Source organism: Neovison vison, chromosome 11 (assembly GCF_020171115.1).
Source record: "Neovison vison isolate M4711 chromosome 11, ASM_NN_V1, whole genome shotgun sequence".
NCBI classification, from domain to species: domain Eukaryota; kingdom Metazoa; phylum Chordata; class Mammalia; order Carnivora; family Mustelidae; genus Neogale; species Neogale vison.
This window is the reverse complement of record NC_058101.1, coordinates 184,406,097-184,467,093: the sequence shown is the minus strand read 5'-3', so window position 1 is coordinate 184,467,093 and position 60,997 is coordinate 184,406,097. Positions and strand designations below refer to the sequence as shown.

General features: G+C 39.6%; 1 protein-coding gene and 1 pseudogene across 1 annotated transcript; both read right to left on the bottom strand.

Moving 5' to 3' along the window:
- Nucleotides 1–16,843: 16,843 nt before the first annotated feature.
- On the bottom strand, nucleotides 16,844–51,158 carry PPP2CB (protein phosphatase 2 catalytic subunit beta). Its single transcript, XM_044225431.1, has 7 exons — nucleotides 51,019–51,158; nucleotides 29,056–29,265; nucleotides 27,323–27,496; nucleotides 24,583–24,672; nucleotides 24,306–24,467; nucleotides 22,644–22,762; nucleotides 16,844–17,547 (listed from the first exon to the last, which is right to left on the bottom strand). Exons 1-7 carry the CDS (start codon nucleotides 51,118–51,120, stop codon nucleotides 17,475–17,477), a joined length of 930 nt encoding a protein of 309 aa, XP_044081366.1. The 5' UTR covers nucleotides 51,121–51,158; the 3' UTR covers nucleotides 16,844–17,474.
- Nucleotides 38,289–38,403, bottom strand: LOC122890647 (annotated as a pseudogene).
- Nucleotides 51,159–60,997: the final 9,839 nt, after the last annotated feature.

The following is a 60,997-nucleotide window of genomic DNA, read 5'->3' as shown; positions in this document are numbered from 1 at the left end:
GCGGTACAGGCCAAAGCGACCTGCCGCTCTCGAGACACAGGGGAAGATTTATTGTTCCTGGGGGACGAGTAGGAGCGAACTAGTTCTGTTGCTGGGGGAGGGGCAGCGGCCGCTCTCAGACCGGCGTTTGCCGGGGCTGGGGGAGGCGCAGAAAACCAGCACCCTCCACCCACCGCAGGTAAAGGCCGAGTTTGGCGGCCACCGGTGGGAGGAGCAGGAATGCTAAGAAAGCCTCACTGCGAAGCCGAAGCCCAGAGGGCCTGCCCGAGATGGAGGCTGGTTGGGACGATGGGGCGTCTCTCCCGCTCCCGCCAAGCCCAGAACCCCACCAGCTGCAGGCAACGGGCCACCCAGGGAAAGAGCATGGAGAAGGACGCTCTCGCTGATACAGGTGTGCGGGGGCGACGGAAAGCTGGGGGGAGGGGGGGCGGGGCAAGCGTCCAGAAAAACCTGGCACTCCACCCCCTACCCCAAGGTCGAGGTGATAGCAGGCAGCCCCCTGTTAGTGGAGGTGAGGAAGGCGGGCTCCCAGCAGGAGTCGTCATAGAATTCTGTGCCTACTGAAACCGAGTTTCAAAATGGAACATGGAAGGGGCGCCTGGGTGGCTCAGTGGATTAAGCCGCTGCCTTCCACTCAGGTTGTGATCCCAGGGTCTTGGGATCGAGCCTGGGATCCTGACCCGCATCAGGCTCTCTGCTCAGCGGGGAGCCTGCTTCCTCCTCTCTCTCTCTGCCTGCCTCTCTGCCTACTTGTGATCTCTGTCTGTCAAATAAATAAATAAAATCTTAAAAAAAAAAAAAAAAGGAACATGAAGACATGCACACGCTGAAGGAATTCGTCACTCTCAGACTTGCCCCTAGTAAATATTCAGGGGCCCTGGGTGGCTCAGTCGGCTAAGCCTCTGTGGTTGGTTCAGGTCATGGTCCCAGGGTGCTGGGATCCAGCCGATACTGGGCTCCCTGCTCAGGGGGGGTGTTTGCTTCTCCCTCTGTCCTTCACCCCACTTGTGCTCTTTCCTAAATAAATTAAAAAAAAAATTTTTTTAAAGAAGTTTTCAAATAAGTCTTTAAGGCAGAAGAAAAATTAAACCACATGGAAGTGCAAATTTACACGAAGGAATGAAGAGCATTGGAAATAGTATCCATTTACATGAGTGAGTACAGAAAAAGTTTTCCTTGTTGTATAAATCCCTTTAAGTGATAATCTCCTGTTTAAACAAAAGTAATGTTAGATGGGATTTTTAATGCTTGTAAAAGGAAGATGACAATAATAGCACAAAGTGTGAGGGGATAAATGGAAGTAATCTAGTAAAACGTTCTTGTTCTATACATAAAGTGGTGTAATATCATTTGAAGGGAGACTTAAGTTAAATAGGTATACCACCCGATGAGTCTTAAAGCAACCAACCCTATTTTTAGTATATGTGCTGCCGAAGCGAGCAAAACCAAGAAGTATCGCTAATAATGCACTAAGGAGATACAGGGAATAAAATATGTTTAATCCCGCCTGGGTGGCTCAGTTGGTTGGACGACTGCCTTCGGCTCAGGGCGTGATCCTGGAGTCCCGGGATCGAGTCCCACATCGGGCTCCCAGCTCCATGGGGAGTCTGCTTCGCTCTCTGACCTTCTCCTCGCTCATGCTCTCTCTCACTGTCTCTCTCTCTCAAATAAATAAATAAAATCTTTTAAAAAAAAAATATGTTTAATCCAAAAAAATAATGAAAGAAACAGAATATATGGGACAAACAGAAAACAAATAGAAAGAGGCTCCTGGATGGCTCAGTCATTAAGCATCTGTCTTCAGCTCAGGTCATGATGGTGGTGGTGGGGGGGGGGTCCTGGGATTGAGCCCTGTGTTGGGCTCCCTGCTCAGCAGGAATCCTGCTGCTCCCTCTCCCACTCCCCCTGCTTGTGTTCCCTCTCTCTCTGTGTCTCTCTTTGTCAAATAAATAAATCTTAAAAAAAAAAGTAAGATGACAGATTTAAACCTGACCATACCAATAATCCCATTAAATTTAAATGGCCTAAATACCTCAGTTAAAGACCGTGTTTGATTGGATTAAAAATAATGCCCAATTAGATGCTGTCTAATGGAAACAGCGGTAATAGATAAATAACGAGCCCCTCCCCAAACCTCCAGCTAACAGGGAATCCTGGTTTTCTTCTCTAATGCCATAAGAAACACATAAGAAAAATCATAGGGGCACCTGGCTGGCTCAGCCCGCAGAGAGTGTGACTCTTGATCTTGGGGTGGTGAGTTTGAGCCCTATGTTGGGGTTAGAGTTTATTTAAAAAATTTTAACTTAAAAGAGTCATAAAGTTCAGGAAGGAAAAAAAAAAAGCTTTGTATTCACAGAAAACATGATTTTGTTAGAACAACAAAAAATTCAAAGTGATTTTTTAGGGAGTAAGGGGGAGAGAGCGAGCCGGTGAAGGGGGGTGGCAGAGGCAGAGGGAGAATCTCAAGCAGATGCCCCACAGAGCACAGAGTCTCATGTGGGGCTTACTCTCACGTCCCTGAGATTCCGACCTGAGCCCAAATCAAGAGACTGACGCTTAACCAAACAAGCCACTCAGATGCCCCCAAAATAATTTTTGGTAAGTAAGTATAAGAATTAGGTGCCACTGGTATAGCTCCTAGATACAGGCACAATATATATATTTTTAAAAGCCCTTATTTCTATTATCAATAAACAATTGGAAAGTAAAATGGAAAGAAAGCGGTCGTTGACAACAACATTTTAAAATCAAATACAAGTCAAGGGCACCTGAGTGTCTCCGTCAGTTAAGTGACTGCCCTGCTCAGGTCGTGATCTCAGGGTCCTGGGATCGAGGCCTGTGTTGCGCTCCCTGCTCAGCAGGGAGTCTGCTTGTCCCTCTGCCTGGAACCCCTGTTCTTGCCCTCTCACTCTCTCTCTCAAGTCAATAAATAAAATCTCAAAGAAAAAAAAAATCAAATATATGGCAAGAATTCACCAAGTATTAGTACATTGTTGAGAGAAATTAAGGACTTAAAGGAGGTGTATGTCATCTTCACAGGCTGACACACACACAATGTGGAAAAAAAAAAGTCTATTCTCTCCAAAGTCATGGAGACTCAGTAGATCCTAGTGAGAATCCCACTAGCGTTTTTCTCCCCCTCCATGTGTGAATACAACAAGCTGATTCTAAATTGTCTTATTGTAAAATATAACAAATTTTACCATTTGAACTACTTTAAAGTATTCATTTCAGTGGCTTAAAGTATATTCACAATATTCTGCAACAACCACCACTATTTCCAGAATGTTTTAATCATCCCCAAACTCTGTTCCTGTTAAATATGATCCCCCCATTGCCTCCTCCCTTTTCCCCAGGCCTGGTAATCTCTGTTCTATTTTGTATGTCTGTATGAATTTGCCAATTTTCAGTATCTCATGTAAGCGGGATTATATTTGTCCTTCCATGTCTGGTTTATCACACCTAGCATGTTTTTAAAGTTCATCCTTGTTGTAAAATGAATCAGTTTCCTTTTCATGGCTGAATAATATTGCACTGGCTGTATACACTACATTTTGTCTATCCATTCGTCTGTTGATGGATATTTTCGTGGTTTCCACCTTTTGGCTATTGTGAATAATGCTGCTATGAACAATGGTACTTAGTGTATTCTTTTTAAGTTTTAAATGAGTGATTCAACTACCTTAATGGTGAGATAAGTAGGCAGAGAGGCAGACAGAGAGAGAGGGAGAAGCAGGCTCCTTGCTGAGCAGCGAGTCTGATGCGGGGCCCAATGCCAGGACCCTGAGACCATGACCTGAGCCTCAGGCAGAGGCTTAATCCACTGAGCCACCCAGGTGCCCCAAGATAAGTATTTAGACTGCATTTGTTTTTTATAATGTTCAATGAGGTCAAGATACTCTAGTAATTTGCTCATTGCTTCTGTTTTCAATTTATTGGCAAGTATTATTCATAGACTTTCTTACTTTTTCCCCTTCTGTATCTTTTTTCCCCTTCTGTATCTTTTATTTTATAAATTCATGCTTTCATTTGTGCCTGCCTCTGCTTTATATTTTATTGGTCTTCAAGGGCCAACTTTAGTTCTTTTCTTTGGAAACTTCTATTTCTTTTGAAATTTGCTCTAATTTTTTAAAAAAATCTTTTATGGAGTAGTAAACACTTGGCTCATAATTTCCAGATTTTCCTTTATTACAATACAAATATTTAGTTTGGCTCAGGTCATGATCTCAGGGTCCTGGGATCAAACCCCGCTTCAGGCTCTCTGCTCAATGGGGAGCTTGCTTCCCCCCCTCTCTCTCTCTGCCTGCCTCTCTGCCTACTTGTGATCTGTCTCTGTCAAATAAATAAATAAAATCTTTTTAAAAATATTTTGTTTTTTGTAAGATTTTAAATAATTTTTTACTTAACATGGGCTCAAACCCAGGATCCCCAAGATCAAGAGTCACATACTCTACTGAATGACCCAGCCAAAAATCTTTTATTGTTCCTTTGAAATGGGAAAATTTTATATATAAACTATACCTTAGTAAAACTGTTTGCAGAACACAATAAACTTTGTGCAATGCAACCAAACCAGTCTTTATAGGGAAATTTATAACTAAAGTATAACCCACTGAGCCACCCAGGTGCCCCAGGATTTTATTTATTTACTTGAGACAGATTGAGAGGGAGACTAGAGAGAGGAGAGGGAGAAGCAGACTCCCCACTGAGCAGAGAGGCTGAGGTGGGGTTCGATCCCAGGACCCTGAGATCATGACCTCAACTGAAGGCAGATGCTTAACTGAGCCACCCAGGCACCCAGAGACTCTTAATCATAGGAAATCAACTGACGGTTGCTGGAGGAAGGTGGGGATGGGGTAACTGGGTGATGGACAGGGGAGGGCAGGTGATGGAATGGGCTCTGTGTATTATGGAGGACTGATGAATCACTGAATTCTATCTCTGAAACACACACTCTATGTTAGTTAATTGAATCTAAATTAAGAAAAAGTAAAAATAAAGTTAAAAATTAAAAAAAAGAAAATTTTTTAGTAAATTTACCCAATGAAACAACCATGACCATAGATCAGTTTTATTTTTATTTTTTATTTTTTTTTAAAGATTTTATTTATTTATTTGACAGAGAGAAATCACAAGTAGATGGAGAGGCAGGCAGAGAGAGACAGAGAGGGAAGCAGGCTCCCTGCCGAGCAGAGAGCCCGATGCGGGACTCGATCCCAGGACCCCGAGATCATGACCTGAGCCGAAGGCAGCGGCTTAACCCACTGAGCCACCCAGGCGCCCCCATAGATCAGTTTTAGAACATTTCCATTGTTCCAGTAAGATCTCTCTTGCCTATTTAGTTGCTTCCCATTCCCACTGGCCAGCCCAAGGCAACCACTCTGCTACTTCTGTCCCGGAATTTATCTTTTCTGGACATTTCATAGAAATGGAATCATAATATGTAGTTCGTCATGTCACCAGCGTGTTGCGAAGTTCATCCATATTGTAATACGTTTCCAACTGGTGGTACGTTACCATTGTATGGATCTAACATTTCTGCCTATCCGTTCAGCAGTTGATGGACTTTCAGATTGTCTCCAGTTTTTGACCATTAGAATTGATGTTGCTGTAAATATTGGCGTACTTATCTTTGTGTGAACATGTATTTTAGTTTCTCTTGGGTAGATATGTAGGGGTGGAATTGTTGGGTCATAAGGTAATTTTACGCTTAAGAAGCTGCCAAGTTTCACAAAGGGGCTGCAGCATTTTACAGTTCTTTATACCAGTGTCGTAAGAGGGCTCCAATTTCTCTACATTCTTACCAACATTTATTCTTTTTTCTTCAAGTATAATTAACATACAGTGTTATATTAGTTTCAGGTGTACAATGGAGTGATTTGTAAGTTCCATATATTACTTAGTGCTCATCAAGATAAGGGTACTCTTTTTTTTTTTTTTTTAAAGATTTTATTTATTTGAGAGAAATCACAAGTAGGCAGAGAGGCAGGCAGAGAGAGAGATTGGAGGAAGCAGGCTCCCTGCCGAGCAGAGAGCCCGATGCGGGACTCGATCTCAGAACCCCAAGATCATGACCTGAGCCGAAGGCAGAGGCCCAACCCACTGAGCCACTCAGGCGCCCCAAGATAAGGGTACTCTTAATCCTCTTCACCTATTTCACGCATCCCCTCACCCACCTCCCTTCTGGCAACCACTAGTCTGTTCTCTGTCTTTAAGAAATCTTTGTATGTTCATTCGTTTTTTAAAATCCACAGATGAGTCAAATCATATGTTTGTCTTTCTCTGACCCATTTATTTCAATTAGCATTATACCCTCTGATCCATCCACATTGTTGCAAATGGCAAGATTTCATTCTTTTTTTTTTTTTTTAAGATTTTATTTATTTATTTGACAGAGAGAGATCACAAGTAGGCAGAGAGGCAGGCAGAGAGAGAGAGAGAGGAGGAAGCAGGCTCCCCGCTGAGCAGAGAGCCCGATGTGACACTCGATCCCAGAACCCCGAGATCATGACCTGAGCCGAAGGCAGCGGCTTAACCCACTGAGCCACCCAGGCGCCCCTCTTATTTCTTTTTTTTTTTTTTTTTTTTTTTAAGATTTTATTTATTTATTTGACAGAGAGAAATCACAAGTAGGCAGAGAGGCAGGCAGAGAGAGAGAGAGGGAAGCAGGCTCCCTGCTGAGCAGAGAGCCCGATGTGGGACTCGATCCCAGGACTCTGAGATCATGACCTGAGCCGAAGGCAGCGGCTTAACCCACTGAGCCACCCAGGCGCCCCTCTTATTTCTGATCTTAGAGGAAAATCTGTTTTTCCCCATGGAGTATGATGTTAGCTATGGGATTTTCATATATGGCCTTTATTATGTAGAGGTATATTTCCTTTAAAAACTATTATGTCGGGTGTTTTTATCATAAATGGATGTTGTACTTTGTTGAATGTTTTTTCTACTTTTATTGAAAGGTTCCTATGGTTTTTATCCTTTCTCTTGTTGATATAATGTATTGTGTTGATTGATTTGTGAATACTGAGCCACACTTTCATCCCTGTAATAAATAAATAAATAAATAAATCCACTTGATTGTGGTGAATGATTTTCTTGATGTTTGTTATGAATGTTTATTGTATAATTCGGTTTCCTAATATTTTGTTGAGGATTTTTGTATCTATGTTCAGGGGAGATATTGGCCTGTAGTTCGTTCTATCTCTCTCTCTCTCTCTCTCTTTTTTTTTTTTTTTTTTGTTTAGGTCTTTATCTGGTTTTGGTGTCTGGGTAATGCTGGCCTCTGAATTTGGAAGCTTTCCTTTCTCTAGTATTTTTTGGAATAGTTTGAGAAGAGGTATTAAGTCTTCTTTAAATGCTGGTAGAGGGACGCCTGGGTGGCTCAGTTGGTTAAGCATCTGCCTTCAGCTCAGGTCATGATCCCGGAGTCCCGGGATCGAGTCCCACATCAGGCTCCCAGCTCCATGGGGAGTCTGCTTCGCTCTCTGACCTTCTCCTCGCTCATGCTCTCTCTCACTGTCTATCTCTCAAATAAATAAATAAAATCTTTAAAAAAAAAAAATAAATGCTGGTAGAATTCACCTGGGAAGCCATCTGATACTGGCCTTTTGTTTGTTGGCAGGTTTTTTTTGATTACTGAGTCAATTTCACTGCTAATAAGCAGTCTGTTCAAATTTTCCATTTCTTCCTGATTCAGTTTTGGAAGGTTTTATGTTTCTAGGAACTTATTCCTTTCCACTAGATTGTCCAATTTTTTGGCACATACATTTTTCATAATTTTTTCTTTTTTTCATAATTTTTTCTTATAATTTTTTGTCTGTGGTGTCAGTTGTTATTTCTCCTCTTTCATTTCTGATTTTGAGTCCTCTCACATTTTTTAATGAGTCTCACTAGAGGTTTATTAATTTTCTTGATCTTTTCAAAGAACTGCTCCCAGTTTCATTGATCTATTCTATTGTGTTTTTAGTCTCTTTCATTTATTTCTGATCTAATCTTATTTTTTTTTCCTTCTGCTGGCTTTGGGCTTTTTCTTTTTAAAGATTTTATTTATTTATTTGACAAAGATCACAAATGGGCAGAGAGGCAGGCAGAGAGAGAGAGAGGAGGGAAGCAAGCTCCCCGAGGAGCAGAGAGCCCAATGTGGGGCTCCATTCCAGGACCCTGGGATCATGACCTGAGCTGAAGGCTGAGGCTTTAACCTACTGAGCCACCCAGGCACCCTGGCTTTTTTCTTTTTCTAGCTGCTTTAGGTTTTAAGGTTAGGTTGTTTACTTAAGATGTTTTTGTTTTTGCTTCTTGAGATAGGCCCATATTACTATAAACTTCCCTCTAATTTTTTTTCAAAAGATTTTATTTATTTATTTGATAGAGACACAGTGAGAGAAGGGGGAGGGAATGGGAGAAGTAGAAGCTGACTTCCTCTGAGCAGGAAGCCCCATGTGGGTGTTGATTCCAGGACCCTGGGTTCATGACCTGAGCTGAAGGCAGATGCTTAAAGACTGAGCCACCTAAACTTCCTAAACTTCCTTGTTTATTGTGCCCCTAAACTTCCTTGTTATTACTGCTTTTTGCTCTCTTCTCTTGTGGTTTGACAGCTTTCTTTAGTGATATGCTTGTATTCATTTTTCTTTCTTTTTGTGTATCTATTACAGATTTTTGATTTGTGGTTACTTATATATAACATCCTATGTATATAGCATTCTATATAAAATTGATAGTTTCTTAAGTTTGAATCTGTTTTATTATGTTAGTCACCATACAGTATGTCATTAGTTTTTGATGTAGTGATCCAAGACTCATTGTTTGTGTATAACACCCAGTGCTCCATGCAATCCGTGTCCTCCTTAAGGCCCACCATGGGGCTCACCCATCTTCCCACCCTGAATTCATTTTAAATTTTTACTCTTTTTTTTTTTTTTTAAAGATTTTATTTATTTATTTTTCAGAGAGAGAGGGAGAGAGAGAGAGCACAGGCAGACAGAGAGGCAGGCAGAGGCAGAGGGAGAAGCAGGCTCCCTGAGGAGCAAGGAGCCCGATGTGGGACTCGATCCCAGGACGCTGGGATCATGACCTGAGCCGAAGGCAGCTGCTTAACCCACTGAGCCACCCAGGCGTCCCTAAATTTTTACTCTTCCCAAAGTTTTATGTATGTGATGTTACACTTTTATTTCCTGACTCCCTTGACTGATTTTTATAGATATAGTTGATTTTACTGTGTTTGTGCTTTAACCTCTCTACTGGTTTTATAAGTGATTCATCTATCTTTATTATGTTTGTATTTACTTGTGAAATGTTTTTCTGTCATAATTTTCTTACTTCTGATTAAGGCCTTTTCTTTTCTTTCTTTTTTGTTTTTTTAGATTTTATTTATTTATTTGAGAGAGAAACAGTGAAAGAGAGCATGGGAGGGGAGAAAGTCACAGGGAGAGGCAGACTCTCCAAGGAGCAGGGAGCCTGATGTGGGACTCGATCCCAGGACTCTTGGATCATGACCTGAGCTGAAGGCAGTCGCTTAACCAACTGAGCCACCCAGGTGCCCAAGGCCTTTTCTTTTAACTCAGAGAATACCTTTTAACGTTTCTTGTGAGTGTGTTTTAGTGGTAATGAACTCCTTTATCTTTTGTATGGAAATTTTATCTTCCTTTCTATTCTGAGTGATAGCCTTGATGAATAGAGCATTTCTGTTTGCAGATTTTTGGGTTTTTTTTTTTTTTTTAGGACTTTATTTATTTGTCAGGGGGAGAGAGAGAGAGAGAGAGAGAGAGAGAGAGAGCAAAGCAAGGGGAGCAGAAGGCAGAAGGAGAAGCAGGCTCCTCACTGAGCAAGGAACCCAATGTAGGAGTTGATCCCAGGACCCTGGGATCATGACCTGAGCCACAGGCAGATGCTTAACAGACTGAGTCACCCAGGCGGCCATGTTTGTAGATTTTTTCCTTTCAGCACTCTAAGTATATTATGTCACTTTTTTCTGGATTGCAAATTTTCTGCATTAAAATCAGCTGATATAGCCTTATGGAGTTTCCCTTGTAAGTAACTGTTTCCTCTTGTTGCTTTAAAATTCTCTCTTCATCACTAGTATTTAGCATTTTAATTATTATGTGTCTTGGTGAGGACCTTCTTAGGATTGATTTTATTGGGGGCCCTCTGTGCCCCCAATAAGATCTGGATATCTGTTTCCTTCCTCACATTAGAGAAATGTTCAGCTATTGTTTCTTCAAATAAACTTTCTACCCCCTTTTTTCTATCTTCTTCTGGAATCTCAATAATGTGAATGAGGAGATCACTGAGTTCCCTTAACCTATTCTCACTTCTTATCCTTTTTAATTTCCCCAGTTTTTCTCTGTTGCTTTCCAGTACCCGACCTTCCAGATTACTCATCCATTCTTCCACTTCTTCTAATCTACTATGTATTACATCTAGTGTTTTTTTATTTATTAAGTTCTTCATCTGTGATTGGTTCTTTTTTATGTTTCTCTCTCTCTTTTTTTTTTAAAAGATTTTATTTATTTATTTGACAGAGAGAGATTACAAGTAGACAGAGAGGCAGCAGGCAGAGAGAGAGAGAGGGAAGCAGGCTCCCTGCTGAGCAGAGAGCCCGTTGCGGGACTCGATCCCAGTACCCTGAGATCATGACCCGAGCCGAAGGCAGCGGCTTAACCCACTGAGCCACCCAGGCGCCCCATGTTTCTATCTCTTTGTTGAGAGTCTCACTGAGATTCTCCACTCTTTTCCTAAGTCCAGTAAGTATCTTTATGACCATTACTTTGAATTCTCTATCAGGCATATATCTCCATTTCATTTAGCTCTTTTGCTGTGACTTTTGTCCTGGTTTTTTTTTTTTTTCATTTGTGTTGTATACTTTGTCTCTTCATTTTATCTAACCCTGTGTCTGTTTCTCTGTGTTAGGAAAGTCAGCCATGTCTCCTGCTTTTCAAAGTAGTGGCCTTATGAAGAAGAGGTCCTGTTAGTGCCCTGCAGTACAGTGTCCCACTCACTAGAAACTGGTGCTTCATGGGAATCTCTTATCTGTGTTGCACCCACCCCATTCTGGTGGTTGAGCCACATTCACCTTCAGTCCAGCTGGCTGCAATAGCCATCTTTGCCTGTTGTGGGCAGAGTTTGTTTCTTGTATTGTTAAGGGGCCTATATGGGACCACCTTGGGTCTGAAGTTGGGTGGTGTCAGCAGATAGATCAGATGCTGCCCTCAGTCTGTTTGCTGGAATGCACCTACCTGGGGGGTGTACTCCCTGCATTGTCCCCTGAGAGGCTATCACTGATGTAGGGCCTGCAGTCAGACGAGATGTCTGTCCGCAGTCCACTGCTGGGGCTGCATTGGAGCTGGTGTGTTTGGTTATCTTCTCCTCTCTCCAGGACAAGACTCACTTTGGAATTGTGTTGGCTACTATGGGGGCTGTTTGCAGAAAGAGACATGTCAGCTACTTTGTAGGGACTCCTGCCAAGTGGGATAGTTTGAGTAGGGCAGCGGAAGGAGAACTTTGGGACAGGGTGCACATTCTTAGCAAGTTAGGTGGTGTGTTCATGTTGGTTCCTATAGGTGGGTGCATGTCTAGGCTGGATGTAGAGGAGGGAGATGGTACATCAGCTCTTTTGTTCTTGGAGAAGTCCCCTAAAGATCTTTCCCCCTCTAATACACATTCTGAGATTAAATTGCCTTCCCATTTACTCCAGGTATTTTTTCCAACACCTGCTTCTATGCTGTATCTCAGCAAGATTGTTTGTTACACCATCTCTTTAAGGGCAGACACTCAGTTTTCTATTCCCTCCGGCTTTTCCAGAGCCAAACTTGCTGATTTTTAAAGTTCCCAGTGTTAAGCCCCACTGATTGCAAGAACTAACAAAGTGAGTCCTCTCTGGTTCCCAAAGCCAAATGCTACGGGGAGTCATCTTCCCAGTATAGGTCTCCTGTGTGTGGCAGTGTGGTGTGGACCTTCCTCTCCTTTCTTCATGCCTATGATGTCCCTTCCATTTGTGGTTGATCTCACTGGTTAGTTTTCCCCTCCCTACTGGTTAGTTTGATTCCCATCTGAGACTCTACCTTTCCTACTACTTTTCTTTCCCATGTGGTTTCCTCTATGATTAACTATGGAGAGTCTGTTCTGCCAGTCTTTGGATTGTTTTTTGGGTTAATTGCACTGATGTGTCTGTTATCTTAGGTGTATCTGTGGGACAAGGTCAGCTTAGGCTTCTCCTACTCTGTCATCTTCCCAGGCTTCCTTGGCAATTGCTATTAATAAAGAAGGTCTTATTTAGCCTTTCTAATGGGTGTGAAGTACCTCAGTTGTGCTTTTAGTTAACACTTCCTTAATGCTGAGCTTTCATTTATGTACTTATTAGCCATTTGTATGTCTTCTTTGGTGAAATGTCTATTCATATTTTCTGCCCATGTTCTGATTGGGTTGTCTTGTTATTAATGAGTTTAACAGTGCTTTTTTTAAAAAAAATTTATTTATTTATCAGAGAGAGAAGGCGTGCACACATAAGCAGGCAGAGTGGCAGGTAGAGGCAGAGAGAGAAGCAGGCTCCCTGCTGAGCAAGGAGCCCGATGTGGGACTCGATCTCAGGACCCTGGGATCAGGACCTGAGCTGAAGGCAGCTGCTTAACCCACTGAGCCACCCAGGTGTCCCAGTTCTTTTAAATTATAGATACAAGTCCTTTATCAGATATGTGTCTTGAAAATATTTTCTTTCAGTCTATTGTCTTTTCTTTCAGTTCTGTTTAAGCGTAAATGTTTATTTCCTAGGTCTAGTTTATCAATTAAAAATTTTTATGAACCTTTCTTTTGATATCACACCTAAGAAATCAAAGGGGTTCTATGTGGTTTTTTTCTTAAGATTTTATTTTTAAGTAATTCTACACCCAAAATGGTGCTCAAACTCTTGACCTCAGGATCAAGATTCCCATGCTCTTCTGACTGAGCCAGCCAGGTGCCTCAGGGTTCTGTGTTTTCTAAAGTTTGTAACAGCTCTTATGTTTAGGTCTGATGTGTTTTTAGTGAATCTTTGTTTACAGTATGAGGTATGCATTTAAATTTGTCCTTCTGTAGCATGTGTATATAGAATTGTCCTAACACCATTTGTTGAAGAATCCCTCAATGAATTATTGCCTTACCACTTTCTCAAAAGATAATTAACTAAAATTGTAAGGATTTATTTAATTTTTTTTAAGATTTTGTTTATTTATTTATTTATTTATTTATTTTTAAAGATTTTATTTATTTATTTGAGAGAGAGACAGTGAGAGAGAGCATGAGCGAGGAGAAGGTCAGAGAGCGAAGCAGACTCCCCATGGAGCTGGGAGCCTGATGCGGGACTCGATCCCAGGACTCCAGGATCATGACCTGAGCCGAAGGCAGTCGTCCAACCAACTGAGCCACCCAGGCGTCCCCATTATTTGAGAGAGAGAGAGAGCACAAGCAGGGGGAGCAGAATCAGGCTCCCCGCCAAACAGGGAGCCCGATGTGGGGCTCGATCCCAGGACCCCGGGATCATGACCTGAGCTGAAGGCAGATGCTTAACCATCTGAGCCACCCAGGTACCCTCTGGACTCTTAATTTTGTTCATTGATCTGTGTATCTGGGCATACCAATACAACACTGTCTTGATAGTTATAATTTTATAACAAATTCTGACATCAGAAAGTGAAGGTACCCATTCTTGTTTTTCCAAATTATTTTGGCTATTGTAGAGGTTTTGTCCACATATTTAAAATTTATTTTTTCATAACCAGTTTTTCTAAATTTTGTTTTATGGAAGTTGAAAGTTCCTTTATCTTTGAACTTAACTCTTTAAATTCCAAAAAGAATAGATACTTCTGAATATTTTTGCTTTTAATAGTTTCAAGTTTTTATTTAAATTCTAGTTAACATATAGTGTAATATTAGTTTCAGTAGAATGTAGTGATTCATCACCTACATATAGCACCCAGTGCTCATCACCACGAGTACTCTCCTGAATACTCATCACCCATTTACCCTATCCCACCTCTCACCTCCCCAGTAGTCCTGTTTGTTCTCTATAGTTAAAGAATATGTTTATGGTTTGCATCTTTTTTCCCCATGTTCATCTGTTTTCTCTTAAATTACTGAGTGAAATCACTTGGTAGTGGTCTTTCTCGGATTTGTTTCACTTAGCATATACTCCATCCATTTCACTACAAATGGCAAGATTTCATTCTCTTTTATGGCTTTTTTATGGATGCTTAACCAACTTTGCCACCCAAGTACCCCATATACCACCTCTTCTTTATCCATTCATCAAAGGACATGTGGGGTCTTTCCATAATTTGGCTATCGTTGATAATGCTGCTATAAGCTTCAGGGTGCATGTATCCCTCTGGGTCACTATTTTTGTATCCTTTGTGTAAATACCTAGTAGACAATTGATCGTCATAAGGTAGTTCTAGTTTTAACTTTTTGAGGAAATTCCGTATTATTTTCCAGGGTGGCTGTACCAGTTTGCATTCTCACCAACAGTGTAAGGTTTCCCTTTCTCCACATCCTTGCCAAAATCTGTTGTTTCCTGTGTTATTTTTAGCCATTCTGACTGCTGTGAGGTGATAACCTTATTGTAGTTTTGATTCATTACTTCCCTGATTTTGAGCATCTTTTCACGTGTCTGTTGGCCATGTGTGTATCTTCTTTGGAAAAATGTCTATTCATGTCTTCTGCCCATTTCTTAACAGGATTACTTTTTTGAAGGGGTGTTGAGTTGTGTAAGTTCTTTATAAATTTTGGATACTAACCATTTATCAGATGTATCATTTGCAAGTATCTTTGCACCTTCCACAATGCAGAGTACTAACCACTATATGATCACGGCCTCTTTGCACCTTCCAAAGGCTGCCTTGTAGTTTTGTTGTTTCCTTCTCTGTGTAGCACCTTTTTATTTTTGATGAAGTCCCAATAATTCATTTTCACTTCTGTTTCCCTTGCCTCCGGAGATGTACCTGGTAAGTTGCTACAGCTGATGTCAAAGAGGTTGTTGCCTATGTTCTCTAGGACTTTGATGGTTTCCTGTTTCACATTTAGGTCTTTCATTCATTTTGAATTTATTTTTGTATATGGTTTAAGAAGGTTCTCCAGTTTCATTCTTTTGCATGTTGATGTCCCGTTTTCCCAACACCATTTCCTGAAAGACTTTTTCCCATTGGATATTCTCTCCTGCTTTGTCAAAGATTAGCTGACCGTAGCATTGTGTGACCATTTCTGGGTTTTCTATTCTGTTTCATTGATCTATGTGTGTTTGTGCCACTACCATACTGTCTTATCACTACAGCTTTGTAATATAGTCTGGAATTGTGATGCCACCAGCTTTGCTTTTCAACATTCCTTTGGCTATTTAGGGTCTTTCATGGTTCCCTACAAATTTTAGAATTGTTTGTTCTAGCACTGTGAAAAATGCTGGTGGTGTTTTGTTAGGGATTGCTTTAAATGTGTAGACTGCTTTGGGTAATATAGACATTTTAACAGTATTTTTCCTGCCACTTTACTGAATTCATGCATCAGTTCTAGTAATTTTTTGGTCTTTTAAAATTCTCTACAGAATATCATGTCCTCTTATTTTTTCTATTTCTAAATTGCATTGTAGTCAGAGGTGTCCTATTAATTTTCTGAACGTTTTTGAGACTTGCCTTAGGGCCTAGTAATTACCAATTTTTATAAAATGTCTCAAACTTGACAAAAATGTGTGCTCTGTTAGGGCACAGAGATCTACCTATGTCTATTATATCTTCCTTCCTTTCTTCCTCCCTCCCCCCCTTCCTTTTTTTGAGAGAGTGCACGAGAATGGGGAGGGCCCGAGGAAGAGGGAGAGAGCATGGAGTTCAACATGGGGCTCGATCTCATGACTCACATCATGACCTGAGCCAAAATCGAGAGTTGGACACTTAACTGACTGAGCCACCCAGGTGCCCTTCTATTATAGAAATCTTATTAAAATGTTTTATTAAATACTCTACATCTTTGTACAATGAGTTGAATTCTGCCATTATAATAAAAACTTGTCAACCTGATTTTTCAGGATTTTTTATTTTCATAGTGAGGCTATTTTGGTATGTACATACAAGTTTAGAATTATGAGTTAACTCTATTTGTATTAATGTTCTGTTCTTAAATTTTGTCTCAGTGTCTATTTTAATATTAATATAGCTATTTCAGGTTTCCTTTGATTAGTATCTTCCCAGTCTATTCCATCTTTTAATTTTCAACATGCCTGACTTTTTGCTTTTGGTATGTGCCTTGTAATCAGGATATAGTTGGATTTAAAAAAATTAAAAGACATAGGGTCATTTTTTATTAGAGAACTCTGTCCATTGTCATTGAGATATTTATTCTACCATCTTGTTTTCTTCTATAAAGACTTAAAAAATCTAATTTTCTCTCATGTCTTCCACCCTCCAACACTCACCCTTAACACTGACTCTATATCCACCCCCCTCAGAATTTATATATTAGTAATGGAGCTATTTATTACTTACTCTTTCTTATTTCTAGAGCAATGGAGAAAGACAAAATATATTTTGGCTTTTAGAAGATTCTTCCTAGCTATAGAACATTCTACAGTTTTAGCATATACTACATATTTGAATATATTAATAAAACTACCTAGTGGAATATTTAGAAATAAAAATGGTTTTTATGCTCGAAACTTTTCCAGCCTACTATTTGAGGTTTTCTTCTGAATATAAGCCCGACACAAAAAACATTGCCAATAAATTATCTCAACACAACTGTTTATCACAGGTCAAGAGATTTATTTTTTAAGAGGCTTTATATCAAGTGTCAAAAAAGAACTTTTCATTTAAAGCGTACCACAGTAAACCAATTTTTGTTTAAAATGGAAAGTTTATTTGCTCAGTACACCAAATAGGATGCAAGCACTGTCATGACAAATACACAGAAATATGCAGATCGACAGAAAACAGTCACTTAAATGAAGGGAAACCTTTTTAAATGTTATGACAACATACTCCCAAGAATCTTTTCTTCAGTTAATTTAACTATACATTTTCAATAAAATAAAGGGTAATGGATTAAGTGGAAGTTAGCTTGTGAATTTTTCTTAAAAATAAAACTCCAACTCTACCAATCCATGCCAGTTAAACACTATAACTAAAATTTCCAAGTAAGTGCAAAAGGCAATGAAGGAGTTAGTTACCTTTTTTGCTTGAACAGTCCAGAGGAAAATGGTTACTACAAATACAGCAGGCAAACTGTTAAGACTGACCGATCTAGAACATAGTGTTGTACTAAATTTCAGTCTCAAATTGTGCTAAATGCTCATCATTAGTATGGCACATTTTGGTCCATGATAATGTTTAATGCCAAGACAGATCCCAATTTGCTACAGAAACACATACATTACTGTTGCTTTTTTTGTTTTGTTTTTAAATATATATATTTTAAAAAGCCAGGTATACTTCCACATACAAAGGCAGATTTTTCCCAGGAGGAATTTACAGGAAGTAGTCGGGGGTGCGCCGGGTAACATGAGGCTCTCCACGACGAGGTGCTGGGTCAAACTGAAGGCTATAAATGGCAAAGAAGCAAGCAAGTAGTTAAAGGATTTGAATTTAAAAGCAAATCCAAGAATAAGACCCTGTAGAAAGAGTGGTACTGATTTCCCCACTTTTACTATGTTTAGGACTGGAATAACCCTGCGCAAGTCACTTCATGTGTATTCTTCTGTAAAACTAGCTCACAGAGCTATGATGAAAACTGAAGCAGACAAAATGTCTGATTCAGTGCCTGGCAGAAAAGATTTGCAGTATAATTATCAGTTGAATGAAAGCTGTGAGAATGGACATTTTTTTTTAGTTCTAGATTTTAGAGGAAAGCATTTAGTCTTTCATGATTAAGAATGATGTTATTAGGGATGCATGGGTTGCTTGGTTGGTAAAGTGTCTGCCTTAGGCTCAGGTCATGATCCCAGGGGAGCAGTGTCGGGCTCCCGACTTGGCATGGAATCTTCTTGTTCCTTTTTCTCTGCCCCTCCTGCTTATAATCTAATAAATAAAACCTTTTTTTAAAAATTGGTCTTAGCTGTGAGGTTTCTATAGATGACCTTTATCAGGATGAGTATTTTTATTAGGAAAGTGTGCTGGATTTTGACAAATGTTTTTCCTGGCTTAACTGAGACGATCATGTGTTTTTCTGTCCAACAGTTTATTGCTTTGATTTTTCGTATTTTGAACCAACTCTGTCTTCTTGGGATAAATCACAGTTAGTCACTGTGTGGAATTCTGTTTGCATATTACTGGATTCAGTTTTTAATACTCTGCTACAGATTTTTGCAACTATAAGCATAAAGAGTATTGGTTTGTAATTTTCTTAAATTATCTTTGATTTTGGTATTAGGGAAATACAGACCTCAAAGAATACATTGGGAAATGATCCCTCCTATTCTATTCTTAGTCTCTGTGAAACATTCCTGTTAATTCCTTTTTAAACTTTTAGTCATTCCATCAGTACAGTCAACCGGGCTTGGGGGCTTTCCTTTGTAGGAAGTTTTAAAACACTAATTCAACTTTTTCACCTGTTATAGGTCTATTCAGATTTTCTGACTCAATTTTGGCAGTTATCTTTCTAGGAATTTGTCCGTTTTATGCAAGTCACCTAGTTGGTTACCAGACAGTTATACATTGTATTCCTTTGTAATTCTTTTTATTTCAGTAAGGTCTACAGTGACTTTGGTAATGTGAATCTTCACTGATTTTTGTTTGGCTAGTCTAGTTGAGAAGAACCAACTTCTGGCTTTGGTATTTTTTCCATTTATTCCCTCTTTATTTGGTTTGCACTGGGTTTAGGTTCTTCTGTTCCTAGGGGCTTTAAAATGTAAAGTTAGGTTATGGACTTGATCTTTCTAAAATCTGATTTTTAATATAGGCACTTACAGTTATATACTTCCCTGCAAACACTGCTTTCACTGTCTCTCCTACATCTTGGCACTTTGTGTTTTCAATTTCCCTTATGATTTATTCTTTGATTCAGGTCATTTAGGAGTATGTAAATTTCCACATAGTTATACATTTTCCAGTTTCCCTTCTACTTCTGATTTCTACTTTCAATCCACTGTGGTTGGAGAACATATTTTGTAGGACTTCAATATTATTTTTTTTTAAGGGGGAACAGAGGGAAAGAGAGAATCTTAAGCAGGATCCATGCCCAGTGTGGAGCCTAACATGGGGCTTGATCTCGTGACCCTGAGATCATGACCTGAGCTAAAATCAAGAGCTGGATACTTAACTGACTGAGCCACCCAGACACCCCTCAGTAGTCTTAAGTTTACTGAGGCTTGGTTTATAGCCCAGCATATAGTCAATCCTAGAGAATGTTCCATGTACATTTGACAAAACTGTATTCTGCCACTGTTGGGTGGAATGTCCCATAATGTTAAGTTACAGTACTTTTCAAGTATTCTATAGTCACTGGTGATCTTCTGCCTAGTTCTGTTACTGGAAGTGGCATAATAAAGTCCAACTCTTGTCAAATTGTCTATTTCTCCCTTCAGTTCTGTTCATTTTTGCTCCATAGTTAAGTGTGTTGTTTGCAACTGGTATATACTCCTAATGCTTTGACTCTTTCATCATTGTGAAATGTCTTTATGTCTAATTTACAATTTTTATTTTGAAATCTGCTTTGTCCAATTATTAGTATTAACTAGTTCAAGTCATATGGTTGCTGTTAGCATGGTATATTTTTCACCTAATTTACTTTCAACCCATTTTTTTTAATCTAAATTATGCTTTCTGTAGGTATATAAAGCTGATCTTAAAAAAAAATCTAGTATTTTTGCCTTTTTGACTGTACAACTTAAACCACTCACATTTAATACGGACATGACTGGATTTATACCTGCCATTTTTTCTTTTTTTTTGTCTTGTTTCTTGGTTCCCACTTCAACTGCTTTTTTATTAAAAGCATATTTTCTAGTGTGCCATTTAAACTCCTTTAATAAGTTCAGTTATTTTCTAAATTATTATTGGTTGCTTGAGAACTTAACAATACACAACTTAATTCTACTGCAGTTTATAAATTCCAGTCAATTTAGAGAAATTTACTTCTATATAGTAAGTTGCTTTCCATTTCTTAATTTTTTTGCTACTGATGTTAAAATCCCCAAAATGCATTTATAGTTACTTTTTCATACAATCTCATGCCCTTAAAGAAGCTGAGAAAGAGCAGGTGTGTATAGATTTTGTTACATTAACTTCTCATTTTTATCTTCTTCATATTCTTCCTTTGGATTCAAGTTATTAGTTAAACACACATACACAACAGTAACTGTAAATGACAGTATAACTGCATCTTTTTAATGGATTTAAAAACCAGCTACATATAGGTGCAAAAACAAATGGATGTATTTATAGTGTAGCTGAATTTTTAAGAAATGTAACAGACAAAAGAAGAGCAAAGAAAAGCTTTCCTGGGATCACAGTCACCATTGGGAGACAAGATGACTGTGCACATATATTAGCTATACCCACACAAGAACAATTAGAGGACCATCTGGGGCATTCTTGAAAACATTCCTAAGCCACACACAGACTATGCTGGGTCAAATAGTTTATCTCCAAAATTCATGTCGGTTCAGAACCTCAGAATGTGACACTATTTGGAAATAAAGTCTTTACAGATGTTCTTAGTTAAGGTGAGGTCTTACCGGATTAGGTTGAGCCCTAAATTACTCTGTGGTATCCTTTTCTTTTTCTTCTGAGAGAGAGAGAGAGAGAGAGGATGAACAGGGAGGGACAGAGGGAGAAGAGGAGAGAGAATCTCAAGCAAGATCCCTGCTCAACATGGAGCCCAACATGGGGCTCCTCTCATGACCAAGACCATGACCTTAGTCAAAATCAAGTCAGATGCTCAACCAACTGAGCCACACAGGTACCCCATCAATCTGATGGTATCTTTATTAAAGAAGAAACAGATACACAGGGGAGAGTGCCAGGTGAAGACAGACTGGGGTGATGATTGCAGGAGCCACCAGAAGCTAGAGAGAGGCAAAAAAAGATTCTTCGGGGCACCTGGGTGGCTCAGTGGGTTAAAGCCTCTGCCTTCAGCTCAGGTCTTGATCCCAGGGTCTTGGGATCGAGCCCCGCATCGGGCTCTCTGCTCAGCAGGGAGCCTGCTTCCCTTCCTCTCTCTCTGCCTACTTGTGATCTCTGTCTATCAAATAAATAAATAAAATCTTTAAAAAAAAAAAAAAAAAGAAAAGAAAAGATTCTTCTCTAGAGCCTTTACAAGAAACATCACCCTGCCAAAACCTTGATTTCAAACTTGTAGCCTCCACAAATGTGAGAATAAATTCCGTTAAGGCACCCACTTTGTGACTTTGTTAGAGCAGCCCTAGGAAACTGAAACAGATTAATCAACAAAAGGTTATATAACCCTCAATGATACCAGGGGTTTAAACACAATCTCTAACCAAATACTGATCAAGTTACTCTGACCCAGAAGCAACTCCTAGGAAGCCAGGCTTAAAATCCCAGCCACATACATCTCTGATGGTCTGGAAAATGACATTATGTGCATCCTTAAGGCTGCACCCTCTAAGGACTAATCAAACAAGGAAAATCCAAGGTACTAGTATGCTTCGTTGAATTGTGAGCCAAAATACGTATTCTTTCAACTCTGATAGCAACTTCTAGCCATGTATGGTCCCAGTGAGTTCACTGGATTAGGATGAGCCCTAAGATTTTAGTGACCAAGGGGGCTGGAGCACAACCTCTGACCAGTCAAAGTGGCGTATGCCCACCCAGAGGGAACCTCTAAATAAATCTGTTTAGTTAACAAAGGTTTAAAGATTAGGGGGCCTGGGTGGTTCAGGTGGTTCAGTGGGTTAAAGCTTCTGCTTTCAGCTCAGGTCGTGATCCCAGGGTCCTGGGATCGAGCCCCTTGTCAGGCTCTTGCTCAGCAGGGAGCCTGCTTTCCTTCCTCTCTCCCTCTGCCTGTCTCTCTCCTACTTGTGATCTCTGTCAAATAAATTAAAAAAAAAAAAATTTAACAAAAGTTTAAAGATTAAACCCAGGAAAAAAGTCTGAGCAGGTCCCAGAGTAGAATGACTGTGGAGCAGTTTCTGTACACAGGATCTGGAAAGACGGGGAGGGAACAGGTTATACTGAGCCCAATCCACAGATTCTGGCTATTACTGAGATTTAGTGTATTTTCTAGTTTGTGTTTCTCTATGGGCTGTATGCATTTCAGACAATATTTATTTAAGACAATAATTCTTTAGGGCGCCTGGGTGGCTCAGTGGGTTAAGCCACTGCCTTCAGCTCAGGTCATGATCCCAGGGTCCTGGGATCGAGTCCCGCATCGGGCTCTCTGCTCAGCGGGGAGCCTGCTTCCTCCTCTCTCTCTCTGCCTGCCTCTCTGCCTACTTGTGATCTCTGTCAAATAAATAAATAAATTCTTAAAAAAAAACCCAAAAAACCAAAAACCAAAAAACAATAATTATTTAAAATAACCTTCCAGGGAAATAACTGTTTCTGTTGGGGAAAGGGTTTGCCACATTCCGCATTCCACTATTCCAGAAGCAGAAATCCTCCAATTTTAGTAATTGCGTTTAAAATTTTCTTTCTAAAAGCTATTACATACAACGTAAACAATTTTCAGTTACTTACAAGGAGTATTTTAAAGTGTCATCTAATTCCATGATAGCAGCCTGGTTCCCACAACGGTAACAGTAATTGGGTGCACTGAAAATGGTAACCACATTCCGATCATGACACCAATTGTATCCCTGCAATGTTTAAAAACAAAACAAAACACAAAACAACATTTCACTATGAAATTGTAATCTTGACATGGGTCAGTTTAGAAAACTAAATTCAAAAATTCCAAATATTGTTGGTGGCAATGTAGTCCTCTCTGCTCCCTTATATGGTATCCATCCTTAACACTGTGCACCGCACGGAACACTGCAGTGCACTGCTGGGCCAGGGTACTGTGGCGGGAGCTCGGGAACGGCGCTCTTCCACTGACATCTATGCTTCGGCTCTGGCTCAGGTACGTATTAAAATTTCTTCCACAAAGATGGAAGATTTCTTACTTTTCCTTGAGTTACTGCTTTATATATTTTGAATCTATTACTAGGTAAACACAAACTCAGAACTGTTTCTTCCCTAGCCAACTGGGCCAGTTTCCATCAGTTAAGACCTCTTATTTCTATATGCATTTTTTATTTCAGAGGCTGTTCTGATACACATTATTAGCTGTATTTTGGATAATTATCTAACTGATATACCAATATACCATTTTCCTTCTACTTCTAGTCTATAGTGCCATTATGTTTTATTTTTATTTATTTTTTCATTATGTTTTAGATTCATCCCAAGTAGCAGCTGAATTCTGATTATCTAATTCAGAGTCTCAGTATTTTAGGGAAGTAAAAAATTTTAACCATTCACATTTCTTATGATTACTGATATAATTAGGTTTATCTTTACCATATGAATTTATATTCCTTATTAATAACCATGTTCTCACTCTTCCTGCCTCAACTGGGTGACGTTTTCTCTAACATCTTGAAGTCACTCCCTGATTTAAAAGAATAAAATTCAGGAGCGCCTGGGTGGCTCAGTCCTTAAGCATCTGACTTCAGCTCAGGTCATGATCCCAGGGTCCTGGGACTGAGCTCCGCCATCAGGCACCCCGCTCTGCAGGAAGTCTGCTTCTCCCTCTCTCACTCCCCCTGATTGTGTTTCTTCTCTTGCTGTCTCTCTGTCAAACAAATAAAATCTTTTTAAAAATTTATTTATTTATTTGACGAGAGAGACAGACAGACAGACAGTGAGAGAAGGAACATGGCAGGGGGAGAGGGAGAAGCAGGCTTCCTGTTGAGCAGGGAGCCTGACTGGGGTTTGATCCCAGGACATGACCTGAGCCAAAGGCAGATGCTTAACAGCTGAGCCACCCAGGCGCCCCAATAAATAAAAAATCTTAAAAAAAGAGGAAAAAAAAAAGAAAAAGAAACGTGTGGAGGAGGGGAAGCTGGAAGACAGAGACAGAACAGTAAAATATGAAAATATATTTGAGGAATCAATGTAGAATACAAGGGGATTTTTTTGATAATATTTTTGAAACTTTTGTCTATGTCTAAATTATTTTCCAAAGTGAGTTTTAATTTTGCTCTGGCCAACTAGTACTTTCCCCTATTTGCTGAAACCAACTCAATTTTTTCTCATTTCATTTAGGTAATAGGGAGGAATGTTTCACAAAGCCTTATTACAGAGATATATACTTATTTGAAATAAAGATCCTCATCCCCTAGGAAAAAGACATACCTCCATTACAAGTTGGTGAGCTCGAGAAACCAGTGTGAGACCATTGGCATGGTTAAATGTTTCAGAAATGTCCTGTCCAAATGTGTAGCCAGCACCACGTGGTGAGATACCCCATCCACCACGATCATCTGGATCTGACCACAACAGATCACACATTGGGCCCTGGCCAAGAAAATTAAGTACATGTTATAAATTACTAACAGTCAAGTTGAACTAATTTAGCTTTACCACAATGTGATTATATTTCTTTCTTTTTTAAAATTGAAACCAAATTTACCTCATGTGGAACTTCTTGTAAACGATCCAAAGCTCTTATATGATCCAGTGTATCTATGGATGGAGAGAGGCCACCGTGGAGGCAGAATATCTGTTTGTGAATAAAAAAAGAAGGCTTTATTAAATGCTGAAAGTTAATGGAGAGTAAAAAACTAATGGTTACAAAATGTAAATCCTAATAGATTTGCTTTACAAAATGAAGTTTAATAATATTCACTGTTGAGGTGGCTCAGTAATAAGCCTCTGCCTTTGGCTCAGGTCATGATCTCAGGGTCCTGGGATTGAGCCCTGCATCGGGCTCTCTGCTCAGCGGGGAGCCTGCTTCCACCCCTCTCTGCCTACTTGTGATCTCTCTTTCTCTGTCAAATAAATAAATAAATTCTTAAAAAAAAATTCACTGTGGAAAATTTATAAAATACAATGAAAAAGGAAACAAAAATCACATTATTAGAGAAAGCTACCACTACTTTAAAATACTTTTGTCCTTATAATCCTAATATTTTGTGTAGTGTTTTCCCCCTTCTCTAGTGAATGGGATCTCTATTCTTGTGACTCAGCATTACACTTTTTGCTAACATATAGAATTTTTTGGTTCTCTAACAGCAAGGACACTACCAATCCTATTACTGGCTCCAATACTTTTTCAGCTTTCTTAAAGAGTTCTCTGAGTACATAAATCATGTTGTCAGCAAAAATATTTATTAACTTCTCAATGTTTATACCTTTTAATTCTTTTTAATGCTCAGTGCACTGGCTAGGATTTCTAAAACAAAACTGAAAAATACAATTTTTCTGTTTGTTTTGGATAAAATATCTATTCCCAGACCTATCCTGTAGGGTTCTGATCAGAGAGAATAGTAATAAAAAGTTTTAGAGGGCATTTTTTTCCCTGATTTTGATGAGGTTTCTGATGTTTTGCTGATTAAGTACAGTCAGTATAAGTTTCCTTATTCAATTACTGTTATCTTATTTTACTACTTAATTAGTTTTATTTTTTTTTGGTGCTTGCCATGTCTGGTTTAGTGAGATGATACTTTTGAAGCTCTCCATTCCTAAGCTCTAGAACATAAATTATGCATGTTCCTTAAAGGTTTGGTAGAATTTGCCCATAAAACTGTCTAGACCTGATTATAATAAAGCTGTGCCCTGTTACTGTGATATGTAAGCAGATCCATATTGATGGTAATGACTTATTTCTGATTCCTAGTGATTTTTTGGTATCCATTTGTGTTTTGTTTTTTTTTTTTAAATATTTTATTTATTTATTTATTTGGCAGAGAGATCACAAGTAGGCAAAGAGGCAGGCAGAGAGAGAGAGAGGAGGAAGCAGGCTCCCTGCTGAGCAGAGAGCCCGATGCGGGACTCGATCCCAGGACCCTGAGATCATGACCTGAGCCGAAGGCAGCGGCTTAACCCACTGAGCCACCCAGGTGCCCCCATTTGTGCTTTTTTAAAGATTTATTTTATTGGGGGGGGGGCGGTGCAGAGTGACAAATCCTGAAGCAGATTCCCTGCTGAGCTGGGAACTGACGTGGGGACTTGATCCCAGGATCCTGAGATCATGACCTGAGCTGAAATCAAGAGACAGATGTTTAAACAACTGAGCCACCCAGGCACCCCTCCACGTCTGCTTTTATCTTTAATCCTTTAAGTTTATTTTACTATGGCTATTTACTTAAGTTTATTTATTTATTATAAACTTTATTTATAATTTATAAATTTATTTATACATAAGCTATTTTTATAAACTTAATATTAAGTTTATTTACTATGGCCATTCATTGAGTTAAATATTTCACATTTCCTTTAATTTTTTTTTTTTACAAAATGAAATGTGAGATTATGTATTTCCTTGCATTTCACCCCTGTTTACACCAAAACTTTTGGTCTATATTGTACTGCCACTGTCATTTAGAAATAATTTGTCAACTCTTAAAGTCCACATTGTTTTCTTTCATTTTAGCCAAGTCTAGGCAAAATATTGTTCTTTAAAATTAATTATTGCAGTGTCCAATATCATGGCTGGGAAAATGTGGACTGTCAGGGCCAAACAGAAAAGGCTATCACCAAATTATGAGTGATCTATTGTGCCCATGACAATTCTAGGCTTTTATACAGTTTAGGAATTGCAGACTTGCACCACATGTTATTTACTGGTACTGTACGCTTCATATTTAAAGTTAAATCAGTTCATGTTCACAGGGATTTATCTCTTAGAAACTCAAATATAGAAACTTGCACAATTTTCTTATACTTCTGAATGTTTTACAGTATGTCTATAATACTCGTTACAGGTGGAAACAAAGCATGCACTTCTTATGTAATACACATTATTGCTTGCAATTACCACGAAAATGGGAATAAAAAGTTATTAATGGTAACCAGCCAACAATGTGTTTACGGATGGAGCTAGTTTTAAAAAACAGCTTTTCGTTACACTAGTATTGTACTTCAGGGTCTTAAGCATTTATTTATGATATTTATAATAGGAAAGCATATTGGCAAATTCCTTAGCAATAATATTTACACACACATCTGAGGACAACAGGGAAATCTGCTGATCACAATGTACATAAAACTTACCCTAATTCTCTATTCTGAAATTTTAATTATAGTGAAAAGAGGCAGAGAAGGCCAAGGGGATGCAGAAATGTCATGTAAATCTAAACCCTAAGTTACTAATAGAAAATCTTTTCTTACTTTTATTTCTGCCCCACCCACTGTATAAGCACATACCCTACCTGTCCATCTACTAAAGCTGTAAGTGGAAGATAATCAAATAGATCTGTAAAGTATTTCCAAACATTGGCATTTCCATACTTCCGTAGGCATTCATCATAAAAGCCATATACTTGGGTAATCTGTCGGCTTTCGTGGTTTCCTCTCAATATTGTAATGCGTTCTGGATAACGCACCTGCAGGAAAAGCAAAAGAAATTCATGGTACAAAGCATATTTTTACTGGTGTTAAGCACATTAACTTCTGACCCATTTTTTAAAAAAATGGTTCTTTTGTGTGCTGTTACATTGTGCTAATTCTTATTCATAAACATTTTCTCATTTATTATTAACTGACCTTTGAAATATTTATAGTCCATCGTCTTCATTACTATTTATACCACCCTCACTGGAATGCTTTCTAACTGGTATCTATGTTATTGTAACAAAACTGTATATGATTCTTGGTCTTTAATATCCTCTTGATCTTCAAAGGTTCACCAGTCTTCTATGTCTTTTCAGAACACTATGTCTTACTGCTGAATGGATACTGATGGCTAAAGATTTAGACCTAAGATAAATTCCATTATATACTAATTTCTCTCTCCCCTTTTCTTATTTCCCACAGAAAGACTGTATTTGCTAACAAAAACAGGCCTTTGTCAAATTTGAGCAAGATTTCAAATGTACTTAGAGTCTCCTTTTCACAACAAAACAGAGAGACATACCTTACTGCTAGCATACTATTTCGTCAGGAATGTGTCTGATAAGAATTCTGTAAACCAAATTAACCTAAAAGTTGCAAATGCATATTTCAGTTTATATGTATTAACTATCCATTATGTGCCCAACATTAAGCTCACATTTAAAGTTAGGTACCAGGTCTACATAAATGTAATAATACATGACTTCTGTTTAGGGATTCATCTCATCAAGGAGATAGGAGACATAAATAATACAAGGTAAAAAGCCACTATGTGATATATGTAAGGGGTGGGAAATTAAGTTTCTCAGTAATTCAGAGTAAAAGGAATAACGCTAAAGTGGTTGAAGGCTTCAAGAAAGATGTAGGGTTTAAGTAAGTTTTGGCAGAAGAGGTAAGAAGTCAGAGTAACCTTATGGGGAAATCAGATGGAAATAATGAAGACAGGCAGAGCACTGAAACTCTGATCAGAGATACAGAGTTTATGCTACCAAATACTGGCAGGCAAATTCAGGCTACACTACAAAGGGCCAGCCAAGCAGTCTGAGCTACCAGCAACATGGAATCTCTGAAGAGTTTGGGGACAGAAGAGTAGTAAGAAGTGTTAAATAACAGAGATTTAATCTTGAAGCATACGTAAGGCAGATTTGGAGGGATCAGCAACATTAGCTCCCATACTTTTACAGTAACTGAAGCTGTGAAGTGATTGTAGACATAATTGTGTGATAGAGAAAAACAGACACAGGAATAACAGACTTCTCAAGGCAAGAATTAAATTGACTATATATGAGGGAAACCTAAGGAAAAGATGGTTCTAAGACTTCAGCTGTGGATTATCTAAGGGAATGATTTACCAGAATTACGCAGGACACATTGAATTTATAATTTTCATTTTTCTCTCTTTTCCAAGATGTAAAACCAACTATTATATTTCAAGGGGCTGTAAACTGAATAGATCATAAAATATAACAGATGATATGCAATACTGCCATCCTCGCCTTTTGGAAGTTTAAAGCTTGAACAAAAAAGTAAAATTGAATTTCATTAATCATACCTTTAATGCTACAAGAAGAGTCACAGTCTCCACTGAGTAATAGCCTCTGTCTACATAGTCGCCCATGAATAGATAGTTTGTATCTGGTGATTTTCCACCAATTCTAAAGAGTTCCATAAGATCATGGAATTGACCATGCACATCTCCACACACCGTAACAGGACAACGCACCTCTTGCACATTTGACTCTTTTGTTAAAATTTCCTTAGCCTGTTAAAAAAAAAGAAAAGAAAAGAAAAGAAATCATTAAAAGCAACATTTCTTGCACAGTAAAAGAAAAGCCTGGGAAAAAAGACATCTGAAATGAGTCTTAGAAAATCATAAAACTAAAACCACAATGAGATATTGATTATTAGGATAGCTAAATTTAAAAGGTAACAAATGTTTCTGAGGATGTGGACAAATTGGAACTCTCACGCACTGCTGGTGGAAATGCAAAGTGGTACAGCTGCCGTGGAAGAGTCTGGCAGTTCCTCAAGATGTTAAACATAATTACCATATGATCCAGCAATTCTGTTCCTAGATATAGGCTTAAGAGAAATGAAAACTTAAGTTTACACAAGATCATGGCAGTTTTATTCATAATAGCTAAAAAGTGGAAACTACCTAAATGTCCAATAAGTGATGAGGGGATAAATAAAATGTGGTGTTACTTGTTCAACGGAGTATTATTCAGCAATAGAAAGTACTGATACATGCCACAACTCTGGAAACACTGCTAAGTGCAAGAAGGCAGTCACAAATGGCCATATATATTATGACTCCATTTATGTGAACTGTTCAGAAGAGGCTAATATACAGAGACAGAAAATTGCCTAGGGCTGAGAGGATTGGGGGATAAAAGCTAAGAGGTACAGGGGTTCCTTTTGTGGGAAATGAAAATATTGTGGTGATGGATGTCCATATCTGACTATACTAAAAGCCAATGAGCTGTACACTCTAAATGAAATGCATTATATTCAGTAGGAGTACATCTAGGGGAATTCTATCTCAAAAAAGTTGGTTTTGGGGGGCACTTGGGTAGTTCAGTTGGTTAAACATCCAATTCTTGATCTCAGCTCAGGTTCTGATTTCAGGATTAGGAGTTCAAACCCTGTGCTGGGCTCCATGTTGGGCATGCAGCCTACTTAAAAACAAAACAAACCTTCCTTCCCCCCGCAAGAAATAATCTTTTTTTTTTAAAAAATATTTTATTTATTTATTTGACAGACAGAGATCACAAGTAGGCAGAGAGGCAAAGAGAGAGAGAGGAGGAAGCAGGCTCCCCGCTGAGCAGAGAGCCCGATGTGGGGCTCGATCCCAGGACCCCGGGACCATGACCTGAGCCGAAGGCAGAGGCTTTAACCCACTGAGCCACCCAGGCGCCCAAGAAATAATCTTTTTAAAAAATACCTTAATTTTTTCAGTGTTTCAAGATACATTGTTTATGCACCACACCAATAAATAATCTTATCTGCATTTTTAAAAAGGTTAATAAAAGTAACAAATCGCTTATTCAAAATTTTGGCAAACAAACACCTTATACCAATTCATAGGCTAATGTTCAACTTCCTTATTCCAACCATTTTATGTATCAGTAAAACTAGAAGGTCCTGAAGGACAGGATTTATATATAAACAATGGCAAATTAAATATATGAACTAAGTTCAAGTTCCTTACACCTCATCTACCCAGCAACTTTGCCTAATAGAAAGAGCCCAGAATCAGAGAAAATTAAAAAAGGCCTCTGAAGTACTAAAACAGATGATGATAAAAGTATATGTACCTCCCCACCAATCTGCCAGAAGAGTCTCCTAGGCTTTCTTCTGGCTCTTTAGGCCTTCTTCTGGCCCTTTTGTTATGTGCAAAATTCTTCTTCTTCTTCTTCTTTTTTTTTTTTTTTGTAAAGTTCTAGTAAGAGATTTACAGCTTCCAGGTCTATGGCTGATTAGGAACAGAAAACCACAAAAGACAAGTGGTAGGAACTGGGACCAAGAATAAGAAACAACCTGAAACAGGGTGATGGCACAGAAAATGATACAGCAACAAAAGTCAAACACTAAGGATGAAACTTAAAGTAGGACCCAGAAGAGGAAAGCTGAAACTGGTAGGAGAGTAGAATTTTAGGGACATTTCTCTGCCCTGCCAGATGTCATCATCTAGGAGCATTTAAAAACATGAATTTAGAGTTTCTATACATATCCTATCGCTCTGTATCTCTGTCAACAGACTAACATTCTTCCCAATGGGTGTGAAACAGTATCTTTTAATTTGCACCTCTACTTTTTTTTTTTTAAAGCAGATTTTTGTGTGTGTGTGAGTGAAAGAGAGAGAGAGAAATGCCTAACTCACAAAATCAGGCTTTCTATTTGGTTGTTTATATTTTCCCTATATAGTTGTATCAGTTTTCCCTCTTTATGGTCTGTGCTGCTTGGCTGGGTTTTGTTTTAGAAATTTTTCTCCTGGGGTGCCTGGGTGGCTCAGTTGGTTAAGTGTTTGTTTCTGGCTCAGGGCATGATCTCAGGGTTCTGGGATTGAGCCCTGCGTCACGCTCCCTGCTTAGTGGAGAGTCTGCTTCTCCCACTCCTTCTGTGCTTCCCCCCTGCCCTTGTGTACAGCCTGTTTCTGTCTCAAAGAAATAAAATCTTTAAAAAATTTGTTCTCCACACAGAGGTCAAAAAAAGCATTTTTGCATTTTTATCCGAGTTTTGTTTTTCCACACTTAACATCTTTAATTCAGCTAGAATTTGTTATATGACATATTGTAGGGTTCTTTTTTTAAGATTTTAAGTAATCTATACCCAGTGTGGGGCTCAAAATCTACAACTCCAAGACCAAGAGTCCCACACTCTTCTGACTGAGCTGGCAGGCACCCTGTGATTCATTTTTTATTTGATTTTTCCTAATGGCTAGTCAGCAGGCTCAGCATTATTATTTATACAGCGCTTCCTTTTGTAAATACCAACGTTCTATTTCCTGATTTCTTACCTGCACTGAAACAACCCTGTACACCCTCTTAGATTCCCTTATAATTCTTTTTCTGAAGACACTGCCTGTCCTCTGAACTGCACTGCGGTCACCGCTGACGGCGCCCTGCCTGGCTAGAGTCTAAGCAGTGGTGGTGGAGCTGCCTGGGCCTCACTTCAAGCCCTAACTATGCCCCGCTGCTCCTCTCCTTCCAGATGTGGATGGAATGCCACATGGTGGGATGGGGGGATCCATGCTGTTTTCCAGAGTGGCTGCACCAGCTTGCATTCCCACCAACAGTGAAGGAGGGTTCCCCTTTCTCTGCATCCTCGCCAACATCTGTCCTTTCCTGACTTGTTCATTTTAGCCGTTCTGACTGGTGTGAGGTGGTATCTCACTGTGGTTTTGATTTGTATTTCCCTGATGCTGAGTGATGTTGAACACTTTTTTGCGTCTGTTGGCCATTTGGATGTCTTCTTTGCAGAAATGTCTGTTCTTATCTGCTGCCTAGTTCTTGATTGGATTATTTGTTCTTTTGGGTGTTGATTTTGGTAAGTTCATTCTAGATTTTGGATACTAGCCCTTTATCTGATACGTCATTTTCAAATATCTTTTCCCACTCTGTCAGTTCTTTTGGTTTTGCTGACTGTTTCCATTGTGTGCAGCATTTATTAATTCCCACTCTACCACATGTGAGACTGGTTTGTTTTCTGCCAATGAACCACAGGTTTAAAGTCAAGATAGTTGATTTTTTGTTGATTTCAATTCTCTTTGTAGACAAGGGAATGGGTGAGAGGGCTCACAAGGGGGAGTGTGGAGTCTAGAATGCCTATTCATGTCTGAGGATTTTTATGGTTCACTCCATTCCCAGAGGGGAATACTCTGAGACCCTGGACATGTTCCCCAATCAACGTGTTGTCTTAGTTTGGGCAGTCTTGATGCATTCAATTTTGTCCCTATCATTCCCTATTCCTTTCCAATAGCCATTTCCACCACTTCTCAGACAAAAGAGAAACGAGTTCCAAGTCCCATTTTAACTGTCTCCATTCAGAGATACTGGGATATCAAAAATCCTCTGGGTTTTGCTGGCTCACCCACAGGGCTTGGAACGGCAGGGTGTACTGAGGAATAGTACCTCACTGTGTCACTCAGTGATCACAGCCCTGCTGTGCCTCTTTTCAGTTACTGATTATTTCCTGTCCTTTAACTTTTTTTCTGTTGTTCTTATCATTATTAGTAGTCAGAGAAAACAACAGGTAATTATCCATTTTCCTTGCCGTTGGCCAGACCACATCTGGAGTAACCTGATGCATTAGGTGGTGATTAAAGGACAAGGACTACAAAAATATGCTTCCTTTCCATTCACGAGATTGGCAAAAATGACATTTACCCATTGTTACCACCCCCCCTTTTTTTTAAAGCAAGGCTATTCTCAAATCCTCTGGTGAGCATGCACATTTATACATCTTCTTCGGAAAGCAACTGACAGTAGCTAACACAATGTAAAGTGATCTGAGGCAAAGACTGCCTAACCTCAATATCTACTCTTCTCTTTGTTCTCTGTAATTAATCTAACTGTAGCCAAGGCAGTCACACTCCCAGCTCAAAGACTACACTTTCCAGCTGCCTTAGTTCCGGCTGCAATAACAAGTATGGCTTTCAACAACAGAAAAACAGAAATTGCTCCCTCACAGTTCTGAAGGTTGTGAAGTCCAAAATCAAAGTGCCAGCCGGCTCGATTCCTGGTGAGGACCCTTACCCTGTTCTGCGGAAGCATGCCTCTGCACCTCACACAGCAGTGTGTGAGAGACATCATCTCTTTAGTGTCTCTTCTGATAAGGGCACCAATCCCACTCATGCGAGCTTTACCAAACTACCTCTCAAAGGCCCCACCTCCAGATACCACCACAGTGGTAATTAGGCTTCATATATAAATTCTGGGAGGACACAAATAGCCCCTAGCACCAGCCTCTCATGCAGCTACAAATGGCCATGAGACTTAAGTTCTGGTCTGAGACGTAAGGAATGTTATGTAGCAACCAGAAAGTTTCCTTAAGGAGGGGACATGCCCTTCAACCCTCTCCATTCTGTTTCCTGGAATGTTTATGTGACGACGGCTGCAACTCCAGAAGCCACGTGAGACCGTAAGAACAAGAACTGCTCCCTAGCAACAGCAGAACAGAGTGCTGGAAGATGTGGCAGACTGAAAAAACACCCACAAAGATACAGTCACATCCTAATCACCAAAACCTGTGAATATGACCTTACATGAAAAAGATGGGATTAAGGATTCTGACATGAGCAACTCCTCCTACATTATCCTGACAGGCCCTAAATGAGGCAGAGGGAGTTTTGAGAGAGACAGACAGACAGACACACACACACACACACACACAGGAAGACAGAGATAGAATGAAGTGATGGGGCCATGGAATGCCAGCAGCCACAAGAAGCTTAAGAGGCAAGGGACAGATTGTCTCCAAGTTTCCAGAGGGTGTGTGGCCCTGTTGACACCTTGATCTTGGACTTCTGGCCTCCACAGCTGTGAGAAAAATAGACTTCTGCTATTTTAAGGCAGCCAGTTTGTAGTAATTTGTTGCAGCAACCACAGAAAAATAACACACCAAGTGTCTGATTTCCTAGCAACTTTGTAGAGCTACCGTATCACCCCTGGAGTGTTTATTTCTGGATCTGCCTATACATTAAGAAAAATAAAAAAACTGCTACTTTGGTTAAGCCCTTACTTTAGGTTTTCTTTTATATGTATGAAACCTAATGCAGATATCTGATATAAAGAGCATTTGATATATAAATGAAAAACCAAGTCATAAAACTACTACGTGATCACCTGTTAGATAAGGAAAACTGTCTAGGAGCTCCACTGTAAGAAGGTGCTCTAATTTTTAAGTAGGTTATGTTCTCCAAATAGCTGTTTAAGTCATGGGGCAAAATACTTATAGCAAAGTCAGCCAAGGCCAGTGAAACCACAAATGCATCGGGGGTAAAGAAAAAGTCCTTAAGGAGTTTACGAAAACCAAATCCCAAAGTCAACAGGATCCTAGTGAAATAGCTGAAGATTGATAAAATAGTCAGCAGAAGTCTCTCAAAAGCAACATAACCTCCTGCAATGGAACTATCAACTGGAAAAAAAGTCAATGGCAACAGGCTTAAAATGAGAAAATCACTGTCATTTACTTAGCAAGCAACAAGTAATTTTTCAAGTTAAACAAGAATGAGTAACCAAAATTTTGCAGAAAGTTTAAAGAGAATCCTTAAGTCAGAACATTAAGAATTTAACAAGCTAATCATACGTAAAAATCTATTAAAGGAAACCTTACAAAAAACAAAGTAAAAATTATTTAACATATAGTACCCTGTATGGGACAGCATTAATCAGGCTGATAAACCATTCACTTTGATATACACCATACATACACAGCAATCACCCGACACATCAAAACATTCCTGAATGTTATGTTTATGTGTACATGCAGCAAACATTTGCAAAGTGTCTATTGTAGGCCGGGCACCAGAGATAAAGAGAGGAACAGCTAAACTCTCTAGCATCAACAGGCTAGCTTAGGCTCAACCAAACAAAATAAAAATTTCTGGGAGCGCCTGGGTGGCTCTGTTGGTTAAGTGCCTGCATTTGGCTCAGGTCATGATCCTGGGATCCTAAGATCTAGCCCCGAGTCAGGCTCCCTGGATCCTGCTTCTCCCTCTCCTCCCTGCTCATGCTGTCTCTCAAATAAATAATAAAATCTTTAAAGAAAAAAAAAATTCTGGGATGCCTAGATGGCTCAGTCGGTTAAGCAGCTGCCTTCGGCTCAGATCATGATCCCAGAGTCTCTGGGATCGAATCCGGCATTGGGCTCCTTGCTTAGCAGGTAGCCTGGTTCTCTCTCTACCTCTGCCTGCCACTCTGCCGGCTTGTGCTCTCTCTCTGACAAATAAATAAATAAAATCTTAAAAAAAAAAAATTCTCTATACAAAAAGAGACAAAGGAGAATCCTGGGGAAATATTTAGAGCACATAAGATAACAGAAACATACTGACATCTATTATCTAAAGATATCTCTAGAATAAAGTATGTCTAAAAAAATCACTAACTGGCAGTCAATGTTAATAATGAAGACATATTTTTGAGAAACCCTAAGAAACTATGTGAGTATTTGGGAATATAAAACTCTAAATTAGGGGCGCTTGGGTGGCTCAGTGGGTTAAGCCGCTGCCTTCGGCTCAGGTCATGATCTCGGAGTCCTGGGATTGAGTCCCGCATCGGGCTCTCTGCTCAGCAGGGAGCCTGCTTCCCTCTCTCTCTCTCTGCCTGCCTCTCTGCCTACTTGTGATTTCTCTCTGTCAAATAAATAAATAAAATCTTTAAAAAAAAAACCTCTAAATTAGCCATCTTTGTTTCAATTGTTGAATCAAGACGGCCTGTAATTATTTTTATACTAACTGACTTAAAATATAATTTAAAGTTTTATTTTCTGGGCACCTGGGTAGTTCAGTCAGTTAAGCATCTGCATTCTGCTCAGGTCATGACTTCAGGGTCCTAGGATGGAGCCCCACATGGGACTCTCTGCTCAGCGGGGAGTCTGCTTCTCCCTCTGTGCTTTCTCTCTCTCAAATAAATAAATCCTTTAAAAAAGTTATATTTTCCTGTATTATAACATCAAAAAGTTATTTTTAAGTCTGGGTAAGGAGATATTTATAATACTGATGGTTTTAATAGTTCCAAGAGTTGTAATATTGAGACTGAAGAAACTTTATTCTTTTGAAATTTTAATTGCCAATATAATAAGTATCAATAATACATCCTGCATAAAGAAAAGCTGTTTTCAGTCCTTAAATTTTAAGAGTATAAAGGGGTCAGGAGACTAAAAAGCTTAAGAATTTCTATGTTAATGCCTCTGTTCTGTTTGACCTACATGTAAGATAACAGAGATCATGTAAAGGGTAAGCAGGTTCACACTGCTACAAAGCCATGTATCCTATTCACATCAACTTGTTTTCAATGAGTATTAGTGACCTATTACAGTAATCCAAGGTACTGATGTTAGAATATGTAAAACAAATCACAACGAAGGTTCGCATACATGTTGTAGAAATCACGAAGTCTTTATCTCCAGATTCATTTATGTCAGTTGGGTGCACCTAGCCCAGACTTTTAATTTGAAATGACTCTATGCAGTAGGGACAATGACAAGTTCTATTCTAAAAGAGCTGTTCTCTACAGCATTCTAAAACCTTTCTAAGGTGTGATTTTGACTCCATGTGCTTTAATTTCCGTGTAATTTCCAACCTGGGTTCTCCAGCTTCCCTTCTGATTCTAGGGTACCAAATATTCTTCTGTTTCTGCTTAAATTAGCCTGGTAGACCTTTCCAAGAGTTATGAACAATGTAGCTCATGTTTTTACTTCTCTTTGCCAACGGTTTCATTAGAATGAGATTACATGTACAGAAATCTTCCAGGAAATAGGGACTCTCCCCCCGGTTCAAATCTAACTGTGTAACCTTAAGACTTACATACTTTTTACTTTCTTACATGTAGACAAGGTATCTATTGGTCTGTAATTCTAGAACAGGCAGTACTGGGGTGCCTGGCTGGCTCAGTTGGGGGAGCATGTAACTCGATCTTTGGGGTTGTGAGTCTGAGCCCAATGGTGGGTGTACGGATTACTCAAATAAAGAAACTTTAAAAAGTATGCAGTCTTACTTCCACAATATAATCTGGAAATAGCTATTCCTTTCCAAACTGAAATTTTTTAAGGGTTGATATTCAGCTGTGTGGCAAATACGTTATTTTACTTAACATTATATTACTAAAACTATCCTTTTCAGTGGGGAAGGCAGAGCAGACAAACTGAGGCTCTGAGAAGCCTGGAGGTAGGCATCCCTTGGTGCATCTTCTCAAGGACCAATAGGGCAGCACTACTTCCATCTTTCCACCTACCTTCTTTTGACTCTCAATAAACTGAATTGCCAACTCATGGTCACAAGAGGGTGGTGCATCTCTAGTCACTGTTTCTGGTACCCTATTTCAGCAAGAAGGCAGAAAGGACAAAAGACCAAAGAGTACATGCTAGCCTAGTCTATCCATCTTCTAAAACTTTCCCAGAAGTCTCACTCAGCCACTCCTGTTACATTTCACCAGCCAGCTGAGACGTGCTCCCTGCTGCCCTAATGCATCACTGGCATGTGACTAGAATGTGGGTAGAGTCACTGCAAGGTGGAATTCCCATTACACCTGAAGGAAATTTTAACTTATTAGTTATCTAATACAGAGTCTGACAAATAGCTCAAAAATGTTTAAAATCACAAATGAAACAACTTTTCAGTTAGCAATAATCGTGCCTCAGATAAACCTCGTTGGCTATGATATTGCCACTGTGCAAAGCTGACCAAGTTTAATCCATAAGATAGCTTCCCAGTTTGGTCAGGAAAAAATATCTACTGAATAGTACAAATCAGTGGAAGGTTCAGTTGGACCTAATGTTGTCTATTTATTACTATTATTATTTTTTAAATCAACACTCAGCTGACGGTTCCAACTCTAAATAGAAATTCTGCTTCATATGCAATCCTTATCATTTACTTTAAATATAAAAATGAAAAGCACCAAAATACAAATATTCTCCAATTCAATTTTTCTTTTAAGGATATATGATTATCTTAAACCAGCACAGATTTTATAAAACCACATGGATGGGTTAAAACAGGATATAGAGGGGCGCCTGGGTGGCTCTGTCGGTTAAGCATCTGCCTTTGGGTCAGGTCATGATCCCAGGGTCCTGGGATCGAGCCCCACATTGGGCTCCCTGCTCAGCGGGAAGCCTGCTTCGCCCTCTCCCAGTCTCACTGCTTGTGTTCCCTCTCTCACTGTGTGTCTCTCTCTCTCTGTCAAATAAATAAATAAATAAATAAAATCTTAAAAACAAAACAAAAAAACAGGATATAGAACATGTATATGTTTCACAGTAATACTCTCTGGGCTTCTTACTACATAGTAGTGAAGAAAGTAGTTCTCAGGCATTCGATATCCACCCCATCTCCCAAATTTCTATCTCTATTGTACAGATCCCCTATTGTTTTAAAATATTTGATTTTTAACTCACACCCTTTCTTCATATTCCTAGCTCACCAAGTGCTCATATTATTTTAAGATTACTTTGGCTTGCCTTCAGGGAAATTATGTGTTAGGATGGCAGAAGTATACAGTTCATCTAATATTTAAAATTCTTAATGTGAAACCCTTTGTGTGTCAGGGGCCCCCTAAAACATCCCCAGGTTTGGTGGTGATTTGCAAAGACCAACAGAACTCAATATAGAATCATACTTGTGGTTATTAATTTTTACAACATAAGAATACAAAGTAATATCAGCAAAAGGAAAAGGCCTAGGGTAGCAAAGTCCTGAGTATATCAGGGGCAAGCTTCCAAGAGTCCTCTCCCCTGGGTTGGGGTGGGGTGGGGGCGCCTCAGAGTACACTAAATGCCTTCAGCAATGAGTTCTGACCAGAGTGTGAAATGCTGTCCACCATGGAAAAGTCTACTCATTAGAGACTCAGTGCTCAGGAATTGTAATTGGGAGCGGGTAACATAGGTACTCTCTGCCTAGTATTTACCAGAGGAAAGCATGTGCTCAGCAGAAATCATACCGTTTGTGTAACAGTTTAGGCACATTGAGTCATTCTTAAGAGGGGATGGTGGGAACCTTCCCCAAATTCAAGTTTCCCAGACACTGTCCGAGGGCGACCTTGAAATGAGGCCTTTCTACAGATAGTGGTCCCAGGACTGCTATGTCAACTCTTTTCTGTACACCTTGTGATCCTATATGTAATGGCCACGAGTGATTTTTAATGTTACTTAGCACTGAAACTTTAATTATCTCTAGGATATAAGACCAAGTTTAAACCTGTTCAGTGAATGACTGTGGGGATGGTAAATGCATGGCCGGAGGTTGTTACTGTTGCACGCAATGCTGTATTATGTATCCATTCAAATTTGTTGCCTTCCTCATCCATTTAAGACATATTCTTTCTTGCTGCTATGAACCAAAGCTATCTTAGGAAGAGAACTGAGAAAACAACAATTTGGGAATGACATTCACATAAAATAGGATAAACGAACTATATTCCCTTCTACCCATGTTTTAGGAACGCAGAATATGTAAATGTACTAAGACTTCTTTTAACAGGTGACGTTCTATTTTTGTGCTGGTGCCTGTCGCCAGAGCCATAATAATGAAAAGCAACTGAATTTGGTTTTGGCGGAGTCAGTACGCAAATTTTCTTTCACCTCTATATATACATAAATAATCAGCTCTAAATATAAAGTATCTAAAATATTTTATAGGTAAAATATTTTTTAAAAAATAAAAAAATTATTATAGGTAAATTCATCTGAGGAAAGCCACAGAACAGACTGATCTGTGAAACAAGTAAGATTAAATGAAGTTAAAAAATCCTACAGACCTAAGTTAATATAAGTAGGGTGCCTTTCTTCCTATAGTTAAAGGTGCTTCCATAAATGACATTTGATCTTTTTTTAAATTTTTAAAATTCAAGTACAGTTAACACACACTGTATTAGTTTCACGTGTACAACAGAATGACTCCACAATTCTATACATCTGTGTTTAAGGTATTCGTAATCCCCTTTATCTATTTCATCCTGCCCTCACATCCCCCCAGCCCTTGAGTAACCACCACTTTGTTCTCTATATTTAAGAGTCTGGTTTTTCATCTCATTTTTTTCTTTGTTCATTTGTCTTGTTTTTGAAATTCCACTTATAAGTGAAATCATATGGTATTTGTTTTCTCTATTTCACTCAGCATTATACCTTCTAGGGCCATTCATGTTATTGCAAATGGCAAGATTTCTTTCTTTTTAATGGCTGAGTAATATCCCACTATTTATGTACCACATCTTCTTTATCCATTCATCTATAACTGGCCACTGCAGCTGCTTCCATTTTAATAATGCTACAATAAATAAAAGGGTGCACAGATCTTGTTTAATTTGTGTTTGTTTGTTTGTTTGTTTTTGGGTAAATACTCAGTGGTGAATTACTGGATCACATGATAACTCTATTCTTAATTTTTGAGGAAACTCAAAACTCACCACAGTTTTCCACACGGGTTGCATCAATTTACATTCTCACCAGTGGTGCACAAAGTTTCCTTATTCTCTACATACTTGCCAACACTTGCTATTTCTTGTGTTTTTGACTTTAGTCATACAGTGACAAGGTTCTTCCATACATAATAAATGGACCGCTGCCTTTTTTTTTTTTTTTAGTAAGGAAGCAAACCTTTCCTTTCAGTTCAGCAACAGTCAAGTGTCTGTGTGCAAAGCAATTTCAAGCCTGGAAACATACATAAGAGTATCATACTCTGTTGAAAGAAAAAAAAACGAGGTACATGCATGCACCTAAGTCAAAATCTATTACTCAGGGAAAAGTTTTAGAATGTTATACCAATGATCCCATTTTAATAAAAAGAATATACCAAAAATACACCGTTCCCAACACATGTTTTTTGCACATCAGGAACAAAGAGTGAAAAAACCATGTTTGTCTCTGTGGTAGGAGGGCTGTGGATGGGGAAGGTGGGTGCAATACTGAAGAACATTTGTGTTCTTGCCCCCACATTTATAAATGTTAAAATTTTTTTAAAAGTATATTACTGGGGCGCCTGGGTGGCTCAGTGGGTTGAGCCGCTGCCTTTGACTCGGGTCATGATCTCAGGGTCCTGGGATCGAGTCCCGCATCGGGCTCTCTGCTCAGCAGGGAGCCTGCTTCCTCCACTCTTTCTCTCTGACTGTCTCTCGGCCTACTTGTGATCTGTCTCTGTCAAATGAATAAATAAAAAAATCTTAAAAAAAAATTTTTTTTTAAAGATTTTATCTATTTATTTGATAGAAATCACAAGTAGGCAGAGAGGCAGGCAGAAAGAGAGAGAGGAGGAAGCAGGTTCCCTGCTGAGAGCCAATGCAGGGCTCAATCCCAGGACCCTGGGATCATGACCTGAGCCAAAGGCTTTAACCCACTGAGCCACCCAGGGGCCCCTAAAAGTACATTACTTTTGAAATCTGAAAAATTAATTTTAAACTTCAAAAAAAATCCAGATGGCAGTAACTTAATTATAAAAACAATCACAGAGCTATATCCATATAATGGAATTTTATTCAGCCATAAAAAGGAATGAAGTACTGATACATGCTACAAGATAGAAGAATCTTAACATTTTATGCCAAGTGAAAGAAGCCAGAGAAGAAAGACTATATATTGAGTGATTTCATTTATATAAAATGTCTAGAATAGCCAAATCTATAAAGAAAGCAGATTAGTGGTTGCCAAGGAACGAGGGAGGGGAGAATGGAGAGTGACTGCTAATAGGCAGAGTTTTCTTTCCCAGGGTGATGAAAATGTGTGAAATACTGTTGTAGCCCAATGGAGTTAAAACAAAATTATTTAGTGGATTTGAATCTTACCTAATCATTTCTCTTTAACATAGACAGTTCTCACTTTGTCGTAGTTTCCATATGCACAAATTTCAGTCACCAAGGTTTAGTTAAACTGGGCCCCCAACAACATGGTTCAAATTTAAGTCACCACAGTATATTTACTGTAATTTAAAAATTTGCTGACATACAAATCACTACATAAACAAGATGCAGCATCATGATCAAGAGCCAGTCAATTTTTTTTTAAAGATTTTACATATTTATTTGTCAGAGACACAGCAAGAAGGGAACACAAGCAGAGGGAGTGGAAGAGGGAGAAGCAGGCTTCCCGCCAAGCAGGGAGCCTGATGTGGGGCTCCATCCCAGGACCCCGGGATCGTGCCCTGGGCCGAAGGCAGACGCTTAACAATTCAGGCACCCCTGAAGTAATTTCTTTCAAAATCTTTTAGGGATGGGTCATAGCACATTTGTTATTAGTTTATACCCAGACAGCAAAGTGTTATAGCTGTGTTGCCCCGTTACCTTTTAGCAATAAACTCGTGACGTTTTACAAAAATGGATACTCAAAAGAGGGATTTGGTCAACAATGATGAAACTGCAGCAAAGAAATGGAAAAGTGGTAAAACTGGAAATGAAATTCAAATAACAAATATACAGAAGAAATGGCTGACTGTGGGATGTGGATACTGCTGCCCTTGGAGAGACTCTAGATACGCAGCCAGGAAATACAGAGACTAAGTGACATAAATAAATATGGAAATTTATTGACATAAACGAGGAAAGTGGTTGTAAGGAACAGAATGAACACATCCCAGAAGAAGTGACACTGGCAAAAATCTCAGTAAAGAAATTCTTAGAGACATCTTGCAACACTGAAAGCACAAAGGAGAAATCTGATGTTGGAAGCTGATCCAAACTTAAGAAAAAAGGTAAATCAGAAGCTTAGAATATTTCTCAAAGTAGCATTTCTCAAAATGCAGTCCGGAATTTCTAGATAACAAGACTTGTGATATCTTTAAAAATGTAGATTTCTGAACCTGCCAAGCCTTAATCAGTCTCTGGGATGGAATAAAGGAACCTGAACTTTTTCTTTTTAAAAGATTTTTATTTATTTATTTGACAGAGCTCACAAGTAGGCAGAGAGGCAGGCAGAGAGAGGCAGGAAGCAGGCTCCCCGCTGAGCAGAGAGCTCGATCCCAGGATCCTGAGACCATGACCTGAGCTGAAGGCAGAGGCTTTAACCCACTGAGCCACCCAGGCGCCCCAGCAACCTGAACTTTTTATTTCCTTTCCAAGTAATGTTTATGCACACACAAAGCTTAAGGAAAAGTTGGAACATTTTGACTACACAAAAATGCTAAAATATCCAGTAGAATTTTTTAAAGGAAAAGAGTATTTTAAACATTAAATGGCTAACTTTCTGCATTTTCAAAGAGTTTACAGAATCAAGAAAATGTTATGAAATTACAACAAAGAATACACAACTAATTAGCAGGAAAATATTCTCATATCCTACACACTATGATTCTGATAATTCTACCAAATATTTTCTTCATTTATTTTGGCATTATTTTTCACTTATTTATTAACTGTCTTGTCACCTAAAATTTGTTACAGAGTAAAAATTTGTGCAGTTAAGAACCTTGCCCACAGAGTGGTCTGGCATCTGCTCTTGCCTACTGGGAGGTGACTGCCAGGCCCCCAAAAGTCCTGCTTCATGTGAGTATCTTTGCCGGAGGGCTTTGACCACTGGACAGTCTAACAAGGTGATTTATGATGAGAGCTTTGTGACCCAGTGTCTGTTCCGACTCTGAAGGAACTAGAGACTGAAGGTATCAGGCCCTGCTGAACTCTGCCCTACATGTCTCTCCCCTTGGCTGATTTTAATTTGTTCTTTCCCTACAATCACGAGTGTAACAGCTTTCAGTGAGCTCTGTGTGGGCTTCCTGTGAATTACTGAACTTGGGAGAGCAGTTTTGAAACCCACTGAACATGCAATTGGTGTCACAACTGAGAGCAGTCCTGGGAACTGTGCCTTCTAATTCCTGCGATACCCTTTCAGATCACAAAAGTAAACATCTTTATGAGTAATTTGCAACACTTTCCCTGACCACTCTATTAAAAGAGCCTCCTAAGCTCAAGCCCATCACTCTCCCCTATTCTCTGCTTTTTCTTCCTACCAAGAATGACTGTCTGGCACTCTATTAAGTCTGTTTATCATCTGTCTCCTCTTCTGTTCACAGCTGAATTTCTGGCACTTTGAACAGCATCTGGCACACAGGAATACAACTAAAATTCGCTGAATTTATGGTGCAAAAACACAGTGACAGCATTTATTCGGTCACTCTTTTTTTCCCCTCATTTCCCACAGAACAAGTGCTTCTCTTGCTACCAAAGCAAAGGCAAGACCACACTGAGCCAATTCTCCTTATTCAGATAAATACCACATAAGAAATCTATCAAAGGTAGAAGAAACTTTGTAACTACTTTCCTCTCTATGAAATGGAAAGAGCAAAATTAAAGGATAGCCTACACACTATCTTGGTACATTAAAAAAAAAAAAATCACATGCTGGGGCGCCTGGGTGGCTCAGTGGGTTAAAGCCTCTGCCTTCGGCTTGGGTCATGATCCCAGAGTCCTGGCACTGAGCCCCACATCGGGCTCTCTGCTCCATAGGGAGCCTGCTTCCTCCTCTCTCTCTGCCGGCCTCTCTGCCTACTTGTGATCTCTGTCTGTCAAATAAATAAATAAAATCTTAAAAAAAAAATCACATGCTAAAAAGTCACTTCAAACAAAGTTTCACAGAAGACTGCATGAGTGAGGGGCGCCTGGGTGGCTCGGTTGAGCGTCCAACTCTTGGTTTCTGCTCTAGTCATGATCTTAGGATGGTGAGATCAAGCCCCACGTGGGGGTCCACAACCAGCAAGAAGTTTGAGAGTCTCTTTCTCCCTCTGCCCCCTGTACTCATGCTCTCTTTATTTCTAAATATAAAGAAATAAAATCTTTTTTTTTAAAAAAAGGCTGAATTGGTCAAGACAGTCTCACCTTCCCATCCCATTCTCAAAATAAGATGACTGTCCTTATATAAAACATTATTTAGCAGATCTTCAATGGAATATTGCACACTTCCATTGTACTATATCATAGTGCTATCATAGTACAAGTTAGTTATCTCAGCTCGCACCTCAAGATTACCGTTTAATTCTTTTGTGCAAAATTTATTTCAATCAAATGGCAGTATGCAAGGCACAATAACTGTCCCAGACTACAAGAGACAGCAAACCAATTCTAAGCTTGAGCTTCCCCATTTCCTAGCTTAATATGATTATTAAAGAAATTGAGATTTGAAAAGTAATGTTATAGAAAGTAGAGACAAGATTTAATCATTAGTAAAGGAATACTGCGAAAGAAAATATTTCTTTATGCAAGTTAAAGAACCAAGATCACGTTTACATTTAACTTACATTTACATGAGGAATTATTATAAGGAAATCAGTTCAAAATAACTCAAATTTCCTACTTAATCTAAAGTAAACTCAAATTCTCATACACAATAGATAATCCATTGACTATGATTTTATATGTCTATGATTTTAATGCCATACTTCTTAGACTAGGTTCCGTAAACAGATATAGTGTATATAGTCTAAAACACAGTGCTTGTTTTGGCCCTAATTTTATCTTCAAAGTCTGGTATTTGGTTTCCTTTTACCAAAGAAGGATTTCATTCAGTAGGTCTCTCACAGTATATATTCTGAAGAAAAGATGGTGAAGAAAAAATTTCCGCAGGTCTTCAAATTAGAAGACAAATGCTACCAAAAAACTACTCCATGTGGGGAAAAAAAAACCAGTATATAATGTAGACTCTAATTTTTATCTTCCTACAGATACTGTTTCACACATCATATATAAAGTTGAGAAATGAACTCATTTAATTTTAAAAGTCTGCTCTTGTCATTAACAGTTCATGCTAGTCTAGTTTGCTTCAGTTTCTTTACCTGTCTGCTAAGAGGCTGGCTTAGATATGCGTGGAAAACAATTGCTTCAGTCAGCAGAATTGGGTTTTAACCTCATATCCCATTGTAATCAGGTCATTTTGTGTTGCAGTAAGAAAGGAAGCAACTACTTTCTAAATAATGACATTTCAGACTCTGTCAGATCGACCACCAAAGCTCAAGGGAAATTAAAATGAGGTACTAGTTAGGCTTTCTGCCTGCTAAGACCCTAATTTTTAGCTACAACCTATCAAAGAAAACAGTAATCCAAGAGATTTTTCCTATACACAAAATCATTTTTACTAGAATCTAATCTTCATTAAGATGGTTTCAGGCATTCAGGAATTTAAGCAAGCTATTTCACATTAATGAGGTAACTAATATCCTAATGATCTTTCTATCTCAAGGCTGAAGCCACAATCCAGAAAACTATCCATTAGTCTTACATATTATTTATGTATTTATATTCCTACAAAAGCCTCAGAATTTTTCTAAGTAGGTACTTTATAATAATCAGACTAAAGATCTGCATGCACACAAACAGGGTAAATTTCCTATCTACTTAACAGTATCATTACCCAGGTTCTTCAGTAAAAATAAAGTTTATCAGGTAAAAGAACCTAAAAAGTTTCTCTTCCTGCAATGCTACCAAGAGTTAAATATAGTTCTAGTCACACAATGTCCTGAACAGCGCCAGACTGGCTCTCCAGGCACACTATCTTTTTAAAATTACTGTACACACTGCTGTTCCAGAAATGAATCACAGAAACAGTTTCTCCATACACATAAGTCAAATTTGCAATTAGCTTCAAAAGCAGGACTGCCTTAATTTTTTTTTTAAGATTTTATTTTATTTTCTTTTGACAGACAGAGATCACAAGTAAGCAGAGAGGCAGGCAGAGAGAGAGAGAGAAAGAGAGGGACAGACAGAGGAAGCAGGCTCCCTGCTGAGCAGAGAGCCCGATGTGGGGCTCGATGCCAGGACCCAGGATCATGACCTGAGCCGAAGGCAGAGGCTTTAACCCACTGAGGCACGCAGGCGCCCCAGGACTTAATTTAGGAGCTAGTTCTCTCAGAAGATGTGTCTTACTATTTTATGTTAACAATTTTTTTCTGCACAGAAATTAACCTCAAAGGACAGACCATCCATACCCATATTTTTTGTAGTTCTTCGCCATTTGGCATTAGGATGGATCTTAGTTTTGCCACTACCTTAAAATAGGGCTTTTATCAGTACCACTTTGGTCTCAATTTCAGCGGACTCCCTCAGTTTTTAAGCAACCCAATTTAGAACAGGAATTTAATTTTGAGGGGAAAAATCACCACCATATAATGGAACTTCCTATAGAGTAGTATTTTCAAGAGACTCCAAAAAATCATGTTATTAAAAACAACAAAAAAAAACACAACCAATCCAGTCACAAAGAATTAAACAAAAAGAGGATTTGTGTAACTAGGTTTAACATTTTATTTTTCTTTTACATTCTTTCTATATGCCTGCCATTCCTCATTCTCTGGAAAGAGAGAGGAAGCATTAAGGAGAGAAGGCAAAGAGTTTAAAGTTACTTCACAAAATCGCTACTAATCCTAGGACTTTGTGCTCCAGGTAACAGGGACCACGTGAAATACTGCAACTGTATTTTTCAGGGTTCTACAACCTCTATACATAAAACCTCTTTTGAAGTACATTCTCCATAGAGAAGTCATGTCAACACACCTATTTATTTTGCATCTTTTCCCAAAAGAAAATGAGATGACAGATTCAAAGCAAAATAAAATGGCTATTTTTATTTGGCTTTTCCTAAAATAGCTTATTGCTTAGGGGTACTTTACACAGGTATTATTTTAAAATTCACAAGCATCCTAGGCTAAGATAGGCAAATAATTACACTTGTCTTACAAAAAAGAAATCAGGTGCAAAGAGACTGGGTGAAGCCAGGGTTTGAATTCAGATAGCAGACGACCGAAGTTTAAAATATGTAAACGTTACACTTGTCAGGAAAAATAATGTTAGGGATAGGGATATAAAATGGAACCAAAGGCTAAAGTAGGAAGACAGACTATATCTGCCACCAAGAAATGCCACAGCAACTAGAAGACAGTTGTAAAACTAAGCTCTGCTCAAAAGGGTAGCGAGAAAGGAATACTACACTTCTCCATTCCACTGGCAACAAGCCGTGGAGGCCAACATAAATGACTGGGGATTTTTCACTTAAAAATTCATGTTTAGGAGCGCCTGGGTGGTCACTTGATTAAATATCTGACTTGCTATGGCTTAGGTCGTGATCTTGGGGTGGTGAGATGGAGCCCTGCATGGGGTTCTGCACTGAGTCTCCCCCACCCCAATCCCGTGCTCTCTCAAATAAATAAATCTTTTAAAAAATAAAAATAAAGGGACGCCTGGGTGGCTCAGTTGGTTGGACGACTGCCTTCGGCTCAGGGTGTGATCCTGGAGTCCCGGGATCGAGTCCCGCATCAGGCTCCCAGCTCCATGGGGAGTCTGCTTCGCTCTCTGACCTTCTCCTCGCTCGTGCTCTCTCTCACTGTCTCTCTCTCTCAAATAAATAAATAAAAATCTTAAAAAAATAAAAAAATAAAAATAAAATAAAATTCCATGTTTAGTAGATAAGTACATTTTTTTTTTTTAAGTGAGGAACATAACAAGCTTAAATACAGACCTTTAAGGTCCTAGTGATTGGTAGTGCACTTTATGTAAGAGCTGAAGTACAAATAATCTCTCCTGACAACTACAGAAAGCTTCCTCAAGATTTAAGTGTGACCGAGGGGCACCCGACTATCTCAGTCAGAGCCACCATCTCACTCTTGATCACAGGGTTATGAGTTTGAACCCCAAGTTAGGTGTAGAGATTAAATTAATAAAAAAATCCATAAAAACAAACAAAAAAAGTTTTAAGTATGACTGAGTAGCAGTACAATGTTCTTCTCTAGGAATGTATCTTAAAATTATTAGAGAGTCAAAGGGAAAAACTGATTCAACACCAACTTTGTCCGAAACTTCAAGTCTACATCTAACTTTCATAGCAGGGTTAACAGGTTCAACTAATTTCAAACCTAGGTACTTTAAAACTTAATGTTGACACTAGACCTTGAGAAAGCAATTTAAAATGTAAATTTTAAGACTCATGAAATTACAGGTTATCAAACAAGAAAACCGTCAACTTGAAGCTACAAGTAACGTTTGTTTCAGAAAGAAAAAAAAAAAAAACCACTATTGGCTTGGCAGTTCTATTTAAGAAATTTTCCCGTGTTAACAAAGTGTTATTTCATATATAAAGATCTTAGGTAACATTACACTTGTTAAAAACACTATCCTATCTTAATATTAGCTATTATTCCTCATCCCTAAATTGCATAATCTTAAAAGTGCCCTATTACTTCCTCCTCCAATGCATTTCTGAGGCATTCTGACTTCCAAACACAAACTACCAAGAAAGTCTTAAAAATACAAAGAAACCAAACCTTAAGAATAAATAACTTTGTTACTCTCTCATACAGCACCTCTCTACAAAAAAATGTGTGAAAATTATTTAGTCCAGATTATAAAAACTGTACGAGAAAAATTCTGGACTTGAAAGAGGAAGAGTGAAATAATTCGAGCGGTTAAGAAAACAATGGATACAGAATTCAGAAAGCAGATCACCCAATCGAGAACGTCTGTAAGCAGTTAACCACCTGCATACTGTATTACTCTTTCGTATAGAAAAGAACACAACCACCAAAACCCCAAAACACTTCCTATATAGTAGAAATAGAAAAAAACTTTCTGAAGCGAGCCATCCTGCACCAAAAACACGTACCCCAGTTATCATTTCAAGTAATCACTGTTATCAAACTTAAGACACACCGTCTCGTTTTCGACCATCAGCATATGCTTCCAAGAGTCAGTGCGAAGACTAGTTACCGTCGGTTTAAACCAAAGCCAACCTCTATTTAAAAACCAGTCTGCTATTACACCCACCTCTCTAAAAACAAACGCTTGACACATTCCAAGTTAGTGGCTTTTCAAGGGCCCGATCCACCTGAGGAAACATCTATTAACAAGTTCATTAACACTAACACCAGGTTAACTTTCGGTGCATCTTCAAATAAGAGACTGAATTGTATTAATTTGCCGGCATTCTAAAGCACCGAGATCGCCAGTCCTCGTGTGAAATGTTAGGGTCAGTAAGCCCCAGGAGAGCGTCGGTGACCCCAATAAAATCTAGGGCGTGGATTCCCGGCGCCAAGTCTCCCCTCCCATCCACACCGGTCCCTTGGGCCAGTGAAGTGAGCTTCCGGAGGGGGCCGCAGGGTGGGTCCGGAGGGGAGGCAGAGGGGCTCGGGGCGGCCAGCTCTCAAGTCCGGTCCTGGAATGGCCCGTCTCGCCGCCCAGGTGGGCGTCCCAGCACGGAGACACAGCCCCGCGGGGCCCGGGACCGGCTACGCCGGACTCAGAGCGGACAGGCCCGGGAGGGGAGGGGAGGGGCCGGGCCGGGCCGCCGGGGCCGCCCCCACCCGGCCTGGCGCTCCCGCATTTCTCCTCTTTTCTCTCACCTTTTCGCACAGCGTCCGCACTTGATTCTCGTTAAGCTGTTTACACTCGTTCAGCTGCTCGACCCACTGGTCCAGCTCCTTGGTGAACGCCTTGTCGTCCATGGCGGCCCGATCCCCTGGCCCGCCGCCTCCCTCCCCCCTCCCCGCCCCTTCCCACCCCCGCCCCGGGCGCCGCTCCCCTCTCCCGCCGCCGCCGCGGCCGCCAGCTCCCAGCGGGAGAGGAGGGAGCGGGGGAGCGCGGCTGCGGGCCCCTCGCCCCGCCCAAGGCCAGCAGGCAGCTCCCGGCGCGCGGCCTCGAGGAGACCCTCGCCCGCCCGGCTGCGCGCTCCGGGAGTGGGTAAAGGGCGCGGGGAGGTAGGCGGGACTGCGGCGCGGGACTTCGACGCAGCACCTGCCGGACGCTAACCACTCGCCGCCGCCACCTCCCGCCTACCGGCCTCTCCCGGCTCTCTCGCCCCTTCTCTCGCTCTTTCTCTCCCCTCCCTCTGGGTTTCCGTCATCGCCCGGGCATTTCCGCCAGGAACAGGCGAGCAGGAGGCGCCGCCAGGGCTCGGGACGCGAGGAAGGGTGCAGCGCCCCCGTGTGGCTCGGCGGGTAAACGGCCCCGGAGGAGGGCGCGGAGGATGGCTCTGTCCCCCGCCTCCCTTCTCTACCTTCCTTCCCTGCTTGGGGTCCGGACTAATATCTCTGGTCGTTCCTTCACAGCCTTTTCTCTGGGAACTTAGACCCACCTTAGTCTCCTGCAGTATTATTTCAACGCTCTGGGAAGGAACTGGCAACATTGTCTCCCCAGAGTCTAGCGCTCTGCCGTAGCAAACCTTCAATAATATTCTTTATTTGGTGTAAAAAGGAATTATTTCTAGCCTTATCTCTGCCACTAGCTAGCAGTGGACCCTAATATCTCGAAGCCTCCCTTTCTTTCTTTCTTTTTTTTTTTAAGGTTTTATTTATTGGAGAGAGAGAGAGAGAGAGAGCGACTGAGAGTGGAGGTAGTGGCAGAGGAAGAAGCAGACCATCTCCCCTCAACCCTGCCTCCGGAGGGGGCGGTGGGAAGCCTGGAGCTGGCTGGATGCCAGAACCCTGAGATCATGACTCCAGACGAAGTCCCTTGGCCGACTGAGCCCTCCCAGGTCCCTCTCTTTCATGATATTTCTGTATAACAGTCTGTGTCCCCTCCAGCTCCAGTGTTCTTTACTGCATTTTCTGCAGAGCTTACTGAATTCTAATGATTTGCACAGTCAACAAATGTTTACTGAGCAACTGCTAATAAACTGCCGCGTCCCTTGTAGATCAGGTGCTAAACAGCCGTACTGACTCTATAGAAGGCACACACTACTGTAGCTCAGCGCAGTGAGAAGGCAGTAGGCAAGCCGCCTGATCTTGGCTTTGCCAACTTTGTAGCTGTGTGCTGGGGCAATCACCAAATCTCCCCCGACTCAGATTCCTCATCTACTAAATAAAAGGGCTCAGTAAGGCCTACCTTTTCAGGTTATGAAGAAATATTTTACAAGTGCCTATCCAATAGGACAGCACGCCTTATGCCTTTGGGCAATAGTTGCAGAAAGTTTTCGAAGGTGGGATTTGAACTGACTTTTGAAACTTCTTCCCAGGCAAAATCTTGAAGTTGAATGAAAAAGAGGAAAAGTTGCAAGGAGGTTTTTTTGGTGCTGTTTTTGTTTGTTTGTTTGTTTTGGTAGAGAACACATGGGTGAATGGTGTGGAAAGCTACTTTATCAAGAGAAATAGGTCATGTGGTGGGAAATGAGGTTGGAAGACATCTTGATATCAAGTGACTTGTAAAACCAAGTGAAGGACAAAACAGGAGCAACAGTAGAGGGAGAGAGAGAAGCAGGCTGCCCGCTGAGCAGAGAGCCTGATGTGGGGGGCTGGATCCCAGCAGGCGGGGCTTGATCCCAAGTTGTGGGGCTCAATCCCAGGTTTTGGAGCTGGATCCCAGAGCCAAAGGCAAACGCTTAACTATCTGACCCACCCAGGTGCCTTTGGTCAAAGAATTTTAAAACCACTGACTTCAGCAGATCCGACATGCCTTAAAATTACATGTTAGATTTTGTTCTTACACAACTGACTAGGTTCTTTTAAAATATATAAATGTTGATAATTTTTCTTGATGTAAATGGCTTTGTGTCATTAATTAAATGAAATATGAATCATTTAAATTTTGTAATGTATTCAGAAAGTTATGTGCTGCATTTAAAATTATACATTGTCTTGTTCTAAAAAAGATTCTTCTATACCGCCATACTTCTCAAAAAATAAACAAACACCTTTACTTCTAGTTTAAAAACTTTCTGATAATTGGAAGGTGAAGTTAGTACTATTGAATTTGACAAAAAGAATTCTGTGTCAGAATCTCCATTAGTAATGATGAAATTAAAATGACAGAGTCAGGGGAACCTGGGTGGTTCAGTTCGTTAAGCACCAGACTCTTGATCTCAGCTTAAGTCTTGATCCCAGGGCTGTGAGTTCCAGCCCTGTATTGGGCTCCACACTGGGTATGGAGCTAAGAAAGAAAGAAGGAGAGAAAAGAGAGAAAGAAAGAAGAGAGAGTGAGAGAGAGAAAGAAAGTCAAATTGGAAATGCTTTATTTGAATTTAAAACTACAAATCACTACAAATAAACTATTAATAAAAAGATCATAGTTCTTTTCATTATGATTTTGACACCATAGGTTTCATTCCAAGCGACACTGGTTCAGTAGAGATTGCTAGTAATCTAGCTAATATTCACTATACAATTCTGTTTGGAGTAAAAAACAAAAATGCCCTGCTTAAAAAATTACAGAAGAGTGGTCAGGTGGTGTAATTCTGGCAAAAGAGATGTAAATAGAAGTAGCTAAGGGGCTGAACCAGAAAGGTTGTTAAAGGGAGTAAACTTAAAATCCTCTTGCCTAGAACTCATTGTAGGAGATGGAACAGCTGTTTGAAGCCACTAGAAAAATGCAAGAGGCTAAAGACCACATGTTAAGGATAGCTAAGAAGAAAGATAAAAAGAACTTCGGTTCCTTATGGCAATGCAAAACCAGTACAGCAGCTCTGGACCGCCTACCTCCAGGCTTATTAGGAGAGGAAAACCCCCTCTTTGTTTGAGCTTCATTTGCTGGTTTTGTTACATCTACACACAAACCTGACTGATACATTCAGATACTATTCATTGTTTGCTTTGACTAAAGGATAGGTGGAAAATAGACTGATTTTTTTTTTTTTTACAATTAGGTTGAGCAATTTTTCATATTTTTTGACATTTATATCATGTATGTGAATTGAGTGCTCATTATTCCTTGAGTTTTTCACTTCCTCAGTACTGATTTATAGGCTGCCTGAGATACCCATTTCAAATATTTAACACAGTGTGTTACTTGGATACAAAAGTGTTTAATTTTATTTTTAAGAAAGAAATGTTTTATTTTTAAGACTTTATTTTATGTTAAATATTTATTTATTTAGTTGAGAAAGAGAGACGGAGAGAGAGAGACAGAGGAGAGAGAGGGAGCACATCGGGGAGGGGGAGAGAGTCTTGGGGTCAATCCCACAACCCTGAGATCATGACCTGAGTGGAAATCAAGAGTCAGATATTAAACTGACTGCAGCACCCAGGTGCCCCTTTTATTTATTTATTTTAATTTAAAAAAATGTAATCTCTCCACCCAACATGGGCCTTGACCTCACAACCCTGAGACCCAGAGTCACATGCTCCAATGACTGAGCCATCCAGGTGGCCTCATTATAACCATTTTTAAGCATACAGTTCCATGGCACTAAGTACATTCACAATGTTAAGCAATTCTCCCCAGTGTCATCTTCAGAACTTTTTCACCACCCCAAGCAGAAACTCTGTAACAATTAAACAATAATCTCATTCCCCCTAATATACCTATACCTTTTTTTGAAAAAATATTTAATTAATTTATTTATTTGACAGAGAGACATCACAGGTAGGCAGAGAGAGAGGAAGGGAGCTGAGCAGAGAGCCTGACGCGGGGCTCAATCCCAGGACCCTGAGATCATGACCCAGGCCGAAGGCAGAGGCTTCAACCCACTGAGCCACCCAGGCACCCCTATCTATACCTTTTAAAAATAATGTTTAGTTATTTATTTCAGAAAGAGAGTGTGTGTGCACATGGAAGAGGGGCAGAGGGAGAGAGAGAGAGGGGAAGCTGACTTCCCCTGAATGCGGAGTCTGCCAGGAGGCTCTATCTCATGACCCTGAGATCAGGACCTGAGCTGACACCAAGAGTCTTCCGCTTAACAGACTGAGACACCGAGGTGCCCCTACATATACCTTTATGTATTATTTATCATAAGCTTCAGGAGAGCCCTTCCCCTGACAGCTTAGGAACATTTGGTGCTTATTCTAATACTTTTGAGTTATCTGGATTCTTCATCTAACTCTAATTTCCATTGATTCTAAGATACTGTGTTTTATTATATTTTTAAGGATTTATTTATTTATTTGAGAGAGAAAGGGAGCCTGGCATAGGACTCAATCCCAGGAGTCAGAGATTAAAGGCCTATGTAGTTTTCATAAATATTGACAACTTCCGCTCTGAAGACATTGTGCAACTTAACACTCTCCCACAAACAGTGTAGCAGAGTGCCTGTTTCCCCACAGTTTCTCCAACAGGGTACATGGTCAGTCTTTTAAAATTGTGCCTGTATGATAGGTGAGAAATGGTACCTCGATGTATTTTTAATTTGCATTTGTCCTTGTTTCATTTTTCTCCCAAACTAGGTTACTATGACAGGCATAATTATGAATAATTCCCTAGGTCTGGAGCAGGGGTGTATCTTCTGCTGTTTCAAGGGCTCTCCACACAGTATCTGAACAAAATCGGGGTTTGGTTAACAGCAAAGAAATACATTCCTAACTAGGGATGACTGTTGAGTAGGCAAAGAACAGTCTGCTCACTTATGCAAAGTTCACTTATGCATGTTTTCTCACATGAGCCTTCAAGGAAACTAAGATGCAAAAATCTAGTGAGTAATTAAGAAACATGCTTGTACATTTATTAGCGTGGATGCTGACAGAAAACATAGGGAATAAATGTCAAGAATTGAATGGGTTAAGGGTGCTGGGGTGGCTCAGTGGGTCAAATGTTTGCCTTCGGCTCCCATCATGATCCCAGGATCCTGGGATGGAGCCCCACGTCCTCTCCTCTCTGCTTGTGTCTCTCTTGCTATCTGTCTCTCTTTCTCAAATAAATAAGTAAATAAAATCTTTTTTAAAAAAGAGAGAGAGAGAGAATTGGATGGGTTATTATTTGTTTTAAAAATAATAAAATTATTTAAAAATTAGTGTAGAGGGGGGTTTGGGTAGCTCAGTCAGTTAAGTGTCTTCCTTTGGCTCAGGTCTTGATTTCAGGGTCCTGGAATCGAGTCCCGTGTCGGGATCCCTGCTTTGTGGAGAGCTTGCTTCTCCATCTCCCTCTGCCTGCTGCTCCCCTTGCTTGTGTTCTCTCATACTCTATCAAATAAATTAATAAGTGGCTCAGTTGGTTGGACGACTGCCTTCGGCTCGGGGCGTGATCCTGGAGTCCCTGGATCGAGTCCCGCATCGGGCTCCCAGCTCCATGGGGAGTCTGCTTCACTCTCTGACCTTCTCCTCGCTCGTGCTCTCTCTCACTGTCTCTCTCTCTCTCAAATAAATAAATAAAATCTTTAAAAAAAAATAAAAAAATAAAAATGTTGAGGTAAACTCTGAGTCAAGATCTGAAAGCTATGAAAAATTGGAAATTGGAGGCTGGAGGGGCCTCAAGTAATCAAAAACCCGGAGTACTGGGTACAAATAACCAAACAAGGCCTCAGTTGGAGACAGTCTTGTGAAGGACTCTGAACTTCACTTGAGGGGTCTCTGCTAACACCATGTGGTGTCAGAATTGAAGTAAATTGCAACACACTCATTTAGTGTCATGGAATTAATGACAGAACAGTGCAACACATGAAGTTTTTATCTTAATATATCTTTTGACAGGTGAACTTATGACATTTACAGACTTGGTTACAACTATATTTAGCTTATTGTCATCTTAACAGTTTAAAAAAGTTAAAGTTGCCATAGTCACATAATTTTTTAAGTTCATGGATATAATTTATATCTTTTGATAGTTTGTTATGGAAATTAACTCCTCACTTTCTTTTGGTTCTCAGATGCACAGATATACTTAATTTTCTTATTTTATGGTGTATTGTCAAGAATTTTGTGCAAAATCCTTGGTTCCCTCATCCTGGATACAGGACCTCATTTCTCTCCCTTGAGGAGTATCCTTTAATGTATTTCACATATATCCTTAAATTATCCGTGTAATATATACAGTGTTATGTCTCAAATGCATATAAATATATTTGTATTGTGCTATGCCTTTATTTCTAACATCACTAAGTGGTGGCCATTATGGTATTAAGTATTTAGCTTCTAACTTTTTTAAAAAAAGATTTTATTTATTTATTTGTCAGGGAGAGAGAGCACACACAGGAGGGCCAGCAACTGGAGGGAGAAGAAGGCTTCCTGCTGAGCAAGGAACCTGATGCGGGACTTAATCCCAGGACCCTGGGATTCTGACCTGAGCCAAAGGCAGATGCTTAACTGACTGAGCCACCCAAGTGTCCTTAGTTTCTAACTATAATGTATAGTAGTATTCCATTGTATGAATTCACAGTAGTTTATCTATTTGCCTAATGACATTACCTACCCTTCTGACTTTTCTTTTGAAATTCTGAGGAGTATGAAGTGGTATTTCATTATTATTTTGCATTTCCCCTCTATTAGTTAGTTTGAGTATCTCATTGTACATTTGTTGGCATCTGGGCATCCTCTTCTGTGATTTGCCTATTCAAATAACAGGAGGCTCAATATTCTTGTTTTGTTTGATTTCCAGGAGTATGTTCTATATGTTCATTTCTAGTTCTGTGTCAAGTAACTTTTCTCAGTCTGTTGAGAAACCCATTTTATTGTCAAATCCATTTTATTTTCCTTTTTGTGATTTTGGGTCTTAAATCATTTCCTACTCTTTGGTCTACGTTTTAGTTTATTAACTCTTGGTATAGGTTTGTTCACTATGAAAAACACGGGTCCAGATGAAGAGATAATAATAAACACCAAACTCAAACTGAGGGACATTGTACAAGTTAATTTATAAATGTGTTGCGGTATAAAAATCAAAGAAAGACTGATGAGGCATTCTAAAGAGACCTAGCCATGAAATACAACATGTGGTTCTAACCTGGATCATTTTGCTATAATGCCCATTCCTGGGACAAATGGTGAAGAGTACATGGGGGTCTAAGGATTAGCTGGTAGTTGGTATTGGTGTTAATTTCCCGATTTTGATGATTATACTATGATGTAGGAGAATTTCCTTTTTTTCAGGAAACATACACTGAAGTATTCAGGAGTGGTGAGGTATCAACTTACTAACTGACCCTTAAATAGTTCAAGAGTAAACGTTTTTCCAACTCTTCTGTAAGTTTGTGACTGTTTAAAAAACTTCTGTTGTTTTTCATAAGAATCAGGTAGAAGGTAAAACCACTATCCCTTATCAGTTGGAGCCCATTTTCCAATTTTTTAAATGGGAAAAATGATAACGCACATGCTAACCCCGAATTTCCAGTTTCCTAAAATTAACAAAAACATGATAAATTATGCATGTACAAATAACAGGCTATCATGTTTGAATGTAAAATGCTTAAAAAATAGATTTCTGACCACCAAACAATATGGTTTTTATAAACAGTAGCTTTGTATATTAGTTATCTTCTTGTCTATCTGTAATTCTCTTCAATGTGCTCTCATCTGGATGGTAACATGCACTAAGAAAACCAAGGGCTACACGTGAAAGATAAATGTGGAAAAAAGCCTTTCGGATAAACATGGAATCATTGAGAAAGTTTCACACTGAGAATTAGCTGTGCTATTGAGATACTTATTCTATTTTTGACACCTGGATCACTTCTAAAAATGTGTCTAAATGGCCTATGCATTTGGAATGTCACAGGCTTTTCTATACATCATGTTGTTAAACATTACATCGAGTTTGTGGAGAGACATATTTTTTCCAATATTAATCTGGCTGAACAAAACATATATTTAAAAAATGTGAATCTTGGGTGTTAAAAGCCAAATAACAGCATTGCGGAAATGACAATTAAAAATTCAAAGATATATCATCTCATGTTCAATAGGATGATTACTACAAAAACAAAAATAAACACAAAAACAAAAAAGGTGGGGCACCTGGGTGACTCAGTTGGTTAAGCATCAGACTCTTGTCTTAGGAAAAAAATCTTAAAAAAAAAATACAGCAATAGCAAGTGTTGATGAAGATGTGGAAAAATTGAAATCCTCTTGCACTGTTGGTGGGAATGTAAAATAGTGGAGCCACTATGGAAAACATTATGGTAGTTCCTTGAAAAATTAAAAATCACAATGTGAGCATGGAGGTTCCCGCAAAAAGTTGAAAATAAAGCTACCCTATGACCCAGCAATTGCACTACTGGGTATTTACCCTAAAGATACATAGTGATCCGAAGGGGCACATGTGCCCAAATGTTTATAGCAGCAATGTCCACAATAGCCAAACTATGGAAAGAACCTAGATGTTCATCAACAGATGAATGGATGAAGATGATGTGGTGTATATATATATATATATATACAATGGAGTACTATGCAGCCATCAAAAGAAATGAAATCTTGCCATTTGCAACGATGTGGATGGAACTAGAGGGTATTATGCTTAGCGAAATAAGTCAATCAGAGAAAGACAACTATCATATGATCTCCCTGATATGAGGAAGTGGAGATGCAACGTGGGGGATTTGGGGGATAGGAAAAGAATAAATGAAACAAGATGGGATTGGGAGGGAGACAAACCATAAGAGTCTCTTAATCTCACAAAACAAACTGAAGGTTGCTGGGGTCGGAGGGTCGGGAGAGGGTGGTGGGGTTATGGACATTGGGGAAGGTATGTGTTATGGTGAGTGCTGTGAAGTGTGTAAACCTGGCGATTCACAGACCTGTATCCCTGGGGCTAATAATACATTATATGTTTATAAAAAAATTAAAATTTCAGAAAAAAAATCACAATGTGTTTCAGCAGTAACACTTCTGGGTATACGTCCAAAATAATGAAAAGCAGTCTTGAAGAGTTATTTGTGGATCAATATCTATAGCAGTATTAATTCATAATAGCCAAAAAGTGGGAGCAACACAAATGTTCATGGGATGAATGAATAAACAAATGAGGTATATACATATAGTGGAATACTATGCAGCCTTAAATAGGAAATTGTGACACGTGCTACAACATGAATGGACCGTGAGGCCATTATGCTAAGTGAACTAAGTCAATCAAAAAAGACAACTATTGGGACGCCTGGGTGGCGCAGTTGGTTGGACGACTGCCTTCGGCTCAGGGCGTGATCCTGGAGTCCCGGGATCGAGTCCCGCATCAGGCTCCCAGCTCCATGTGGAGTCTGCTTCGCTCTCTGACCTTCTCCTCGCTCGTGCTCTCTCTCACTGTCTCTCTCTCTCTCAAATAAATAAATAAAATCTTTAAAAAAAAAAAAAAAGACAACTATTGTAGGAATCTATGAGATATCCAGAGGAGTCAAAATAAGAGACAAAGTAGAATGGTGGTTGCCAGGGACTGGAGAGAGGGAGTTTAATGGGTTTGGAGTTTCAGCTTTGCAGAATGCAGAAGTTCTGGAGATGGGTGGCACTTTCTTCTTCTTCTTTTTTTAAAGATTTTATTTATTTATCACAAGTAGGCAGAGAGGCAGGCAGAGAGAGAGGAAGGGAAGCAGGCTCCCTGCTGAGCAGAGAGCCCGACGTGGGGCTCGATCCCAGAACCCTGGGATCATGACCTGAGCTGAAGGCAGAGGCTTTAACCCACTGAGCCACCCAGGCGCCCCGGGTGGCACTTTCTTCAAAATCGATTCTGTCCCCACTTTTTCTCTTCAAATGC

Bases quoted from the DNA above. Each gene is read 5' to 3' on its own strand.
- PPP2CB (XM_044225431.1), bottom strand. From the start codon at position 51,120: ATGGACGACAAGGCGTTCACCAAGGAGCTGGACCAGTGGGTCGAGCAG. The intron at 27,497-29,055 runs GTATGATTAATG...CTTTTCCTGCAG, and splicing joins CTCTTCTTGTAGCATTAAAG to GTGCGTTATCCAGAACGCAT. The intron at 22,763-24,305 runs GTATGTCTTTTT...TAAACATTGCAG, and splicing joins CTCACCAACTTGTAATGGAG to GGATACAATTGGTGTCATGA.